Below are 72,089 nucleotides of genomic sequence, written 5' to 3' on the forward strand. Positions count from 1 at the left end.
CAACCTAGTCGTCGACGAATTGGGCACTACAGAGCTAGGTTTCACCTGGATCAGAGTTGCGAACACAAGAATCTATTCTTGCTATTGGACCCCGAGACCGGATATCACCACGTACAGCGATTTTCTTTGGAGACTGGAATCCAGCATTTAGGCCTGTGGACTCGAAGTCATCGTGTGCGGTGATTTGATCAACGCCTACCACACGTCATGGTGCTGTACAGAAAAGGCGAGATTCTAGTCGACCTCTTAGATGCACTTGGTATGGTTATATGAAATACCGGAACTCAAGCAACCTTCCAGAGCGGAAATCGGTCCTCTGTCGTGGACATTACTTTCGCCACCCAGCGCACAGCAGCTAAAATCACTGACTGGAAGGTCCTAGATCTTACTTCTCTGAGCGACCATAATTACCTGTTCTCCGCGTACAAGACAATCCTATCTCTGATGTCTCACAAGCACCCGTACCCAGGATCGTTCCCGAAAAATTGAAAATATACCTGGAGTACAATGAACTTCCCTTTAACCTTGATAGCGATGACGCAGACATGCTCGCAAGATACTTATCGTCTTCTATATCAAAGAAATTCAGCAATCAGGGCAATGCATGTCACCGAAGCAATAGGGGATCAGTGTATTAGTAGACACCATTGCTAAGCCCGCTTCATAAGAACGCGAACCGCCCGAGACGCGTCCACCAGCGCAAGAGGAAAAATCTCGGCGACGATGCCTGTGTGGAGGAGGTGGAAGCAGCTAAGGCTGCCAAAATGAAGCTTTGCAAGGCCATAAAGGAGGCGAAAAAGATATCTTGGAGCGATCTCTGTGACCAAGTCCAGAAAGATCCATGGGGTTCTCCATACAAACTGGTTATGAGCAAACTAGGAAAACCATAAAAAATCCCCGGTCTTGACACTCCCGGCCGCTTGACAAGAATAATACGTGGTTTATTTCAGGCACACGAAGAACGGCCAACGAGTATGTTTGTATGGAGCTCCCATCTGGGCCTCGGCGATGGCCGAGAAAGGAAAAGAAGAGTTGTCAAAGGTTCAGAGGAGAACAGCGGTGAGAGTGGCGTCAGCATACCGGACGGTATCGGCAGACGCAGTGCTAATACTAGCGGATATGCCTCCGATAGACCTTATGGCCAGGGAAAGGAAGGCGATTTTTGAAGGCTCGACGAAGGAAGCCGCCAAACAGCTACTTATGACAGACCAGCAATCAAGATGGGCCGCTTCCACCAAGGAGATGTGGACTCACCGACTAATCCCCAAATAGGTACTTGGCTGCACCGTTCTCACGGTGAAGTCAATTATAGACTGACCCAGATTCTTTCTGGTCACGGATGCTTCCCCAACTACCTTAGCAGGTTCGGGAAACCGGAGTCACCAGCATGCTGGTATTATGGAGACGCCAACGATGACGCCTATCACACCATTTTCGTATGTGATGCGTGGCACAGTAGGAGAGTTCGAGTGAACACAATTCTGGGGACCCCAATCTCCCCTGAGAACATGACTCTGTAGATGGTGAGAAACAGGGGCGCATGGTCAGCCATCAACTCATTCATTAACGAGGTAATATCCAAAAAGGAGTAAGAAGAAAGGAGGCAAAATACCAATTAATTGAAGATCTATATTTTTAGTTAAGTTTTTTATTATGTATGCCAAAGACAAAATACAAGAGGAGTAGGGGCCTCTAATTATCGTCTCCCCCCGAATTTACAATTGTACCCGCTTGTTTGTATTATTTCTCTTTATTCAATAAATGATGGCGGCTGGGGGGTGAAATGACTAACGTCAGTACCACCCCCAGTCATGGATTAAAAATGTAAAAAAAAAAAAGGTTAGGTTATTAGGATTTTTTTTGTAATTTGTAATTTGATTAAAACTTTTATTCAATAATAGTTTTGAATACATTAATAAAACCCTTATTGTTAATTTATAAAATATCTAGTTGGTATGTAGAATAACTAGTTGAAGTATATATTTATGGATTCATTCAATACATTAAAGGAGCACGCAACACAAAAAAAAAATTATTTAAATTTTTTTTAAATGTTAAATTATTGTAGCTATGGCTATATGAAATGATTTGGTGGAAATCCGATGTAAAAAAAAATATTACTTTAAGAGATATTATAGAATGTAAAATAGCCGCGTGACGTCATTGGGCCTTACTTTTCGTAATCGCCTATCTTATACGTGTAAAAGTTCCTCACATCTCACAACGATTTACCCACCTAAACATTTTATTTTTGAAAGTTAATTTACGTATAAATGTGTGGTTTTGTGTGTTTAAGGTGACGCAAAAATCAGAATTTCTATATGACGTTTAATTTTTTAAATATTTCAAATCTTCAAAGTGATATTTTTGTTAAACGGCGCACCATGGCTATTTGAATACGAAATAAAAATTCAAAACTTTCTCTTTTAAGATTTTAAATACCTATTTAAAAAACTAAACGTCATATAGAAATTCTGATTCTTGCATCGTCTTAAACACACAAAACCACACATTTATACGTAAATTAAATTTCAAAAATAAAATGTTTAGGTGGGTAAATCGTTGTGAGATGTGAGGAACTTTTACACGTATAAGATAGGTGATTACGAAGAGTAGGGCCCAATGAAGTGACGCGTCTTTTTTCAATTGCTCATAACTTATTGAATAATGTGAGTAGAAACGTAAAACCTATACCATCATCCTTATAATTGAATATTCTTTCAAATAAAAAAAACTTATTTTTTGTGTTGTGTGCTCCTTTAACTGAAAGTACCCGTAATTCTATAAAATAACTAGTTATTCTATAGAATTACGGAATTTCATACATCAACGCTAACATATCTATGTATTGGTTTTTAATTTGAACATTCAACAGTAAAAAACAATCGAAAATGTAGTTAAAAATAAGAGCATTTCTTAATTCTCATCAAAGTTAACTAGTCAGTGTAGATATATATTAGGAGGAGCTAATTCATTGATGTTGAAATTGCAGGGTGATTTTTTCATCGTGAACCAACAAATATCTCGGGAAGCATAAGGAATTTTAGGTTTTACTATTTTACACTGTATCACAATTTTGATAATTTTAATTTCCTCCCTTATTTTATAAAACACTATCAACTTTCGATTTTCAAATAGCAATACCTATTTTCGATAGCGAACATTTATAAACATACTGAAAAAAATAATTTTAACGTTTACAGAATTTAATTTGAGTAATCCGTTTGCGACTTATTAATGCTTAAATACTTGTTCAATTTACTGTTAATGGGCAATTTTACAAACCCAACAGTAAAAACCAGAAGTCAAAACGAAATTTTATCTCGATTTAACTATACTCATAACGGTCATAATCGATAATAATAAGATAGATAAACAATACTATTAGAAAAAAAGTGTCCTATCACCACTCCCATCGGAACACCGACTATCAGTGAACGACTAGCCAGCAATCTGCAGCAGCAGGACTGTATCAGCTATAAAGTATAAAAATAACATTTTACAATTTACCATCATGGTTACAAAATATAGTACCTACTGGTTACTGATTCCTGGTATACGGTCTTATCACGTACTAGTAGATAAACTCTTGGATAATAAATAAATGGATAGACCATCAGATTCTTATCGTTATTCCAAGACTGATAACAAAGTGAGGAGTTATTTTTTTTAAACATTAAATATTAATCACTATTACACTATTATAAGCTAAAAATCAATTAATTATTAAACCTAATTATTCTGAATTAAAGTACAATTTAAAAATTAATTTTATAACAAAAACAAAATAGGTATTTAATTTTATTATTTATTTATCATATCATAATATCACAGAATATAATATGTTCACTGTTTAATGCCTCATTGCCGGTCATTGGTTTTTGAAAAGTATTAGTTTGGTATACTTTGATCTTATTTTGGTCTGGTCATTTCGTTTTCTAATTTGATGGAACATCCTTACGTCTAAATATTTCTGAATAACTAACTTAGGCAACTGATCTTTATGTGTATCAACAATAGAATGATTATCATCACAGCTACTTAATTGGAAACTTGTCTTTTATTGATATAAATTCATTTTAACTTGAGTAGTTAAAAACAAAATTGACTGTTAGTAATTTTTAACATTACAATAGCTTCTAAAAACTCTCCGTTTCCAAGCATACTTTTATAATAGTATCACTGGTCTTATACAATCCTCCACGGTCTTTTTGACTAAGCAACTTCCGACTTCTATTTGAATTACTATTAGATGTATTTATGTACAACATTTTCTTACAGTTTTCACAGTTATTTTTTTTTTTCAATTGCTCTACTCACAAATCTAGCTATATAATAGCTTACATTTTCAACAAGTAATCCAACCTCCCTTACATCAAAAAAATCATAATCAATATATTTTGTATCTTTGATTGAAAATAAAAATAAATAGTCCTCTTTATAAAATTCTGATTCAAACACATCAGATACAGTTTTTTTTATGAACTTTTAAAAATTGTTCATATGAACTTGGAAATTCATCCATCTTATCCAAATTTTTTAATGAAATAAAATATTTAACTATTATATCTAACAGTAAGTTAATATATTTAAAAGTAACTCTGTGAGATGTTAACTCAATGGTGAACAGATAAAATGTGAAAAACCAATAATGCTATAAATGTAGGAAAGGTACCTTTATCTTTTTTACCTATGTGAGACATGTCATATTCATCTTTCAATCAATTATGTTTCATATTAATATGTTGGTATGTAACTTTAATAACTAAAATTATATAAATTTGGAAAACCCAATGCTTCATGCTTTATGTTAAGAAGATATTATTTTGTATAATTTGTTAAATGATAACAGTAAATTGAATGAATATTTAAGCATTAATAAGTCGCAAACGGATTACTCAAATCAAATTCTGTAAACGTTAAAATTATTTTTTTTCAGTATGTTTATAAATTTTTGTTATCGAAAATAGGTATTGCTATTTGAAAATCGAAAGTTGATAGTGTTTTATAAAATAAGGGAGGAAGTTAAAATTATCAAAAATTGTGACACAGTGTAAAATAGTAAAACCTAGAAAGTTTAAAAAAAAATTATTTTAAAATTCCTTATACTTCCCGAGATATTGTGACTGCTCACACATATTGCTTATGCATCGAGAGTCATGTGGCCGCATCAAACACTTATCATGGTCGCCAACCATGGACCGAGGCCCGAGAGCCGGAGTGCTGTGGGTTTTTTTTATAATCTTAATAATAATATGAACACTCTTGGACCAGGAATATGGGTGACCGGCAATAAACTAATAAATCTCAGTTTGGGGTAAAATATAGCTATTTGTTTTATTGTTTTAATAAAAATAATAATGTTAAGTTCGGCACCGAGAAAGCCGATTGGCATAAAACTCGGTCAGAATAAACATTATAATAAAAAGCACATAATATTTTATGAATAAATAATAATAATTGATAATAAATAATATTAATAGTTTACACACAACGGTTCCGACCTAGCAGATACCGGCGGGTGACATGATAATAATAATTCACGGATAATATGTATAAAAACAAGTAACTGCCCTAAATACCAGCCACGGTGAAATCATAATAATATATTATTTAAATGTTTGTAACATATTACCTATTTATACGTTGTTAAAATGTGCCACCCTTCGGCGCACCAGCGACACGATGACTACTCACTGACCATGTTGTTGCTGAGACGGGAAAAAATAGAGTGTCTCAGTTCGTTGCCCTGTCGGTCGGTATCAAGATACAGTGGTTGGCACGAACAGGCGAACGTGACAGAGTGGGTCACCTGCGCTTATGGATTAAATTGTAATGAGTGGCCGATACTTCGGGTGATATGATAATTAGGTATGGTGATCGTCGGTGTGACCTTTGCAGTTACATCTAAACCACGAATACAAGGAGGGGAGCGTGTTTGCGACTGCCGTACAGGCGGTGCGATGTTGGATCAGCGGAGACTGAGGCACGCGCGGGATAAGCTGTCTTACCGCAAACCGCGGTCGCAATGTACCTGTAATACCTAAATAATAATATTAGAATTCATGTGTTTTCTGTTCATTTGCGTCGGACGTCACAATATTAACTGGTTCGTGATAAAAAAATAACCTTGTGCACATTATAAACACGTAGTTTAAGGTTATTATTTAATTATAATAAATTATAACTAACGGCTTTTTTTTTTAGATTCTAGGAAAATGGAATGCAGATAATTAAAAAAATAATCACACTAATCATTGAAATTATTTTGGATATAATATAAACATAAGATTAAACTTTAAATGTATTTAAGATTCATATTATAAATAGTGTAAAATTTAAAAATTATTTAAAAACAAATCAACTTACTATCACCTATTAAAGACAGAGAACACACGATACTAATTAATAAGTGTATTATATATTTTATAATTATAAAATATTCATTAAATGCTATGATTAAGGGGAAAAATCAAGTGATTTATTTGAAACGTTTGCAATGAATTTTCAAAATGTTCGGTAGAATGTAAATTTTGAAACATAATAATTAGGGTAGAAATATCATTTGAACTTAAATTGTAGTAGAATTCTTGGTTATAACATATTCATACATATATGTCTACTATCAGGCTATATGCAGAGAATTAAACATTATAAATACATAGTTTAAGGTTAATATTTAATTATAATAGATTATAATTAAAACGGCTTTTTTTTTTAGAATCTCGTAAAATTGAATGCAGATATTTAAAAAACATAATCAAACTACTTATTGAAATTATGTTGGATATAATATAAACATAAGATTAAACTTTAAACATAATTTAAATGCAAATTTTAAATCGTGAAAATTAAATCAACTTACTTAGCGCTATAATAATCAGAGAAACCCGATAATAATAAATTAATAAGTGTATAATATATTTTATAATTATAAAATATTCATCAAACGTTATGATTAAAGTGGAAAATTGAGGGACTTATTTGAAATGTTTGCAATGAATTTTAAAGTTTATTCGTAGAATATAAATTTCGAAACATAATAATTAGGGTAGAAAAATAATTTGAACTAAATTTGAAATAGAGTTTTTAGATATAACATAATATTCATAATTATATTTTCATACATATGATATGTCTACTATCAGTCCATGCATAGAATTAAACATTACAAAAACGCAAATTTAAGGTTAATATATTTTAATTATGATAGATTATAACTAACGGTTTTTTTAAAATTCAGAAAATTGAATGCAGGTATTTTAAAAATAAAATCACACTTCTTATCAAAATTATGTTGAATATTGTATAAACATAAGATTACTTTTTAAACAAATTTAAAATGCTTATTATAATTCGTTTCAAATTAAATAATGATTTAAATTAAATCAACTTACGTGGTACTATAATAGACAGAGAATAACCGATAATAATTAATAAGTGTATAATATATTTTAAAATATTCATCAAATGTAATGATTAAAGTGGAAAGTCAAGTGATTTATTTGAATTTTTTGCAATGAATTTTCAAGTTTTTCGGTTGAATATAAATTTCGAAACATAATAATTAGTGTAGAAAAATTATTTGAACTTAATTTGAAATAGAGTTCTTAGTCTGTTATAACATATTCATTTTTATGTGTCTTTTATCAGGCCGTGCATAGAATTAAACATTACAAACACGTAGTTCAAAGTTAATATTTAATTATAAAAGATTATAACTAACAATTTTTTTTTTTTTTTTTGAAATTCGGAAAATGAAAGCAGGTATTGAAAAAAAAATCATACTACTTAATTAAATCATGTTGGATATAATATAATCATAAAATTAAACTTTAAATATATTTAAATGCAGATTATAAATCGTGTAAATAATAATAATTTAAATTTAAATCAACTTACGATGCACTATAATAGCCAGAGAATACACGATAATAATTAATAAGTGTATAATATATATAATAATATAAAATATTCATCAAATGTTAAGATTGAACTGGAAAATCTAGTTATTCATTTGAAATTTTGGCATTGAATTTTCAAGGTTTTCAGTAGAATATAAATTTCAATACATATTAATTAGGGAAAAAAATTATTTGAACTTTATTTGAAATAGAGTTTTTAGTTATAGCATATTTATACTTAAATGTCTACTATCAGGCCATGCAAAGAATTAAAAAATTATAAATACGTAGTTTAAGGTTTATTTTTAATTCTAATAAATTCTAACTAACAGTTTTTTTTTTAAACTCTGAAAATTGAAAGCGGATATTAAAATAAAAAAGCGGGTAAGTGGGTATCGCTCTGCTGTACATAAGGGGTGGGGTGAACCTCTGACTAGGTTAGGTTAAATTTGAATGCAATGATAGGTATCATTGTATACTAAAGGATTCTGAACGGAAAGGTTTATCTGTCTAGGATATATTATTAAAAATTTTCAAATCTTAGATTTAAAAAGAAAATTTTTTATGAATATCTTGCTTAAAATAATTTGCGAATTTTCGTGATTTTTACGTATGTTGTCAAAATTAAAATTTAAATGCTTGTAAAAAAAAAATTTGACTATGCATTTCTTTTATTTTTCAAAGGCTATTGTAACAATATGTTAGGAGCCATGTATTCAATTTTCAAATCTTAGATATAAAAGAAAAATACTTTATGAATTTCTAGTTTAAAACTAAATCTACGACTTATAATTTTTGAATAATAACAAATATTTAAATACGTTTCAGGATAAATCGTTATAGTTACGCTATTTCGTAAAAATTTAAAATTCAAACGCACTTAAAATTTTTCCTATAATGATGCTTCGAGATTTCTCTATAGCTACTTGAAGGAAAACTTATGGAAAACTTAGTTTTGTATTTTTAATCCTTAGTTATAAACGCAAAAAATTTATGATTTTTCAACTTAAAAATAATTTGCAAATATTCATGGTTTTGACGAATTTTTGCCAATATTTGAACTTCAAATGCTATTTAAAGAAAATTATGCCTATGTATTTTAGTTATAACATATTCAAACTTATAATGTCTACTATCAGGCCGTGCGTAGAATTATAAATTACAAACACGTAGTTTAAGGTTAATATTTATATAATAGATTATAAGCAACAGCTTTTTTTTTAATTCGGAAAATTGAATGCATATAATTAAAAAATTTAATTAAACTTCTTATCTAAATTATGTTGAATATTATTTAAACTTAAGATTAAACTTTAAATATATTTAAGATGCAAATTATAAATCGTGTAAAATTAAATAATTATTTCAAATTAAATCAACTTAACCTAACCTAACCTAAACTAAATTAAATAATAATAGTCATTTACAATGGACCTAGGATAGGGCGCCCCGGGAATACTTAACAATATATATATATAATAATAATACATAATATACTAACATAGTTTAAAAATACAAGAAAACTGGTATACAAATAAATAATGATATAAAGACGGCCTGGTTTGAAGTACGTTGTCGTATGATGCACGTGGTCCTTCGACCTTCGACCTTCATGGTTGACAGGTGACACAATGTTGCATCGGCAAAGCACAAAATAATAATTGTTGACTTGCCAATAAATTAAACAAATGTGGTAACGCACACTCGTGCCGACAGAATCGTCGACTATAAAATTGACCACCAGATTTGGAATGGCAACACAAAGATGGCACGCAATAACGTTGGCGGACAGAGACGTGTGTTGGCCCCAACCGTTGGAAAAAGACAAAGGTGTCACTTGTCGGTCAACGGTCTGGCTAGCGGCATAGGTATCGCCAGACGAACTGTCGCCGAACACTGGAGGGGGGGAACTTGTTGGGCACTTTTATCGAGGTGTCCGAAGCGAGTATATATTATATCAGTTCCATGGCGAAACCGTTCCGCGCTCGAACATCCTCCCCGCCGTGTGAGTCATCTCACACAAAAACTGTGTCGACCCGGAAATTGATGTCCATAATATTTTTGTATAAAGTCTGAATGGTTTCAGCAGTAATCACAATCTAACCTAGGTCACATTTTTTTTTTTTAACAATTCCATGAAGATAAAGTTTTCCTCATATTAATAATAATAAATAAACAAAGTAACAAAAATACAATAATAGCAATTTGCCAATAATAATTTCAAATAATATGAACGCGACAAGTCATAACGTGGTATTGCCAAAATCACAGTTTTTCATAAAAACGGTTTTTATGTTTTGATTTATAGCTCTTAAAGTTTTGCATTTTACTGTTTGATATTTATCTTTAAGAGTAAAACATACGGAATTGTATTTATTTATAAAAAAAAATCGATCTTTAATTGTATTTTTTCGTATAATTTAAAAATCACTTATTTTAAAACGTTTTATTTCCGGAAATAACACGTTTTGACAGAACTTTTGGAAATATTGCGTTTTGATAAAACGTTATTTTAATAATAATTTATTAAAATTTTAAAATGCGAAAAGTACTCATTTATTATTACATTGATTTATATTATGCTGATAAATAGATAAGTAGTTAAATACGATTATATATACAATTTTAACTTAATCAATAAATTTTTGTATAATAAATTAACTGCATCCAATTTGCACCTTTTTTATTATTTTAACAATTTATTATTGTATACATATTATAAAACGAAATAAAAAAAAATGACAATCATAATAAAATAATAAATTAAATTACTTATTTTAATAAGATGTATCAATATCACGCTTCCCTGCTTGAGTTGAAGGTGGAAAAAGATTTTTAGAAACCTTTTATTTAATTTATAAACCAAAATCATTAAAATCGAGTCTATTTCATTGTGGCACGAACCCTTACTGTCGACCCAGAGCCATCGACCGATCCGGCTACATTTAAATAATTTAATAATTGTGGCGTATACCTTACCACGGCGTATTCAAAACTTAACTCCTAGGCACTGCTCCAATCCACGAAGGAAGAAAGAGGACACTTTACAAATATAATGGAGATTGAATAATAAAAAAAATAAATAAATAACACGCAAATACTGTGTTTTTAGATACGGGCACAAAGCGCCGCCGTACTATTCAAAATAATAAATAATACAATAATACAATCGAAATAATCAAATTTAAATATATAAATATATATCTGGGCGCCCAATTCAGTAATACAAGAATTGAACTAATTCAATAAATTTACATGAGACCTTGATGGCCTTAACCAAATAATACAATATTTAATATAATTAACGATACAAAGAGTACATACATACAATCTGGCACAATGAATGAAGTCTTCGTATAAGAGTGTATAAAAGATCCATAAACGCCGCACAAATAACGGAAGGAAGATGGATCAAATCCAACGTTGTCGGAACGCCACAACAAACAACGCGTGTCAATATAAATTGATACGCGGTTGAAATATTACACGTTGCAAATAATAATAATGAAAGGCCTTTCGATGTGCATTTATTAGCACCTTCACATCGGCGACCACTGTCCGACTACGAATGTCGGGCGACAACTATCCGACTACGAATGTCGGGCGACAACTACTATTCATGTCCGACTCGCCGGTGACACCGTCACACCCCGGTAAAGATAATGGACGAGCGGACGAGTGGCGAGTGGGGAGTCTAGAAGGTTCTAGAACGACCTCGACTATCTTAATGACCGGTGATCGATCGATAAAGGCGATATCCGACATTCATTATTTTAGTTACTTCTTACCTTTTTAGCAGCTTCAATCATTTTTCTTGATCGTTTCATTTTAACGAATACGATACAATAGTAATAAAATTAATATTCAGAACAGTATCACTATCACACATAATTTGATAACTCGCTATAAGCAAACCAGTATACTTAAAGGAATAAACTATTTTTGTTTACTTATTAAATGATAACACATTCACTACCAGCGCACAACTGTGTATTTTTATCAAAACTTAAAACTATATTTTTTTTAAACAGGAATAATATTAATATTGGTAATAATACGTTTTCATAAAAATTAAACGAAGCTATGGATATTTAGCATGGGAAATACTACGTTATGTCACAATTTATGGAAATAATACGTTCTTTAAAAATGTATTGGAAATAACACCTTATGATAAAACAGGATATCGAACTCTATAACTCGTGTATGGGAAATAATACGTTATGACACAAAAATGGAATTAACACGTTATGAAAAAAATGGAGTATGGAAATACAACGTTTTGACCTAAACTACACTTTTTGAATTGCATTTTTCTTTAATATAAAGTGAAGTTAGCAACAAAATAATCACAAAAATGAACTTCCCGCCATATTTTCAATTATAATCAATGTATAACTCAGTTTTGATAAAAATGGCAATACCACGTTATGACTTGACACCCTTCATATGTTAATAAATCCAATAAGACGAAATATTAAATATAATGGATTATATCATATAAAAATAATAACAAAAATGATGGACGTATGAACCGTATGAGTAATACAAAAAACAATATAATATAGTATGATATTAAGCACAATCAAGGCTTTATTGGGTACCTAAACCACTTGAGTCATAACAAAAAAAGGAAAGTTAAAAGGACTTACAGGCGTGGTAGAGACCAAAAGCTAGGCTGGCGCGAGGTGTTGTGTACAGCATCGTCCAGGTATTACAAGTACATAATTCTAGGTCACACGCTCACAGACGAATATTGGCCCTCTTTTTTTTTTTTTAATTATTTGGTTAGCATCAGTACGAGCTTGACCACGGGTCGGGTGACAACACCGGCGTGTGTAAGCACTCTAAAAACACGGACGTTACCATCGATCCCTGGCAATAATTCCGTTACCCGACCGAGACGCCATAATAGTGGAGGACTTTGTTTGTCTATAACTACGACCATATCATTTATTTTTATATTGGGGACTGTTTTAGTCCATTTGGATCTCTCCTGCAACGTAGGTCGGCCGATGAGGAAGTGACCAGGTGTAAGATAGTCCAGGTTGTGTGGATCCGTCGACATTGGCGTGAGCGTTCGTGAATTTAAAATCGCTTCGACACGCGTTAGTAATGTAGAAAATTCCTCGTAGGTAAATACGTGTGTACCTATAGTACGTATTAACAACCGTTTTATTGACCGGACGGCCGCCTCCCATAACCCCCCTAAATTTGGCGCGCTGGGGGGATTAAAGTGCCAATGGCACATGGTCCGAGAGTTCGCGATCGTCACCTGACCCTCCAGATTTTGGATAATTGCACGCAATTGCTTGTCAGCGCCGACAAAATTAGTTCCGCAATCGGAGAACACGTCACTAGGTGCACCACGACGCGCAACAAAGCGATCGAAAGCCGCCGAAAAAGCATCCGTGGACAGGTCGGTCACAACTTATAAATGGACAGCCTTGGTATAAAAGCAGATAAATACTTATTTTTTTTCTCGTGTGGTCGACAAAACTCATATACCTATCTCTAACCAATATTTTATAAAATCGATTACTCGCTCAGTCAGTGTATTAAACAGATCATTTTTATTTTGTATATTATATGGTGCATTCGTGCATTTCAGCAGGTGCTCGTCTTGTATTTCTCCACAGTCGCATCTTGGATTTTCTTCAATGCCCCATTTTACAAGATTTACCTGTTTGCGGGCTGTTCCTGTCCGTATTCGATTTAACGTTTTCCAATCTCGATATGGTAGTTGGTGTCCAGGGGGAAATGCTTCTTTAATCATGTCAGAGTTGGTTGATTCTTCTTTCCACTTTTCTAAGCGTTCGTCTGCTGGTCTTTTTGTTAGTGGTTCACAGCTCCAAGGAAACTTTCTCTTGACTTGAGCCGTTTATGGGGTGCTACTTGTCCATTCATTGGGTGTCATTCATCCATTAATTGCTTCGTTCTTTCCTTTCTGGTGTGCACTTCTCCCCTGATGTAAGGCGGGGCAATTCCGTGGTTTACCGTGTCGTATGCCGCAGATAAATCGATAAAGACAGCACCCGTAATCATCTTTCCCTCAAAGCCATTCTCTATGTGTTGTGTTATGTTAAGGACTTGACTGGTGCATGATTTCCCGACTCTGAAACCTGCTTGCTCCTGAATAATATTTGCACCGATAGTAGTTTTTATTCTATTCATAACTACTCGCTCGAATAGTTTATACATATGGCATAGCAATGATATGGGACTGTAGCTTTTTGCTTCGTTTGGGTTCTTGCCCGGTTTCAGTAATGCTATTATGTGCGCTTGTCTCCATGGTTTTGGTATTTTTTTGAGGCGTATGCAGTTGTTGAAAAATTCAGTAATCCATCTAATAGTTTGTGCTCCATTGGTAATTCATCTAATCCTGCTGCATTTTTGTTTTTAAGTTCCCGTATTGCTGTTTCAATTTCCGATGTTTCGAGGAGGCTTGCGAACATATTGTGCTCCTCAGATGCTCTCTTTAATCTTTTTGAGATTTTCTCTACTCTTTTAGTTTTACCGTTCATTATTATGTTACGTACCCTATCAATATTCAAAACATAGTGTACGTTTCTACTATGAGTGGTGATATAACTAAGTAGGCAATTAATATAAAATAACATACTGAGGTCATCGTAAAAAACGTAGATAATTAAACTATAAAAGCATTGTCACACGTCTCTTCTCGCAAAAAGTCTCTGTTACTAAGAAAGGATGTGAATCGACTAGAATAACCAATTACACCAGGAGACTCAAATTCTGCCTTGTGCCAGATTTCACCATCACGTACGACCACCTACTCCTACGGACACGAGCATATATAAGGGAGACCACGACAAGAGCTCATCAGACGATTAGGGACATTTAAGACACTTAGAGGCAGGTCGTAAAACCACTCATTGTCATTTAAAACAATATTTCAGAGTAAGGTCGTAAAACCGCTCACCAACACCTTTATAGCATATAAACTGTATTTTTGTATCAAGTATTAATAAATTGTGAAAATAAAGACATTTATTATATTGTAAACATCAGTATTTCATCTCTACGTTGATGTACGAATCGACGTTCAGTCAGGACGTAACAATTAACTGATGAGCTATCTCATGTGCAGATACATTTGTGTGCGCGAGTCGTTGTTTGTTCTCTCCATTCAACTTCTTCAGCAGTCTCCAGGCTTTAATACTGTTTTGAGCGAGGTTCAGTTCTTCTATAGTATCTCTCCAGTCTTTTCTTCTGTGCTCTGAAATTTCAGCGATTAGGAATTCACCTATCTCTATTGTTTCATCGTCGTAAAATATATTTGTTGTGACGCGGCCACACAATCAATTTCTGATTTACATAAAAACGCGGGTGCTGCCATCGCCGGATGTCGTGGCATTGACCCTCGTGTCGTGTTATTTAATTGTTTTGATACGCGATGACGACAAGCTACAATAAAGCGACGTGCATATGCGACACGGAGCATTCGATCGTAATTTGAAAAACGAGTACACCATTCATCGGAGAGGTCATTAACACGAGGCCGCACATGACACGGGACGCATTTCGGGTAAGTCCGGACAAGGTTGAGGCGGACAAAATTGGTCCCAAACCGATGGGTCTTCATAAGCTACCGGCGGACCTTGCCAATCTAATTCAAGCTGTGATAATACCGATGGCATCACACCACGTGATGCACAATCGGCGGGATTATTGTGCGAAACGACATGTTGCCAATGACAGTCCGGGAGTAAGGTCCGAATTTGATGCACGCGATTCGAGACGTAAACTTTAAATGATGTGTGAGTGACAGTCAACCAAGCGAGTACTATTTCGAATGCGACCACGCCCGAACGCCAATAATATTAAATTGCACTGCTAACGTACGGCGAATTCGATTTAGCCAACGAGCTAATAATAATGCTGCGTTCAATTCGAGCCGCGGGACTGTTAACGGTTTCAAAGGAGCTAATTTCGATTTTGTGCCGATAAGAAACACCGACGTGTTGGAAGGGCCAACGGTCATTCGTATATAAAATATCACCACGTATACAACACCTTGAGCGACGGGTTGAATATTATATAAACATAAGATGAAACATTAAAATATATATTTAAGATGCATATTATAATAAATCGTGTAAAATTTAATAATTATTTCAAATAAAGCAACTTACGTAGTTCTATAATCGACAGAGAATATCCGATAATAATTAATAAGTGTATAATATATTTTATAATTATAAAATATTCATCAAATATTATGATTAAAGTGGAAATCAAGTGATTTATTTGAAATAGCAATTTTAGTTATAACATATTCAAACTTATAATGTCTACTATCAGGCCGTGCGTAGAATTATAAATTACAAACACAAAGTTTAAGGTTAATATTTAATTATAATAGATTATAACCAACAGCTTTTTTTTTTTAATCTCGGATAATTGAATGCATATAATTAAAAAATTAAATTAAACTTCTTATCTAAATTATGTTGAATATTATATAAACAGAAGATTAAACATTAAATAAATTTATAATGCATATTGTAAATCATGTAAAATTTAATAATTATTTAAAATTTAATCAGCTTACGATGCACTATAATAGACAGAGAATACCAGATAATAATTAATAAGTGTAGAATATATTTTATAATTATAAAATAATCATCAAATGTTATGATTAAAGTGGGAAATCAAGTGATTTATCTGAAATGTTTGCAATGAATTTACAAGTTTTTCGGTAAAATTTAAATTTCAAAACAAAATAATTAGTTTAGAAAAGTCATTTGGTGTTAATTTAAAATAGAGTTATTGGTTATAATATAGGTATTTATACTTATATACTTATACTTATATGTCTACTCTCATGCCATGCATAAAATTAAACATTATAAATACGTAGTTTAAGGTAAATATTTAATTATAATAGATTCTAAATAACAGTTTTTTTTCTTGAAACTCGGAAAATTGGATTTAGATATTCAAAAAATAAAATCACACTTTTTATGTAAATTATGCTGAATATTATATAAACTGAAGATTAAAATTTAAATATATTTAAGATGCATATATTATAAATCTTGTAAAATTAATAATTATTTAAAATCAAATCAACTTACGTTGTTCTATAATCGACAGAGAACATCCGATAATAATTAATAAGTGTATAATATATTTTATAATTATAAAATATTCATCAAACGTTATGATTAAAGTGGAAAATCGAGGGACTTATTTGAAATGTTTGCAATGAATTTTAAAGTTTATTCATAGAATATAAATTTCGAAACATAATAATTAGGGTAGAAAAATAATTTGAACTAAATTTGAAATTGAGTTCTTAGATATAACATATTCATAATTATATCTCTACTATCAGGCCATGCGTAGAATTAAAAAATTATAAATACGTAGTTTAAGGTTAATATTTAATTATAATAGATTATAACTAAAAGTTATTTAATTTGAAAAAAACTCTGAAAATTGATTGCAGATATTTTAAAAATAAAATCACACATCTTATCTAAATTAGGTTGAATATTAAATAAACAAAAGATTAAACTTTAAACATATTAAAGATGTGAACTATAAATCGTATAATATTAAATAATTATTTATAATTAAATCAACTTACCTTGTTCTATAATCGACAGAGAATATCCGATAATAAGTAATTAATATGTGTATAATATATTTTATAATTATTAAATAGGTATTCATCAATTAATGTTATGATTAAAGAGAACATCAAGTGATTTATTTGAAATAGAGATTTTAGTTAAAACATAATCATACTTATATGTCTACTATCAGGTCGTGCATAGAATTTAAAAATTATAAATACGTAGTATTAGGTTTATATTTAATTATAATAGCTTATAAAAAACAGTGTTTTTTTTTAAGAAATCTCGGAAAATTGAAAGCAGATATTTTAAAAATAAAATCACACTTCTTATCTAAATTATGTTGAATATTATATAAACTTAATATTATATTTAAGTATCATTAAGATGCATATTATAAATCGTATCAAATTAAATAATGATTTAAAATTAAATCAACTTACGTCGTACTATAATAGACAGAGAATAACCAATAGTAATTAATAAGTGTATAATATATTTTATAATTATAAAATATTCATCAAATGTTATGATTAAAATGGAAAGTCAATTGATTTATTTGAATTTTTTGCAATGAATTTTCAAGTTTTTCAGTTGAATATAAATTTCGAAACATAATAATTAGGGTAGAAAAATCATTTGAACTTTGAAATAGAATTCTTAGTTATAACATATTCATCCTTAAATGTCTTTTATCAGGCCGTGCATAGAATTATGTATTACAAACACGTAGTTTAAAGAAAATATTTAATTTTAATATATGATAACTGACGGCTTTTTTTTTTAGAATCTCAGAAAATTAATTGCAGATAATTAAAAAGATAATCACACTACTTCTTTAAATTATGTGTAATATAATATAATTATAAGACTAAATTTAAACAAATTTAAGATGCATACTATAAATCGTGTAAAATTAATTAATTATATAAAATTAAATTAACTTACGTAGTACTATAATAGACAGAGAATACCCGATAATAATTAATAAGTGTATAAAATATTTTATAATTATAAAATGTTCAACAAATGTTACGATTAAAGTGGACAATCAAGTGAATTATTTGAAATATTTGAAATGAACCTTTTAGTTTATCGGTAGAATATAAATTTCGAAAACTAATAATTAGGGTATAAAAATCATTTGAACTAAATTTGAAATAGAGTTCATAGATAAAAAATATTCATACTTATATGTCTACTATCAGGCCATGTATATAATTCGAAAAATATAACGATGTAGTTTAAGGTTTATTTTTAATTATAATAGTTTATAACTAATTGCTTTTTTTTTTTATAATCTCGGAAAATTGAATGCCTATAATAGAATAATAAAATTAAACTTCTTATCTAAATTATGATGAATATTATATAAACTGAAGATTAAAATTTAAATATATTTAAGATGCATATATTATAAATCTTGTAAAATTAATAATTATTTAAAATCAAATCAACTTACGTTGTTCTATAATCGACAGAGAACATCCGATAATAATTAATAAGTGTATAATATATTTTATAATTATAAAATATTCATCAAACGTTATGATTAAAGTGGAAAATCGAGGGACTTATTTGATATGTTTGCAATGAATTTTAAAGTTTATTCGTAGAATATAAATTTCGAAACATAATAATTAGGGTAGAAAAATAATTTGAACTAAATTTGAAATAGAGTTTTTAGTTATAACATATTCAGACTTATATGTCTACTATCAGGCCATTCATAGAATTAAACATTACAAACACTTAGTTTGAGTTTAATATTTAATTATAATAGATTATAACTAACAGTGTTTTTTTAAAAAAAAAACTCAGAAAATTGAAAGCCGATATTAAAATAAAAAAATCACTCTACTTATTTGAATCATGTTGAATAGAATATTTACATAAGATTAAACATTATACATATTTAAGATGCATATTGTAAATCGTGTAAAATTTAATAATTATTACAAATAAAGCAACTTACGTAGTTCTATAATCGACAGAGAATATCCGATAATAATTAATAAGTGTATAATATATTTTATAATTATAAAATATTCATCAAATGTTCTGATTAAAGTGGAAAGTCAAGTGATTTATTTGAAATTTTTGCAATGAATTTTCAAGTTTTTCAGTTGAATATAAATTTCGAAACATAATAATTAGGGTAGAAATATCATTTGAACTTTGAAATAGAATTCTTAGTTATAACATATTCATCCTTATATGTCTTTTATCAGGCCGTGCATAGAATTATGTATTACAAACACGTAGTTTAAAGAAAATATTTAATTTTAATAACTGACGGCTTTTTTTTTTAGAATCTAAGAAAATTAATAATTAAAAAGAAAATCACACTGCTTCTTTAAATTATGTGTAATATAATATAAATATAAGACAAAACTTTAAACAAATTTAAGATGCATACTATAAATCGTGTAAAATTAATTAATTATATAAAATTAAAATAACTTACCTAGTGCTATAATAGACAGAGAATACCCGATGATATAATTAATAAGTGTATAAAGTATTATATCATTATAAAATATTCATCAAATCTTAAGATTAAACTGGAAAATCTAGTTATTTATTTGAAATTTTGGCATTGAAATTTCAATGCCAACTGAATGCAGATATTTAAAAAAAGAAGACTCTACTTATTTAAATCATGTTGAATATAATATAAGTAGTATAGATGTACCATTCCTGGCGCACTTTTATTTTATCAGTAAAAGATCACAAAGAAAACAATGTGCAAAAAGATCAGACAATTGAAATGCAATAATTATTAAAATATTTTTCGCAAAACTTATGATAACTATAATTAATAATTAAAAATTGAATTGCAATAATTATTAAAATTTTTTTATTTTTTTTACAAAACTTATGATATTAATAATTAAAAGTTGAATTGCAATAATTATTAAAATATATTTTATGTTTTTTACAAAACTTATGATATTAATAATTAAAATTGAAATACAATAATTATTAAAAAGAAATTGAATACCTTAGTTAAAGGAATTGAAATGTATGATAAAACAATGGATACAACTATCAAAGATTTTAATAAATTAAAATACATAAATCAATCAATAAATCAAAATGAGTAGAATTATTTAAATTAAAAATCCCACATTCATTTTTCAGGTAATTCATTTATCATGAAACAACCTCTAAAATTTTTTATATTATTTCCAAATTTTATTATATCAAAATTACTTAACGGTTCGATATTTATATTTTTAACTTTACTCCAAAAAGTTGTAACAACCTGGATAATTTTTAATGTTTTTTCTAAATGTTGATATATCGAAATTAATCATTTTTTCGATTTTTTTTTTTTATTTGTCTTCAATCCAGAACCTTTATTTTTTTCCATTTCTTTATTGTGTCGAATTATTTCCTCTTCTATTTTTTTCTTTTGTTTACTATCTTTATAACTATCATACAATGCAATTAAAGCTGGAGTAGTTACTGCTGCAGCTTCTAGAAAAGGTAAAATTAATGGTAAAAATACACCTTTAATTTGCTTCGGTGTAATCTCCAACCTTACTCCAGAATTTTTTTTCTTGGCATTTTTTAATTTATCTATTTGATTTTGATCTAAATAATATTTATTTTCTCCTTTATATATTTTATCACTAGCAATATGAATTGTCGCATTAGAGTTTTTTTTATGAGCTTCAGCCAACTTTTTTTTATGGTTTTCAGTTAATTTAAAATGCAATTTATTATACAAAATATTAAATTTTATTCAAATATTTAATTCATTCCTAAATATCTTTTTGTTTTCATTACATTTGCAGTTGTCAAAGCAGCAATTTTTTCATTCAAAGAACTATCAGAAGCATAAAATCTTTCCATTGCTTTTTGTTGTAAATTTTTATCAGCGATATGTCTTGTTTTAGTATGTTTATGATCTTTATAAAAATAATCATGTTCTCTTGCATATTCGTCTAACTTGTTAATCGGGGGAATATTTTCATCTAAATTTGTAAATGGTCCTAGATAATTATATCCAGGCCAATGTATCGGAGGTAATTTTGAACAATTTAAAAAATCATTAAAAAACCCTGAACCTTTTATAATATCCTTTGGTAAATGTGAAATATACGACATTAAGTATTCTACACCTTTAACGGGAATATCAATTATCTTTTCTATTTTTTTTAATACAAAAATTAAGAATTTCAAGTTTTTCATCATGATAAGTGTTTTTTCCCGATCTTTCTGCAGATGATATAACATGTAGTCTGTCAATTAATTGTTTAATATTATATTCTAACTTATTTGTTGTTTCTTTTGGTAAATTTAACAAAGATTGTAGTAAATATTCAACACCTTTTTGGGAGTATCAATCAGTGTTTCCATGTTTCGTTTCAACAAATGAACAATACCAAGTTTTTCATTATGAAAACCATAATTTCCCGCTATTTCTTCTGCTAATATAAAATATAGTCTGTCAATTATTTTTATTATATTATCGATATAAATAAATTCAATAGGATTATTTGTATATTTTATTAAACCTTCTCCTTTGGGTAAACTTTGTGATTCTTTCAGTGTTGGTGATTTATCTTTTTTTGATGTTTTTGGTTTACTTTCTTTAGTTTTTGTTGATGTTTGTTTAATTTTTTCCCAAATAGGTTAAATCATTTCATTATATTTAGCACTTCCACTTGATTTAGGTTTTCCTGTGTTAATATCATTATTTTGGTATATTGAATCTGTTTCAATTAATATTTTTTCATAATTTTCAAAATCTTCTTTTGTATAAAATTCTGATTTTGTAACATCTGTATGAGTTAATACCTGGGGTTAGTATATGTTTTTTTCCATTTAAAATTATATCATCAAAGTCAAATATTATAGGGTATTTTCCGATCATGAATTCATCAGTTTTACTTATATGATATATTCCAAATGGATTAACACCTTTAGCTTCATTTGGTAAAGTTGGTAAATATTTTTGCGCATTTTCACCTAATATTATTATATTTTTAGGCATAGGAGATTTATTTGTTGTTATTCGTGGAGAACTTTTAGGTGTTTTCATATTATCTTGATCTTCTGTTAGTCGTAATAATTCTGGATTACGAGGTTTATAAGGAGTAGGTATTATCATCTTTTGAATATCATTATCGGTTTTAATAGCAACCTCTTTAACATCATTAACAGATGATTCAACATTTGATAATGCTTTTAATATTGGTTCATAATGTTTTACTTTTTCTTCTGATGTATATTTATCGTTTAAAACTGTTTTTCTATAGTAAATTTTTTTTAAGATTAATTATTTTTTGTATATTTTTTGGTGTATATTCAACATGTCCCTGAATAGGGGACGCGTTATTGATGTCACCTTCATCTTCTTCTTCATCTTTCTTTATAAAATTTAAATTTTTTTCGGATTGTTCTAAATCTGATTTTTTAAAAGTTTTTTGTAAATTTTGTCTAAGATGAATTAATTGTTTCATTTTTTCTGTTTCGTTTTCTAAGTTATTTCAGACCTTGGAATTGTTTTGGTCTTCAAATGTTATATTTTTTTTAATTTTTATTTTTTAATTCATTTTGAATTTGTTTGATATCCATTTATTACATAAAAAATAATTTTCATCGTTCATCAATACTTAAAATATCATTACCTTTATTGTCAAAGATAAAATTTTTTATTATGTCTATTGTTATGAAACCATATGTTTTTATTTTATTTTTTTTATCATATGTTTTACAATAAGTTCTAAAAATGTGTTTAAATTTGTCTAATGGTATAATTTTGCTAATAAAATCGGACCATATTTTTTCAATATAATAATTTGACTGATTAAAAACAATTATAACAGTTAAATTATTTCTTATTGTTTTTATATCTACTGAAGTATAGCTTTGTGTTAAATAAATAACACTAATATTCTTTGATCTCGATCTTATAAAATATTCCATTATCAACTTTTGATCTTCTAAAAGAAAATCATCAATAACCACTACACTATTAGGTTCACAGTCATCAACAGATATTATATCACCATCAGAAAAATGAATGTTTATAGAAGATATTCCATCAAATATTTTTTTTAATTTTTTATAAACTGGCTGATCAATATTTTTTGTAAAAATATATAGATTTTTATATGGAATCCAATAACTTATAATCATATTATACAACAAAGTTGTTTTACCACAGCCAGATGCTCCTACCACTAAAACTCGTGAAGGTATTTCAAATAAAGATTTTTCTTTACTATCATCTTCAATATATTTTTTTACCATTAATTTATCCATTTATATAAAAAAAAATATATATATATTTGCTATTATAAATAATAATGTATAATATTTTTAAAAAATACGATCAATATATTGAAAGATCTCAATTTAAAACTTTTTTACCTGTGAATAATTCACAACTTAATACACCTAATAAAACTACAATTTTTAGAATAGATAATATGGATGATTTTCTGAGCATTAAAGATGCAAAATTTTATATTTTTGGTAGATATTTGCAAAAAGATGGAAAAGATTATCCTAAAGAATCAAAAATACAACTAATTGATAATTTTCCTGCATTTTTATTTACTAGAATTGAAGTTAAAAAACATGGTAAAGTCTTGGATGAAATCGAAAATCCAGGATTTGCTAGTACAATTAAAGGTGTGTTAGATTTTTCTGTGGATCCAAACGGACCAATTATAAACTCAGGATTTTCAAGCAAATATAAAGGTGGAGGTCGTTTTAATGTTATGGGTAAATTATCACAATTCGGATTAGGATGGTTTAAAGACCAAATATATCCTGTTTTCCAAGGTGATATGGAAATAATTTTTACGAGAAATACAGATGCATTGCAATATAACACCGTTTATATTTTTTAAAAAACATTGTGTATAAAAAATTGGTTTGTTTGATCCTGTTATTGTATATTCAATATCAGGACCTAGTTTCCATGAATCAGGCCATACCCTATTTATAGGGATTAAATATCCCATATATTCAAAACCTAAACAATTTGATAAATATTCATCAAAACTTAGACCGATTGAGGCTGTAATATTTAAAAAATCATCAATTAATTCAAGACTTATTTTAGGACAATCATAACAATTCATTAAATTTTCAATTTCATTTATTGTGTATATTCCTATTGGAATTTCAATCTTCGGTATTTCACCATTTCTACCTAATCTAATTGTACATTCTTGATCTATATTTATATATTTTTCTTCAGAAGTAGGACAATACATTAAAGTATTAACAACTAATGAAAAATCAAATTCTGTATTTTCAAATCCTAAATTTTTTTTAAATTTTTCATCTAATTTATAATAACAAGGAGATTCAATTTGAATTTTTTTATTATTATAAGATAAGTTATTAACTGTATAAGTATAAGGTGAATAATTACGTATAATAATATTTACGTATAATAATAATAATATATAATATAATATCAACGTTTGTGTAGCTAGACTGATTATTTTTTTTTCACATCCGTTATTGCAGTGTTATCTAATATATAGGGTGACAATAATACTTATTGTATACAGTTATAGGATATTATCATTTGTCGAATACCAATTATATTATTTAAATAGAGTGTTTTATACTATTACACATATTTGAGTAATGTGGCTCAATGGGTAAGGCGTTAGGCTTTGAATGCATTCATAGTAGGTTCGATACTGGCTGGGGGGAATTTAGTCGTGATAATTACAATGCTACAACATGTGGCTTGTTCAACTATATGCTAAGTATAGTTGGATTGAAGACGCAGTGGGTTGTAATATCATTACTAATGTTCTCCTCACTGGTCCCTGGAGTCTACAAATAACGACTTCTCATTGTGTTGTGCTACAATGATGGTGAAAGTAGTCCCTGCTGTACAGACGTTTGAAAAAAAAAAAAAAATAATAATAATAATAATAAAAAAGTGTTAGATTCGGATGTCTGTACAGCAGGGACTACTTTTGTAAATTTTTTGCATTTTTTTTTTTCAATTGAAAATATTTGTTATTATTATTATTATTAAATATTTTAAAGTCTGATAATTCATTTAATAATTGATATTATCAAGTCGGAACAGCACAGATATTATTTATATACTTATCTACACTACATACTAAAAGTTTACTCCTCACTTCATATTTTTGATTTAAGTATAACTCCAGTAATATTTATGTTAGAAAGATCATTTTTGCTTTAAACATTTTTAATTTTAATTCTCTTTAAGTCCCCCTCGTAGTCTGATAGTCTAAAATTATTTCCAAAGATTTTTGGAAAAATCAAAAAAAAAAAATTTTTGCAATATAAAATGAGCGATGAATTATTACAAACTATACATTGTTTTAAATGTAAAAAAAGAACAAAAAATTTAAATCCTATTAAAATGCAAACAGTTAATGGTCGATGGAGAATTTCAACAAAATGTTTGGATTGTAAAACAAATAAAAGTAAATTTACAACATCATCTGAAATTGAACAACCCGTCACCAATAAATCTATAAATCAAAATATTTCAAATAATACAGACAAATTTTTATTAGCTAAAGAACTTCATAAACCAGTCAGATTAAGATTTCCTAAAAGAAGGATTATCACTAAAGGTATTGATGATCTATGGGCTGCTGATTTAGTTATAATGAGAAATTATTCAAATGAAAATAAAGGTTATTGTTATATAATTACTGTTATAGATACTTTTTCAAAATTTGTATGGGCATTACCACTCAAAAATAAAGATGGTATTAGTGTTTCAAAAACATTTGAAGAAATAATAAAACAAGCTAAATCACAAAAACATCAACCACCAAAATTACTACATGTTGATAAAGGCTTGGAGTTTGTAAATAAACATTTTAAACAAACTTTGGAAAAATATAATATTCATATGTATCATACTCAAAACGAAGAAAAATCTGCAATTATTGAGCGATTTAATAGAACATTAAACAAAAAAATGAGAATAAAATTTGAAATGCAAAAATCTAAAAAATGGTTTAACATTTTAAAATCTTTAATAGATGAATATAATTTTGATGATATACATAGATCTATTGGTATGAAACCTTGTAAAGTAAATAAATCTAACGAAGACCTTGTTCAACGCAAATTATTTTATACAAAAAACAAACCTAAATTAAAAATAAAATTTAGCGTGGGTGATAGAGTCAGAATAAAAGCTTATAAAAAAACATTTGCTAATAAATACAGTAATAATTGGACAACAGAAATGTTTATAGTTAATGAAATTTTAAACACAAATCCTATAACCTATAAAATTATAGATTTAAACAATGAAGCGGTTGAAGGGAGTTTTTATAACGAAGAGATGCAAAAAACAATATTTTAATTGTTATTTAATTTTTCTATATTTAACGCGTGTCCCATTCGGGCACACGTTATTATTGTCTCCAGATATTATGAATTGTTATTTTTAATCGAAATTATTCTATTATAACAATAATAAAATGAATATATTAAATATTACTGAACCCTTAGTTAAAGAAATTGATAATAATAATAAAATGAATAACAAAAAAACATACCCCCCCAAAATTTGTGATAAATGTAACTTAGCAGTTGATAGCAAAAATTGGGCTGCTCATTTGATTACTATTCGTCATCAATCAAATGATATAGATCAAACAATTGTACCTTTTAGATATAATAAAACTTACAAGGGATTACCAATTAATCAAGAAAAACAAAACAAATATAATTATTTGAAATTAATGAAAAATGATATAAAAAAATATATGAAAAAATTTTCAAAAAAAGATAATTTATATGTTGAATTTTGTGCTTTTGAATATCATGATAATACTGAAATAATTAAATATAATCTACATAAAATTCCAATTTATGGAAATATTTTCATTATTGACCAAGAAGATGATAATACTAGAAATCCTTATATTTCTAAACTATTACATTCACCAAGTTGGTTAGAACTTTGTAGAATAGCCAATGATATGATAATTACAATAGGTAGTTATAGACATCGTTTTCTAGAAGATGTTAAGGTTGTTCAAGATTTAGGAAATCTTAAAATGTGTAAATTTTTTATGGGATCTTAATATTAAAATAATATTAAATTAAATAAATCGACTATATGTTTCACATTGTTTTTAAATGACATGAGTTAAAGGAAATGATATCTATAATACAATATAGTCATTGGTTTGAATTAAAAAGAACTAAATTATTATTTAATGAATTAAATCTCCGACCTCGGAATTCCGAGGAAGGGGATTTAATCTGTTTTTAAAAGTATATTTTTAATAGAATAATTTCTATTAAAAATTTGAATGTAAAAAAAAAATAATATCCTCTATAATAAATAATGGAAACTTTAAATAAAATTGATTCCTTAGTTAAAGGAAATATTAATATTAATAAAATGGATAACAAAAAAACATATCCTAACAAAACTTGTGATAAATGTAACTTAACAGTTACTTACAAAAATTGGTCTAGACATTTGAAATCTATTCGTCATCAAACAAATGATGTAGATCAAACAATTAAACCTAAATTTAATAAAATGTACAATAAAATTCCATCAAAACCAATAAGAACAAAAAAAGAAAGAATACCAAAACCACAACAACAAATAAGATTAAAAAAAGAAAGAATACCAAAACCACATAAGGTTTTTAATTTTAGTGTAAAAATGTTTGAAAAGAAAGATAATCGACCTATTCTAAAAATTGAAGAAACTGCATTTAAAAGTAGATTACAAACTTATGTTATTGAAAATAACATGGGTATTAAAGATCCACAAGTGTTTTTAAATCGTTTAGATAACCCAGTAATAGGACGCATTAAACATGAATTAAAAAAGAAAGATTTAAAAGTAAATATTATGATGTTAGCTATATATAAGAAAGGTAAATCTGAAGAAGATATGATATATAAAGAATGTAATTTTAAAACACAAAATGAAATTTTAACAAAAAATTCTAACTTAAATGAGTTTTATACAAATGTAAAAATTAAAATTGTAAATGAAAAAGAAGATTTTGTAATGAAAGAATCTCAATGGAGACTTGATCAAATTTTAAGTTTGGGAATAAATATAAATAAATATGTTCCTTTTAAAGGTTCTTCATATTATATTCCATTACCTGAAGATATTCAAAATAAACACGCTGTTATAAATGTTCAAAATGAAGATGATAAATGTTTTCATTGGTCAATACTCTCTACTTTACATAGTAAAGATGTTAAAAAAGATGCACAAAGAGTTACAAAATATAAAAATGGGAAAATGAATTTGATGAAGAATTAAAAGGTATTAATTTTCCAGTAAAAACCACAGACGTTCCAAAATTTGTTAAAAAAACAGAGGATATTTCTATTAATATTTACTATCTAGAAGAACAAGGACAATATACACATATAATTTTACCACTAGAAATAACTAAAATTGAAAAAACTAATCATATAGATTTGTTGTATTTAAGAGAGGATAATGAGAATAAAGGTCATTATTGTTGGATTAAGGATTTATGGAAATTAGTAGGAAGTCAAATGACAAAAGATGGTCATAAAAGATTTTTATGTAAAATGTGTTTAAATAGTTTTGATACAAAAAATAAGTTAAATGAACATAAACATTATTGTGGTAATAATAAAGCTGCTAAAATGATTCTACCAGAACCTTTTAATAAAACTTTAGAATTTGAGAAGTATAATCATTCTTTAAGAATCCCTTTTGAGATTATTTTTGACTATGAATGTACACTCGTACCAATATACACTTGTCAACCAAATGATAAAGAGTCTTTTACAAAATGTTATCAGAAACATATACCTAATAATTTTTGTTACTATATTAAATATAGTAATGGTGATTATAAACCTCCTGTAGTATATTCTGGTCCAAATGTAGCTCAAGAATTTTTAAGATGTATGTATGATGAAGAAATAGCTATTTCAGAAATATATGATAAAATAGTTCCAATGGAATTGATAACTGCAGACCAAAAAAATAATTTTAATAATTCTATCAAATGTCATATATGTGAAAGATTATTAAGTGAATTACCTCCAAGGTTAGAGAAAAAATTAAAAATCTTTCATAATGCTATTGAATATTATAAACAATATAATGATGATGAAAATATTAAAAAATATCAATATCTAAGGAAAAAATATATAAAAAATAAAAACATTAATATGAGAAAAGTTTGCGATCATGATCATTTGACTGGTAAATATAGAGGGGCTATATGTAATCTTACTTATCAAAACCCTAAATTTATTCCAATCGTTTGTCATAATCTATCAGGTTATGATGCTCATCTATTTATAACAGAATTTGGGAATGATGACAACGATATAAAATTAATTCCTAAAAATGAGGAAAAATATATTTCGTTTTCAAAAATTATAAAACGTACAAAAGTGATCAAAGATGAAGAAACAATATTAACAACAGAATTAAGATTTATTGATTCATTTAAATTTTTACCAAGTTCTTTAGATAAACTAGCAAATAATCTTGAAAAACATCAATTTAAAGAACTTAGTAAATATTTTCCTGAAGAACATTTAGATTTAGTTACTAGAAAGTTAGCTTATCCTTATGAGTATATGGATTCTGAAGATAAATTTAATGAAACATGTTTACCACCTATAGAAAAATTCTATAGTTCTCTCACTGATAAAAATATAACCAAAGCGGAATATGAAAACTCACAAAAAATTTGGAAAGTATTTAATATACAAAATCTTCGTGAATTCACCAGTTTATATAATAAGATTGATGTTTTACTATTAACAGATATAGTGGAAAATTTTAGAGACATTTCTTTAAAAAATTATAAATTAGATCCTCTGTGGTATTACACTACACCAGGATTTGCGTGGGATAGCATGTTAAGAATGACAAAAGTAAAGCTAGATTTATTAACAGATATCGATCAAATATTGATGTTTGAATCCGGAATAAAAGGGGGCTTATCTCAATGTAGTCAAAGATATTCAAAAGCAAATAATAAATATATGGGAGATAAATTTAAAGAAAATAATGAATCAATATTTTTACAATACTTGGATGCAAATAATCTTTATGGTTGGGCAATGAGTAAATATTTACCTACTGGAGATTTCAAATGGGTTGATAATCTGAATGATTTTGATGTAATGAATATTTCTGATAAATCATGTAACGGTTATATTTTAGAAGTCGATTTATCTTACCCTAAAGAACTTCATGATCTACATTCAGATTTCCCTTTAGCACCAGAAAGACATTTTGATGACAAACAACTCCCAAAATTATTAACAACTTTGTATGATAAGAAAAAATATATAATACATTATGAAACACTAAAATTATATATTAAACTAGGTTTAAAGATAGAGAAAATTCATAGAGTATTAGAATTTAGTCAATCTCCTTGGTTAAAAGTGTATATTGATTTCAATACTAATCTTAGATCAAAAGCTAAGAATGAGTTTGAAAAAGAATATTTCAAATTAATGAACAATAGTGTTTATGGACGTACTATGATGAATGTGAGAAATTATGTTGATATAAAATTATGTTTTAATGTTTCAAAACTAGACAAATTAATTGCCAGACCAAATTTTGATAAAAGAACAATTTTTACAGAGAATTTAGCTGCAATCCATATGAAAAGTTGTCAAATATGTTTCAAACAACCAATATATATATAGGAATGTGTATTTTAGATTTATCTAAATTGTTAATCTATGATTTTTATTATAATATAATAAAGAAAAAATATGGAAATAGAGTTAGATTATTATATACAGATACAGACTCACTAATATTAGAAATAAAAACTGATGATTTCTATCATGATATAAATGTAAAGATAGATAATAAAGATAGATCATTAATTGATGATTATTTTGATACATCAGATTATTCAAAAGATAATATTTATGGTTAACCTTTAGTTAACAAAAAAGTCTTAGGTAAGTTTAAAGATGAGTTAAACGGAAAAATTATGACTGAATTTATAGGTTTAAGATCCAAATTATATTCACATCGAATCTTAGATACTGAAAAGGAAATTAAAAAATCTAAAGGTGTTAAAAAAAATGTAGTGGAAAATAAAATATGTTTTAATGATTTTGAAAATTGTTTACTAACAAAAAAATCAAAATATGTTAAACAAAATTTATTCAGAACTAAGCTGCATGATATTTTTACTGTAGAACAAAACAAAAAAGCTTTAAGTGCTTATGATGATAAAAGATTTATTTTGGAAAATAGTATTGATACATTAGCTTGGGGACATTATAAAACAAATATAGATAGAAATGATTTTGTAAGCCATCTCAATACATTAATTAAAAATCAAAATAAAAAAGATTGAAAATATAATATATTAAAATATATTCCATTTCTATTATTTATATCACATTTCAGAATTTTCTAATATTGAAATGTTGCATTTTAATTTTAATTATTAATATAATAAGTTTTGCGAAAAATATTTTAATAATTATTGCATTTCAATTGTCTGATCTTTTTACACATTGTTTTCTTTGTGATCTTTTACTGATAAAATAAAAGTGCGCCAGGAATGGTACATCTATACTACTTATATTATATTCAACATGATTTAAATAAGTAGAGTGTTCTTTTTTTAAATATCTGCATTCAGTTGGCATTGAAATTTCAATACTACTAATATAAAAATAAGATTAAACTTTAAATATATTAAAGACGCATATTATTAATCGTTTAAAATTAAATAATTATTTAAAATTAAATCAACTTACTATGTTCTATAATTGACAGAGAATATCCGATAATAATTTATAAAAATATAATATAATTTATAATTATATAATATTCAATAAATTTTATGATTAAAGTGGGAAATCAAGTGATTATTTGATATGTTTGCAATGAATATACAAGTTTTTCGGTAGAATATAAATTTCGAAACATAGTAATTAAGACAGAAAAATCATTGGAACTTAATTTCAAATAGAATTTTTAGTTATAACATAATCATACTTATATATCTACTATCAGGCCTTGCATAAACTCAAATACTATAAATTCGTATTTAATGTTAATATTTAAGATGCATATTATAAATCGTGAAAAATTAAATAATTGTTTAAAATTAAAACAACTTACGTTTAACTATAATAGACAGATAGTATCCAGTAATAATTAATAAGTGTATAATATATTTTAAAATATTCATCAAATGTTATTATTAATGTGAAAAATCAAGTGATTTAGTTGAAATGTTTGCAATGAATATACAAGTTTTTCAGTAGAATATAAATTTCGAAACATGATAATTAGGGTAGAAAAATCATTTGAACTTAATTAGAAATAGAATTCTTGGTTATAACATATTCATATTATATGTCTACTATTAGCCATCGCCCATCAGGTCATGCATACAATTAAACATTATAAATACGTAATTTAAGGTTTATATTTAATTATAATAGATTATAACTAATGGCTTTTTTTTTTTAGAATCTCGAAAAATTGAATGCCTATAATTGAAAAATAAAATTAAACTTCTTATCTAAATTATGTTGAATATTATATAAACTGAAGATTAAAATTTAAATATATTTAAGATACATATATTATAAATCTTGTAAAATTAATAATTATTTAAAATCAAATCAACTTACGTTGTTCTATAATCGACAGAGAACATCCGATAATAATTAATAAGTGTATAATATATTTTATAATTATAAAATATTCATCAAACGTTATGATTAAAGTGGAAAATCGAGGGACTTATTTGATATGTTTGCAATGAATTTTAAAGTTTATTCGTAGAATATAAATTTCGAAACATAATAATTAGGGTAGAAAAATAATTTGAACTAAATTTGAAATAGAGTTTTTAGATATAACATATTCATAATTATATTTTCATACATATGATATGTCTACTATCAGTCCATGCATAGAACATTACAAAAACGCAAATTTAAGGTTAATATATTTTAATTATGATAGATTATAACTAACGGTTTTTTTAAAACTCAGAAAATTGAATGCAGGTATTTTAAAAATAAAATCACACTTCTTATCAAAATTATGTTGAATATTGTATAAACATAAGATTACTTTTTAAACAAATTTAAAATGCTTATTATAATTCGTTTCAAATTAAATAATGATTTAAATTAAATCAACTTACGTGGTACTATAATAGACAGAGAATAACCGATAATAATTAATAAGTGTATAATATATTTTAAAATATTCATCAAATGTAATGATTAAAGTGGAAAGTCAAGTGATTTATTTGAATTTTTTGCAATGAATTTTCAAGTTTTTAGGTTGAATATAAATTTCGAAACATAATAATTAGTGTAGAAAAATTATTTGAACTTAATTTGAAATAGAGTTCTTAGTCTGTTATAACATATTCATTTTTATGTGTCTTTTATCAGGCCGTGCATAGAATTAAACATTACAAACACGTAGTTCAAAGTTAATATTTAATTATAAAAGATTATAACTAACAATTTTTTTTTTTTTTTGAAATTCGGAAAATGAAAGCAGGTATTGAAAAAAAAATCATACTACTTAATTAAATCATGTTTGATATAATATAATCATAAAATTAAACCTTAAATATATTTAAATGCAGATTATAAGTCGTGTAAATAATAATAATTTAAATTTAAATCAACTTACGATAACCTATAATAGACAGAGAATACACGATAATAATTAATAAGTGTATAATATATGTAATAATATAAAATATTCATCAAGTGTTACGATTAAAGTGGAAAATCAAGTGATTTATTTGAAATGTTTGAAATGAATTTTCATTATTATTGATATGATATAAATTTTAAAACATATTAATTAGGGTAGAAAAATCATTTGAACTAAATTTGAAAAAGAGTTCTAAAATATAACATTTTCATACATATATGTCTAATATAAGGCCATGCATAGACTTCATTTTAAAAAAAAAAAACGGAAAATTGAATAAAATTATTAAAAAATAAAATCACACTTCCTATCTAAATTATGTTGAATATTATATAAACATAAGATTAAACTATAAATATATTTAAAAAGCATATTATAAATCGTGTAAAATTAAATAATTATATAAATTTAAATCAACTTACGTTGCCCTATAATAGACAGAGAGTACACGATAATAATATTAATAAGTGTATAATATAATATATAATATTATAAAATATTCATCAAATGTTACGATTAAAGTGGAAAATCAAGTGATTTATTTGAAATAGTTGCGATGAATTTTCAAGTTTTTCGGTAGCATATATATAAAATTATATATAACAAATTTCGAAACATAGCAATAAGGGTACAAAATCATTTTAACTTTATTTGAAATAATGTTTTTAGTTATAACATATTCATACTTATATGTCTACTATCAGGCCGTGCATACAATTAATTATAAATACGTAGTTTAAGGTTAATATTTAATTATAAAAGATTATAACTAACAGTTTTTTTTTTAAAAACTCGGAAAATAGAATGCAGATATTTAAAAAAATAAAATCACACTTCTTATTTAAACTATGTTGAATATTATATAAACATAAGATTAAACATCAAACTTATATGAGATGCATATTATAAATCGTGTAAAATTAAATAATTATTTAAAATTAAAACAACTTACAACTTACTATAATAGAAGGATAATATCCGGTAATAATTAATAAGTGTATAATATATTCATCAAATTTTATAATTAAAGCGGAAAAGAATATGATTTATTTGAAAGTTTTCCAATGAGTTTGTCAGTAGAATATAAAATTCAAAAATAATAATTAGAGTAGAAAAATCATTATAATAGAATTTGAAATAGAATTCTTAGTTATAACATATTCATACTTATATGTCTATTGTCTACTATCAGGCCATCATGCATAGAATTAAACATTATCAATACGTAGTTTAATGTTAATATTTAATTATAATAGATTACAACTAACGGCTTTTTTTTTAGAATCTCAGAAAATTAAATACAGATATCTAAAAAAAAATTACACTACTTATTGAAATCATGTTGAATATTATATAAACATAAGATTAAACTTTAAACATATTTAAGATGTGAACTATAAATCGTGTAAAATTTAAAAATTATTTTAAATCAAATCAACTTACGATCCTCTATTAAAGACAGAGAACACCCGATAATAATTAATAAGTGTATTATATAATTTATAATTATAAAATATTCATTAAATGCTATGATTAAGGTGGAAAATCAAGTGATTTATTTGAAATGTTTGCAATGAATTATCAAATTTTTCGGTAGAATGTAAATTTTGAAACATAATAATTAGGGTAGAAATATCATTTGAACTTAATTTGAAGTAGAATTATTGGTAATAACATATTCATACATATATGTCTACTATCAGGCCATATGCATAGAATTAAACATTATAAATACGTAGTTTAAGGTTAATATTTAATTAAAATAGATTATAACTAGTTATTTAATTCAAAAAAAACTGAAAATTAAATGCAGATATTTTGAAAATAAAATCACACTTTTTATCTAAATTAGGTTGAATATTATATAAACATAAGATGAAACATTAAATATATTTAAGATGCATATTATAAATCTTGTAAAATTAATAATTATTTAAAATCAAATCAACTTACCTACACCTATAATAAACAGAGAAACCCGATAATAATTAATAATTGTATAATATATTTTATAGTTTTAATATATTCATCAATTTTTATGATTAAAGTGGAAAATCAAGTGATTATTTGAAATGTTCACAGTGAATTTTCAAGTTTTTCTGTAGAATTTAAATTTCGAAACATAATAATAAGGATAAAAAACCAACTTTTTTTGAAATAAAGTTTTTAGTTATAACATATTGATACTTATATGTCTACTATCAGTCCATGCATACAATTAATTATAAATACGTAGTTTAAGTTTAATATTTAATTATAATAAATTATAACTAACAGTTTTTTTTTTTAAAACTCGGAAAATAGAATGCAGATATTTAAAAAATAAAATCACACTTCTTATTCAAATTATGTTGAATATTATATAAACATAAGATTAAACATCAAACTTATTTAAGATGCATATTATAAATCGTGTAAAATTAAATAATTGTTTAAAATTAAAACAACTTACGTTCAACTATAATAAACAGATAGTATCCGGTAATAATTAATAAGTGTATAATATATTTTAAAATATTCATCAAATGTTGTTATTAGTGTGAAAAATCAGTGATTTAGTTGAAATGTTTGCAATGAATATACAAGTTTTTCGGTAGAATATAAATTTCGAAACATAATAATTCGGGTAGAAAAATCATTTGAACCTAATTTGAAATAGAATTCTTGGTTATAAGTGTTATAACATATTCATACTTATATGTCTAGTATCAGGCCATGCATAGAATTAAACATTATAAATACGTAGTTTAATGTTAATATTTATAATAGATTTTAACTAACGACTTTTTTTTTTAGAATCTTTGAAAATTGAACGCAGATATTTAAAAAAAAAAATCACACTACTTATTGAAATTAATTTGAATATCAAATAAACATAAGATTTAACTTAAAATATATTTAAAATGCATGTTATAAATCGTGTAAAATTTAAAAATTATTTAATATTAAATTAACTTACTTGTGGCTATTGTAGACAGAGAATACCCAATAATAATTAATAAGTGTATAATCTTATACACACTACAAATCCCACTTGGGGCGCTGCCTGTACTCCACGTTTCTTCCATGACGTCCAATCACAACGCTTCCCGTTCTTTTCCGTTGCCGCCCACTTTTGCGTCGCCGCCCGCTCGCTCACTCGCGCATCTATTCTCTCATTCTCTCTTTTCGTGCTTCGTTGTCGACGGTTGACGTGAATATTTTTTTAAATAATTTGTTCCGTATTATTATTATTATTCTAGCGTATTATCTAGCGTATGCCATTTATATTAAGATTATTATATTATTATTATTTTATATAATATAGAGCCATACGATATTTCGAGTGCTCGAGATTCAATAAATATTCAAAAAACTTTTTTTTTTTCAAAATTATTTTTTTTTATATATATATATATCACTGTTTTAAACTTATCTTCTAAAATGTTATGTTATTTATAGTTGTGGAATCAGCATTTTAATAATTAAAAATGCACAAATTGGATAGAAATACATTTTACTTATAGCTAAGAATTTTAGTAGGATTTATTATATAACAATGTAAGTAAGTAAACATACATGTAATCTACTATAATATTCATTCAAGTATGTTGATTTTCTTTATTCATTTATATATATTACTACTATCCTTTACATTGGCTTACACACATTAATAATAAATTGAATTTAAATTCCTCAAGTGGTGTAACTATTCTACTTTATAATATTTTATTATATTCAACTTTATTATTGTGTTAGGTTAGATAATACCTATCTCCTAAAAATACAATACACATATATAAAAATAATAATGCTATATTATGCTTATTATTATATATACTTTAACTTTAATTAATAAATTGTAAATGTTTTCATGCATATGATGTATTATGTAATGTAATTATTTAATTTAATAATTTAAAATTATATATTATTGCTATTATAAATTAACGCACCTAAGCAATAGGTACATTTACATTGTTATGACAATGCATACCATCTCATTTTTAAATACATGATCAGCATTTTATAATAATTAAAAATTTAAGTAGTTTGAATGCACAGAATGCAATACATTTTACTCATACCTAAGACATGAGCTTGATGTGTCAATTGTTTATGACATTGTAATGTAAGTAATGTGCAAGTAATAATAATAATAATAAGTATACCATAATTATTTTTTATTTATTATTATTATTTATTTTTAACATTATTAGTATATATTATAATATTTTTATTTTATATTATACAAAAAAAGAAAAAAGAAATTTCAGTGCAATAATGATTGGAATATACAATTTTATGACTAAACACTAAACAGTGTAAATAGAAATATAATTAGTAATAAATAGTACAATGTAAGGTTTACTGACACACAATTCACACAAATTTAATCAGTTATATTATATTATATTATTATCTAGATGATATTATGAATGATGATTTGTTTTAAAATATAAAATAATATATATAGATATATATGTATTGTACAATAAATACAGTATATAGTTGTTATTCATTGCTCACTTATAGTAATTATACTATTATAATACACATATAACATACTATTTGATATATATTACTTTAATAATTAAAAACATAAGTAGTTTGAATTCACAGATTGGATTGACATTTTTCATGTGTATTGCAATACATTTAACTCATAGATCTATTGTCAAGTTATGTTGTGATATAAGTTAGGTTAGGTTATGTATAAAAAAAAGACAATTATAAATTATTGTTTTAACAACACTTTATTAATCATTCTGAAAATATATAAAAAGAACAAATTAGAATGAGAAAATTTAAAAAAAATTAAAAATTAGTAGGTACAAGGTACATAGGAACTTTTTATAGCTTACCCCAATCTACAGATCTGTCATCCTATTAACAATAAACAACAATATATGTTAAACATTATATATATATAAAAATATTTTTAATATTACTCACTTCAACATGCAAGGTGGACATTTGGTTGGCCACCGACGACGCAGCACTTGGGCCTCGCGCATGGCCCGAGTGCTGGTGCCGGGCCTGCACCCGACTACGGTTCCACAACACCGGGGGGGGGGGGCGAGTCGCCACGTACGTGGGTGACCCTGCCTCGCTGCCGGTGAGGTGACCGGTCCTTAGAACATTTTTTTGTTTTTTTTTTACTCCTGCCTGCATAATCAATAATATTTTAGATGTATTGCTTACGTACCACATATATATATTTAAATTTACAAAATGCCCTTACAATCGCGGGCTAAATGCCTTACAATGCCTTACAATTCTGCAATTGTAGCACTCTGAAAAAGAAAAACGGATAACATTAATATATATTCATCAATGTATACGTCAGGATGGTCCAACCCGCGGCCCTCGAAGCTTTTTATTTTACCAAACACTTAAAATTTCAATTCAAAATCATAATAATATATTATAACAAAATCTTAATAAGAAGGTATACAATGTATACGATCTAATTATGTCATTCCTAACCTAATTTAATTTTTAAGTAATATTTTGATAATTTTAAACATGAAAACAACTACAAAAAGTTGGACAACCCTGGTATACATAATGACATGTGACAATATTTAAACATACTTTTAGGTGCTACAATTGCTTTAGATTGGTTGGTGAAGGGGCTTGCAGCCACCTTCACCGTACAATTCTTGAAATGGAACATTATATAATGAAAAATTACCATATTAAGAAAAGTTTTCGTTAAAAAAAAAAAAATTATTAAAATATATAATAAAGTAACGTGTACTCACTCGAACTGATTGTCGGTAAATGTATATAGAATTGATTCCACAGTTTTTAGTTTTGTTCTATGCCTAGCATTTTATGAATTTACCAATGTTATTACCAATACCGCGGGTCTGTCAAATTCGTTGACCATTGACAAAAAAAGCTTATTTACCTTAACAACAAATTAAATTAAGTAGCCAGGTAGGTAACATTTGGTAATACTGCTGTTATGTGGTGGTGGAGTAGAGGGCGAAAAGCGCAGTGGACCTGGGTCAGTGTTCCTGCCACAACTTCGGGAGACTTTCTTCGACGAGCGTCTTGCGTCTGTGCGATACGTTCGTGTTTACGTGATTACGTATACTATTAAAATTTGCACACTTTTTTTCTACTTTTTTTTTTTGTTTATTCCGTTGGATATTTTTTAGACTTGGTTAGTACAATTTTTATTCTTTAAAACCTTATTGTTACCCCATGTATATGTTCATCATTACAGTCACTCCTCACCCAATTATCAATTTACACCTAATTTAAAAAGTAACATGCATTGTTTTCCGAGCGTGCTCCCTCAAAATCCAAACTTGCTATTCCGAAGGTGTTGCGTTTTTTTATTTGCATTTCAATGTTTCTATTATTTCTACATTCTTTCCCAAGATCATCGATCGGTAGATGTTGAATTACATTCCCGTTACGTACGTCACGCTTTTTAAACATCATATTTTGTTATAATTCTTTTCTTACACTTTTGTTTTGTACGTTAGGAACATTTCTTAAACAATTTTTGTACCATACTACCATCATAAGTGTACGGTATACACACTCCTTCTAAAAATAACACAAAACTTCTGGAATTCCCGTGTTGCCGTATAATCGGACACTGATAAGTGATAACATACTGATAATAACAATGATAACATAAAAACGATATAACGACGCCGAGTGTCGTGTGTACGTAAAAGATATATTAACCTTTTTATGCACTATTTGTCTATTTATTCTACATGTTTTTAATAATAATAATACAGATGGCTTTTAAAATAATATAATACATTATTATTAAATTACGTTTTCAATATGGTGCTATTTTATATTTTCTTTAAAATGTCAAACTTTAGGCACATCACAATGGTTAAATTGTGTTTGATCTGCGGAAACGTTGATGGTGTTGATGGGGTTTCATTGCACAGGATACCATAATTTTATTAAAAACTCAATCTAAACTTACACTAAAACTACTGATAATTTAATGGTTAAATTAGGTTTCCAGCGAATGACCAACAGAGGCGTCAGTGGGTGTTGTTTGTTGAGAACTGTGGTATAAATGCACAACGGATTTTGGCCAGCTCAAAACTGTGCTCCAGACATTTCATACTAGGTCGTGATTACAGAGCAGAAACAAATCGTCGTCGCCTGTGTCCAAGAGTGGTGCCATCTTTGGTGAGTGCATTATAACTATTGTTATTAGGTATTCTAATGACACTGTTTCAATGTTATACCAAACTACACATAAACATAAGTTACACCGTGTTACAAGTCGGTTGACCGTAGCCTCGTACTCGTAGAGTTTTGAACTCAAGTATATATTTAAAATAACAAACACGAACTAAATAAGTTATCAGTTAGTTTTATTAATCGAATAGGTATAGACACTCCGTCCTGTCCATTTCCAACCTCACTACATATCATCTTATCGTACCTTATATCTAAATTTAAGTAGGACAATCCCTTCTATATAATTAGTGCATACTTGCAGATTTGGGATTGTACTTTATTTATGCTAAACTATAATAACATCTTTATTTCTTAATCCTAATTGTTTTACAAACATCATTGTTTAATCATACACTATATTATATCCGGTACCTACTATATACTAGTTATTTATAGTTAGGTATTCATAACAACCGCACAAATTATATGAGGTTAATTATTCTTTTCTTAATAAATTATGAAATGATTAATTTCCAAAATGTTTCTTAAACAACCTTTCTCAAATAACTAGGCACTAATTGCAGTAAAAAGTAACAATATTACATAATGTCATATAGTGATATCATATATTAACGTATAGCTTCATGCTTATTAGACACAATACTAAGTATATTATTTTAAAGTAAAATACCAACTGTTTGTTTCATATTACTATTCAGATACACCAAAAGTAATTTTTTCTAACAAATTAATTGAACTATTTACATTAACACATTTGTTCTTTTAACACATTCATTTCTACACCACCATTATGTGTATCTTAAATGTATTGTTTCCCTTATTATCAGAAGGAATACATTTCCTAGGCTATAATTTATTTTATTCATGTAACATATACATTTTATTACAGTTTTAATTATTCAACAAATGGTACTAATAAACTTTTTTCAGTCTTAAGTGTAACTCACTATGTCATACAGCTAAAATGTTACTAACTAAATGACTGTAACATGCTCTCTATACACTGTTTTTAATTTATTTAATATGTTGTGCTTATTACATTCCCTATCGGTGAGCTAAATCTCAGATGCTTAGCAAGTTACACGCCATTGATATGTAGTTAATCATTATAATAACACATACAACACATATATTGACTGACAGTCAATGACTGTTTAAGCTTATAATATTTGGAATTGTTATTACACATCACAACAGACTTTCTTTAATACTATAGGTAGTTCAACCAGTCCTTGAGATTGCGGCACCAGAAGGTGAACTGGAAGCGGACGTGGCAATCCCTGGTAACAATGGGTTGGAGATGGAAGTTGTTGAAGTCCAAGTGGAAAAGGTAATGATGGACCTAGCTGAAGAAGAAATTCTACAAGAGGAAGTGGTACAAGATGACATTGAGTATGTTGATTTACTTCCTGCTGACGCAGAGGCAGAATTTGAATTCAGGGATATATTTGACGTTCCACTACCAGACGTCAATGAAGAAGTTAGTAAATACATCTTATTAACATTAAAATAAACATTTATAACATTATTCTTAATAACTGTGCATTTTAATTACAGTTTGTACCGATTCCTCCTGTTGTACCGAGAGTATGGGCGCCCTTGAGAGACCAACCAGCTGGCATTCAACATGAACTTCCAGAATGGCATGACATGGGATCATTGAATGTTGTCTGCTTGCACTGTGGTGCCCGTCATTTCTTTTGCGAGCGTACTTGAACTAATGCAACCGAGGTATTGTGAGTTGTATTTTATTGAATCAGGGGCAGCAAATCAGATTCGCATGGCACAACAGCCACGTGAACGACCATTATTGGGGAACTTGCTTACAGACTTAGACAGTATGTTACGGCGAATCAATCCATTTGCAGTGGCTTTCGAGTAATATATATTACTTTAAATTATTAACATAATTACATATTATTTAGCAAAATAAGCACATCACATTTATTAACATGTTACAAACAATCAAATAACAATAACACTTCAACATTTTATTGTTTAAAAAAAAAAAACCATTTAAATTAGTATTGAGTGCATTGAATACACATTACATTAATATAGGTATTGCACTTTTACATATTTCTATAGGATACAACAAATAATAACTTTGGTTAAAATTGCATTGAATAGTAGTGCAACATTTTTGATTAAATATCTATCCTTATTCTGTAGTTTACATTTTAATTAAAACACACTACTTAAAATAATTATTTTAAGTTTAAAAGACATGATTAAACTCCCACAGCTCCTTACAATTTCATATTTGCAATTATTCAATATAAATATTGATTTTACTTTTGTTACCATTACAGTGTGTATTGTACCAAACGACACTTTCACTTAATACTTCTATGCAAAATTGTATTTCATACTATACATTATTTGTGCTACACATCCGAATAATATGATATATACTGTGCTGTGATATTTATCAGGTTACACTTACATATGGATAACATTTAATCTTTATCCTTATACTGTACACACATGTAGATATATCATATGGCTTTAATAATACCACAATATTATTTTCTTACAGAAACATGCGACAAGTATGGCAAAGGGAACAAGATGCTGCTGCTGCCAATCCTATGTTGCAACCGAAAAGAGTGACCATGCACATCATCGCCGACCCGAACAATGACGCACGGCGACACAATCAACCAGCTGCTCATGTGAACGAAGTAGCAGTTGTCTTTGTTGGTGAAGATGGTCTACCACCAAGGAACCTCGATCTGGTCATCTATGACTTGAACCCAGTTGACCAAAATCACCGGATGCAAAGCATATCAGCTGGCTCACCTCATGCAGATCCAATGCTGTATCCATTGCTCTTCCCACATGGAGAAACCGACTGGCATTACAACCTGCAACAAGAGGGCAACCGCCGGAACGCAGTGCGTGTTCGGAACTCTACCAGAGAGTTTGCTGCTTATCGCCTGGCCATCAGATACACTGAAACTAATAGCAATGGGAATGAAGGCCATACATTTAGTTTATTACACGCTGGTGGTTTTTTATTACAGATGTACATATGCGATCAGTACGTTCGCATGGAAGCGAACAATCTACGTTACATCCGAGCCAATCAAAAAGCACTCTTTGCTGATGCCAATCAAGGCATTTTGGACCATATCAACCAACAGCTCCACCTAGACGAAATCAATCCGGTCGGCCGCAGGACAATTCTGCCTTCAACGTTTCTAGGTGGCCCTCGGTACATGAAACAATGTTACCACGACGCAATGGCCATTGTGCGTAAGTATGGAAAGCCTGACTTATTCATAACATTTACGTGTAACCCTAGGTGGCCAGAGATAGTAGATAACATTCCAAGTTGGTTGAAGGCAACCGACAGGCCTGATTTGGTGGCAAGAGTGTTTCACGCAAAAGTGAAGGAGCTAATGCGTGACATTACAGTGAATAAAATGTTTGGTAATGTCGATGCTTATGTTTACACCATTGAGTTTCAGAAACGTGATCTTCCACACGCACATATCCTCATCATCTTGCATGAGGACAGCAAGTTACTTACTAAGGACGACGTCGACAATGTTGTGTGTGCCTTCTTGCCTGACCCGGCAACTGAAAGGCGCCTACTTGACAGTGTGAAATCGCACATGATTCATGGTCCGTGTGGACAACTCAACCACAACTGTCCGTGTATGTTGGACAACAGTTGTACAAAAAAATATCCCAAAGAATACAGCGAGGAGACTACATACATTTCTGATGGTGGTTACCCGACTTATCGTAGGCCGAACAATGGACTTGTGGTCAATGTCAGAGGTCATCCTGTCGGCAATGAGTTTGTTTCCCGTACAACCCTTACTTGCTGGTCAAGTATGATGCACACATAAACGTTGAGGTGTGCTCAACCGTGAAGAGCGTAATGTATTTGTATAAGTACGTCTACAAGGGCCATGACGCAGCTACCTTAGAAGTTTGGAATGGAGATGAAATTGAAAAGTAAGTGATTCAAACTTATAGTTTTAATTGTTGACTTCAAAATTACATTTCATCTATCACTGTTGTGTCAAATTATTTTTATGATACAAATGATATTAACATTATCCAACAGTCAACCTAAATTATTTTAAAGCTGCATCAATCTCAGTAATGTTACCTTAAGTGTTATTCTGTATTTGTGATAAATGTTGTTGGTAAATTGGATTTTCATTAATATTAATATCTACAATATAATATTAAATTACATTTTGTAATCTCATACACAATAACAACATTTTGTTAACAAAAGTGACATTGCATACCACTTCAATACATTAATTAACTATACTTTACACTTAACAGACATTTGTATACAACATAAACGGAACATTAGCTATTTCACTTAAAAGAAAGTATTCACTTCTTTATTACATAATGTTCTATTGACATTGAATTGGATGTGAGCTAATCACATTTCTATGATTTATATATTTTATTCTTGAATGTTTATTTTATACGTTGGTATTGATTTCAGTTACGTAAACTCACGGTACGTCAGTCCACCAGAAGCCGTTTGGAGGTTATTATCGTATGAAATGCATAACAAGAGTCATATGATCGTTAGACTTCCTGTCCACCTGGAACACTATCACAACGTGTACTTTGGACCAGGACAGGTACTAGAGCGGGTGCAGAACGCAGCTCTGGCTCGGACCAAACTCACGGCATTCTTTGAGCTCAACGTGACGGACGTAGAGGCTAGACAGTACCTTTACCAAGAGATACCGGTACATTACACTTGGAACGCGTCTAGGAGAACGTGGTCACGACGGCAAAGACAGATGACGTACGAGACGTTGGCTTGAATGTACGTTGTCAACCCACTTGATCGCGATCGTTTCTATTTACGATTGCTACTTCTTCACAAGAGAGGCCCACAGTGTTTCCGGGACATGAGGAAGGTAGACGGGGTAGAGCATCCAACATACGCGGCTGCAGCCGTCGCGGTGGGAATTATGGAAGACGACCAAGCTATGTTGGCGTGCATAGCTGAATCAGCAACATTGGACACTCCAGCCCAGCTACGTTACCTATATGTAACGATGCTATTGCACTGCGAGATAACAAACCCGCTGGCGTTGTATCAAGCCAGCGGACTTCACGTGTTGGAGGACTTCAATCACCGATTGAGAGACATTGACCCAGTGGCGTACCTGTGAAACATTTTTTTTTTTTTTGGGGGGGGGGGGGCATAAATTAATTGCACAATTTTTTATGGTTATAATTTATAATATAATCTGAAACAAAATATGAATTATATAACAAAATCTAAATTTCTTTTTTTACTGCCAGCAAATAAATCAATAACTTCGTCAACTTCAACTGTTCTGTGTCTATGAATATTAAGCAAAGCTAACCCAACCAAGCGTTCTACGCCCATGTTTGACCTTAACCAAGTTTTTAATCTAAGTTTAAATGTACAAAGCAATATAAATTAAAATATAATATAATCATGCATGATGCAAAAGCATATAATATAAAATATAGATAACTATCTAACCTTCTTAATGTTGAGAAACTACGCTCAGCAGAAGCTACAGAAACAGGCAAGCAAGCAATAATATGTAGTATTTTTTTAATATTTGGATATAATATTTCATTACACTGGTCCATAGATGTTAATGCATCAGTAAGAACAACTCCATCTATACATTAAAATAACACAATTTGTTTCAATAAATTTGTAGTTAGTAATGTTAGACCATAAAATATTATTACATTACCTTCACTTTTTATTCTGTTCCATTTGTCTTTCCAAAGTTCTATTTCAGATTTCAATTGTGACTCTTCTAATGCTTCATCATCAAATTTATAATGTGTTACTATAGTTTCTGTGACTGTGTTAATCATCTTGTCATCAATATGAATAATATGTTTTTGGATAAGTTGAATCAATATCATTATTGTTTTGTTTTTTTTGTTTAAAAATCTTGATTTTAAGTCTTCTAATACATTGTCTAATAATGATATAAATGCAGACACGCTGTAATATTCTTCGGTACTCTTAGATTGGTGATTAGAGCGATTAATTTGGTGTTTAGAAAGTCTTGGAGTTTTTATTTCAATGTCAAGATCTTTCATCAATAAACTGCTGTCTTCGAATAATTGTTGAAAAACTTTTTCACACTGTGTACGTTTATTTTCCAAAATACTTATAACATCTTGAATACAATCAAATGCAGCTAAAACATCATTATCTGTTCCTTGAAGTATTTTACTAATTGGAGCTGTAACACTAAGGAAGTTAGATAATATTTCAATCGAAATAATAAACTCACAAGTGCACATAGCTGTTAATAATATTTTTGCTTTCGATGAAGAATCTTGTTCACTCCACTCAGAAATATTGGTTAAGGCTTCTATAATTTGAGGTATTGATGCTTTAAAAATCATTATGCTGTCATGGCGTTCCACCCATCGCGTTTCACAAAGACTTTTTAAATGAGGCTTGCCATTTAAAACGGTTTTTAGTACAAAGTTTCTTTTGGAAGACATATTAAAAAAAGAGATTATTTCTTTTAAAAGACCAACATTATTTCTAATACATTGTACGGTTGATGATTTAGAAATAGCTAAATTTAAGGCATGGTTAGCACAAGGACAGTGAACAGCATTCTTCGCGATTGATTGAATAGTTTTAACAGCTCCTCGGATTGATGACACCATTACTGAACAACCATCTGTACCAACCCCAACGCAGTAGTCCGGGTTTAAAGAAAATTCTTTTAATATTTTAATTACTGTATTACCCAAAATTTCACCAGTAAGTTTAGGTTCATATATGATATTGTCAGTGTCTTCTTGAATACTATATGTATATTGTACCTCCAAGTCTCCATCCTTCCCAGTTAAATTTGAAAATTTAGTTACAGGTTCAATGATAAATTTTTTCAAAGTTATCGTATTATACCTTCCTCCTTTATTGCTAAATAAAACACAATACTTGCAGAACAAACCCGACTTAACATGAGAATAAATTAGCCATTTGAACAGTTCGAAATAACTTTTTCTTAATGATCTTTTCACATTTTTACCATTTCTAATATTCATAGTAAATGGATATATGAAGTCATCAGGTGGTATATTATCCATATTAATTATTTTTTCTTTAATATTATCAGATAATGTACGACCGGGTGTTCTTAAAAAGTTTCCAATGTCCATGTTGTATGTGTCATCACAAACTGCACTGTTACAAGTAGCTTTACTTAATTTAGTAGATTCATCATTTTAGTGTAGATGATTCAATTGGAATAATATTCTTTGAATTGGAAGATTGTGGATCAGATGTATGAAGTTTTTTCGTGATGGGTCCAGTGCTGTCATCACAACAACGCTTTTCAGCTTTTTTTGATACCCATTGAGTCAATTGTGTCTGAATGTTTGATTTAGACATAATGAATAATATTTGCCTACCCTAGATTCTAAGAGACATCTTTGCAATGGTACACAGTTGGTTGTTACTGAACTGCGACGATACAATTTCAAAGCGAGGATGTTGTCTGGTGGTGCACAGGAAGATATAGTCATACCTGCGGTACCACTCACCGTCGAGTGGCGAAGACGACCTGCCCATTATAATGCGACGAGTGCAATTTCCTGTACGTTTGTCATTTGCTATGACTATTAACAAGTCACAGGGACAAACGTTTGATAGAGTTGGATTACTCCTGCCTTCACCAGTTTTCACGCACGGACAACTGTATGTAGCGTTTTCACGTGTGAGGGACTCTCAATCCATCAGAGTTGGTATGTACAGATATGATCGTGGTAGATTCGTCACTAGGAACATTGTTTACAGAGAAGTTCTACAAGCAATATAACTGTATATGAAGTCTACTACATCTTTGTGAACATCAAATCTGATCTGTGTGATCAAAGTCTGTGTGACAAGTCTGTGTGACGTATGGTTTATAAGCAGTCATAAGTAAAACTTGCGGAGGAGAGAAAGTTCGACAACCTCCACGTGGTTCTCTCTGGATGCGGATTTCGTAATGAATTCGTAACTGATGTCGAACATGAATTTAAGCTGGCTGCAACTCACACACTGGGTGGTAAATTATTTATTTACTTAAAAAAATATCAGCAGATATTTGTATTGTTTCAGAAACATTACTAGAAAAAATTTTATCAACGCAGATGTAACAGAAACACAATAACAAAAAAATCATCATTGTACTACTACTAATCCAAAGAAAGTTCGACAACCTCCACATACTCTCTCTGAATGCTGATTTTGTAATGCATTTGTATCTAATGTCAAACATGCGTTTCAACTGACTGCAACTCACACACTGAGTGGTAAATTATTCAGAATTATTTATTTACTTAAAAACACCGCTAGCTCAATTATACAAATTGCGTAATCTTACTTTAAAGCGATTTCGTGGTATTATTTTATTATTATTATTATTATAAGCCGGGTTTTTAGCTATTTACACGTAGAACCCGTGGAGGTATTATTGCGTATTTTAATATCGCGTCGTTGGTTGACAAATCTACGAGCCGCGATGTTGGAGTTGTCGTTTTCATGATCAAAGTACGGAAAATATAATACTTCAGTCGTAATAAACTCATCGCCGACCATCTCCCTCAATCTAACAACTTCGGTCACTCCCTTTTGTAATATATTAAAACAAAGTAATTTTGCGGAAGTTTTAAAAAAATACAAAAATAATAGTGTGGGACAAAATTATAATGGCACATAAGGGTGGTTTTGAGGCTTTAAATAGATATCTAAAGGATATAAGGTGAAATAATAGGTTAATGGGTGGTGTAACGGTTTTACTGGCTGAAGACTTTAGGAAGACTCTACCAGTAGTACCAAAAGGGACCAGAACTGATGAAGTCCAGTCATGTCTTAAAATATCTACTTTATGGCCTCAGATTAATATACTCAAACTGTCAAAAAATATGAGGGTATACCTGGGAGAGGAAAAGTTTGCTGGTAGATTTGCAGATCTTTTACTTGAAATTGGCAATGGTGATTATCCATCGTTTGACGAAATGATAACTATCCCACAAAGTTTGTGCACAGTTGTAACTACTATTATATAACCTACTAAATAACTACTATATTCATGATAAGCCTATGGAATGGTTGTGTGAACTTGCTATACTCACTCCAAAAAATAACCAAACTGCGGCTATCAATGATACACTGCTGATGTCTTTTGAAGGGGAAGAAAAAAGTATATACTTCAATAGATATGGTGGTCAACATAGACGATGCAACTAATTATTCGGTTGAATTTTTAAATTCATTGAAACCACCGGGTATGTCATATCATAAGCTTATTCTGCGTGTGGGCACACCTATTATGTTGTTGCGAAATTTGAAACCACCTAAACTGTGCAACGGGACCAGGCTTAAAGTCAAAGCCTTACATCGCAATATAGTAGAACAGTAGAAGCCACAATTTTAACTGGATGTGCGAAAGGGGAAACTGTGTTTGTACCACGAATCCCTTTAATTCCGAATGATCTTCCGTTCGAATTTAAACGATTACAGTTTCCCCTCAAAGTCTGTTTTGCAATGACTATAAACATGTCTCAAGGCCAAACTCTCAAATTTGCAGGAATAGATTTGCGAGAAAATTGTTTTTCACATGGGCAGTTCTACGTAGCTTGCTCACGCATAAGCTCACCCAGTAGCTTGGTGATTTTGTTGCCTACTAATAGATCAGCGAAGAACATTGTCTACAAAGAAGTTTTGTAGACTACATTTTGAAAAACTTTTAGTAAAACATATTTTATTTTGAACCTTCAGTGCTAAAATTTATCGTGAACAAAGCTACGGCCGCCAAAAGCTATAACTTATAGAATAGGTTATGATAATAGTTATTATCTTAAAAACTAAATTAATATGTATAAAACTAGCTGATTGTTGAAATATAATATTTAATACATCTTAATTAGTAACTTATTTAGTTATTAGTTTGATAATTATTAGTTATTTATTAGTTTATTAGTTAATTTAGTTATTATTTTTTTATTATTTAGTTACTTATTAGTTACAATTTTATTATTATCATAATCAGTCAGCTTACTGTTTTATATACGAGTATATACAGATATTATTTAACAATCTGAATTAATTTAAATTTCAATAGATTAAACAAAATTTAATCTTGCCAGGTTACCTATATTTATATACTTAAACCCGGCAACGACGGGTAATAATTCAGCTAGTATAATATATATTTATAAAATATTCATCAAATGTTACGATTAAAGTGGAAAATCAAGTGAATTATTTGAAATGTTTGGGATGAATTTTCAAGTTTTTCGGTAGAATATAAATCAACAATTTATTTTAATTGGATACTTTTCAAAACTTTCTAGAGCCATATTTCTTTTTAACCAAGTGTAGACTATTTGTGAGTAGTATAGATATACCATTCCTGGCGCACTTTTATTTTATCAATAAAAGATCACAAAGAAAACAATGTGCAAAAAGATCAGACAATTGAAATGCAATAATTATTAAAATATTTTTCGCAAAACTTATGATATTAATAATTAAAATTGAATTGCAATAATTATTAAAATATTTTTTATTTTTTTTACAAAACTTATGATATTAATAATTAAAATTGAAATACAATAATTATTAAAAAGAAATTGAATACCTTAGTTAAAGGAATTGAAATGTATGATAAAACAATGGATACAACTATCAAAGATTTTAATAAATTACAAGAAAATGAAATGCAAAATGAAATAGAAAAATCAATATTAAATAATAAAATATTTGTTAAGTTTTGTAAATATGAATACTATATTACTAATAATAAAAATATTAAAATCATGAAATATAATCTAAATGCAATTCCTATTAAAGGAAATATTATAATCGTCGATAATGGACACAATATTTCTGGAAATGGAAAGCCTTATGCTTCTAAAATACTAGAATCACCAACTTGGCTCGAAATTTGTAAGATAGCTAATGATTTAATAATTACAACAGGTACTTTTTTATTCAAATATCTTCATGATATTTGTGTTTTTCAAGATTTAAGAAATATTAAAATTTGTTGTCTTGGCATGGGAGGTACAGATTCCGATCACAAATTGCTTAGAATATAACTAAATAATCATCATTTTTTAATAGAAATATTTCTATTAAAAATATCTTAATATATTATATTTAAATAAATTTTTTATAATTGTCAATAAATTCTAAACATAAATGTCCACATATAGGAGGATCATCATAGTTTTGAAACTTGTCATTGTTATACCACAGATTATCATCACCTAAATAATTTAAAATTTCAGGAGTACTCAAAATGAATCAAAATATATTTTATAATTTTTTATTTTTTTCCATGCAAACCAATGAGAACCATTTTGAGTAGAATTATTTAAATTAAATATCCCACATTCATTTTTCAAAAAGTTGTATAACAACCTGGATAATTTTTAATGTTTTTTCTAAATGTTGATATATCGAAATTAATCATTTTTTCGATTTTTTTTTTTTATTTGTCTTCAATCCAGAACCTTTATTTTTTTCCATTTCTTTATTGTGTCGAATTATTTCCTCTTCTATTTTTTTCTTTTGTTTACTATCTTTATAACTATCATACAATGCAATTAAAGCTGGAGTAGTTACTGCTGCAGCTTCTAGAAAAGGTAAAATTAATGGTAAAAATACACCTTTAATTTGCTTCGGTGTAATCTCCAACCTTACTCCAGAATTTTTTTTCTTGGCATTTTTTAATTTATCTATTTGATTTTGATCTAAATAATATTTATTTTCTCCTTTATATATTTTATCACTAGCAATATGAATTGTCGCATTAGAGTTTTTTTTATGAGCTTCAGCCAACTTTTTTTTATGGTTTTCAGTTAATTTAAAATGCAATTTATTATACAAAATATTAAATTTTATTCAAATATTTAATTCATTCCTAAATATCTTTTTGTTTTCATTACATTTGCAGTTGTCAAAGCAGCAATTTTTTCATTCAAAGAACTATCAGAAGCATAAAATCTTTCCATTGCTTTTTGTTGTAAATTTTTATCAGCGATATGTCTTGTTTTAGTATGTTTATGATCTTTATAAAAATAATCATGTTCTCTTGCATATTCGTCTAACTTGTTAATCGGGGGAATATTTTCATCTAAATTTGTAAATGGTCCTAGATAATTATATCCAGGCCAATGTATCGGAGGTAATTTTGAACAATTTAAAAAATCATTAAAAAACCCTGAACCTTTTATAATATCCTTTGGTAAATGTGAAATATACGACATTAAGTATTCTACACCTTTAACGGGAATATCAATTATCTTTTCTATTTTTTTTAATACAAAAATTAAGAATTTCAAGTTTTTCATCATGATAAGTGTTTTTTCCCGATCTTTCTGCAGATGATATAACATGTAGTCTGTCAATTAATTGTTTAATATTATATTCTAACTTATTTGTTGTTTCTTTTGGTAAATTTAACAAAGATTGTAGTAAATATTCAACACCTTTTTTGGGAGTATCAATCAGTGTTTCCATGTTTCGTTTAAACAAATGAACGATACCAAGTTTTTCATTATGAAAACCATAATTTCCCGCTATTTCTTCTGCTAATATAAAATATAGTCTGTCAATTATTTTTATTATATTATCGATATAAATAAATTCAATAGGATTATTTGTATATTTTATTAAACCTTCTCCTTTGGGAAAACTTTGTGATTCTTTCAGTGTTGGTGATTTATCTTTTTTTGATGTTTTTGGTTTACTTTCTTTAGTTTTTGTTGATGTTTGTTTAATTTTTTCCCAAATAGGTTAAATCATTTCATTATATTTAGCACTTCCACTTGATTTAGGTTTTCCTGTGTTAATATCATTATTTTGGTATATTGAATCTGTTTCAATTAATATTTTTTCATAATTTTCAAAATCTTCTTTTGTATAAAATTCTGATTTTGTAACATCTGTATGAGTTAATACCTGGGGTTAGTATATGTTTTTTTCCATTTAAAATTATATCATCAAAGTCAAATATTATAGGGTATTTTCCGATCATGAATTCATCAGTTTTACTTATATGATATATTCCAAATGGATTAACACCTTTAGCTTCATTTGGTAAAGTTGGTAAATATTTTTGCGCATTTTCACCTAATATTATTATATTTTTAGGCATAGGAGATTTATTTGTTGTTATTCGTGGAGAACTTTTAGGTGTTTTCATATTATCTTGATCTTCTGTTAGTCGTAATAATTCTGGATTACGAGGTTTATAAGGAGTAGGTATTATCATCTTTTGAATATCATTATCGGTTTTAATAGCAACCTCTTTAACATCATTAACAGATGATTCAACATTTGATAATGCTTTTAATATTGGTTCATAATGTTTTACTTTTTCTTCTGATGTATATTTATCGTTTAAAACTGTTTTTCTATAGTAAATTTTTTTTAAGATTAATTATTTTTTGTATATTTTTTGGTGTATATTCAACATGTCCCTGAATAGGGGACGCGTTATTGATGTCACCTTCATCTTCTTCTTCATCTTTCTTTATAAAATTTAAATTTTTTTCGGATTGTTCTAAATCTGATTTTTTAAAAGTTTTTTGTAAATTTTGTCTAAGATGAATTAATTGTTTCATTTTTTCTGTTTCGTTTTCTAAGTTATTTCAGACCTTGGAATTGTTTTGGTCTTCAAATGTTATATTTTTTTTAATTTTTATTTTTTAATTCATTTTGAATTTGTTTGATATCCATTTATTACATAAAAAATAATTTTCATCGTTCATCAATACTTAAAATATCATTACCTTTATTGTCAAAGATAAAATTTTTTATTATGTCTATTGTTATGAAACCATATGTTTTTATTTTATTTTTTTTATCATATGTTTTACAATAAGTTCTAAAAATGTGTTTAAATTTGTCTAATGGTATAATTTTGCTAATAAAATCGGACCATATTTTTTCAATATAATAATTTGACTGATTAAAAACAATTATAACAGTTAAATTATTTCTTATTGTTTTTATATCTACTGAAGTATAGCTTTGTGTTAAATAAATAACACTAATATTCTTTGATCTCGATCTTATAAAATATTCCATTATCAACTTTTGATCTTCTAAAAGAAAATCATCAATAACCACTACACTATTAGGTTCACAGTCATCAACAGATATTATATCACCATCAGAAAAATGAATGTTTATAGAAGATATTCCATCAAATATTTTTTTTAATTTTTTATAAACTGGCTGATCAATATTTTTTGTAAAAATATATAGATTTTTATATGGAATCCAATAACTTATAATCATATTATACAACAAAGTTGTTTTACCACAGCCAGATGCTCCTACCACTAAAACTCGTGAAGGTATTTCAAATAAAGATTTTTCTTTACTATCATCTTCAATATATTTTTTTACCATTAATTTATCCATTTATATAAAAAAAAATATATATATATTTGCTATTATAAATAATAATGTATAATATTTTTAAAAAATACGATCAATATATTGAAAGATCTCAATTTAAAACTTTTTTACCTGTGAATAATTCACAACTTAATACACCTAATAAAACTACAATTTTTAGAATAGATAATATGGATGATTTTCTGAGCATTAAAGATGCAAAATTTTATATTTTTGGTAGATATTTGCAAAAAGATGGAAAAGATTATCCTAAAGAATCAAAAATACAACTAATTGATAATTTTCCTGCATTTTTATTTACTAGAATTGAAGTTAAAAAACATGGTAAAGTCTTGGATGAAATCGAAAATCCAGGATTTGCTAGTACAATTAAAGGTGTGTTAGATTTTTCTGTGGATCCAAACGGACCAATTATAAACTCAGGATTTTCAAGCAAATATAAAGGTGGAGGTCGTTTTAATGTTATGGGTAAATTATCACAATTCGGATTAGGATGGTTTAAAGACCAAATATATCCTGTTTTCCAAGGTGATATGGAAATAATTTTTACGAGAAATACAGATGCATTGCAATATAACACCGTTTATATTTTTTAAAAAACATTGTGTATAAAAAATTGGTTTGTTTGATCCTGTTATTGTATATTCAATATCAGGACCTAGTTTCCATGAATCAGGCCATACCCTATTTATAGGGATTAAATATCCCATATATTCAAAACCTAAACAATTTGATAAATATTCATCAAAACTTAGACCGATTGAGGCTGTAATATTTAAAAAATCATCAATTAATTCAAGACTTATTTTAGGACAATCATAACAATTCATTAAATTTTCAATTTCATTTATTGTGTATATTCCTATTGGAATTTCAATCTTCGGTATTTCACCATTTCTACCTAATCTAATTGTACATTCTTGATCTATATTTATATATTTTTCTTCAGAAGTAGGACAATACATTAAAGTATTAACAACTAATGAAAAATCAAATTCTGTATTTTCAAATCCTAAATTTTTTTTAAATTTTTCATCTAATTTATAATAACAAGGAGATTCAATTTGAATTTTTTTATTATTATAAGATAAGTTATTAACTGTATAAGTATAAGGTGAATAATTACGTATAATAATATTTACGTATAATAATAATAATATATAATATAATATCAACGTTTGTGTAGCTAGACTGATTATTTTTTTTTCACATCCGTTATTGCAGTGTTATCTAATATATAGGGTGACAATAATACTTATTGTATACAGTTATAGGATATTATCATTTGTCGAATACCAATTATATTATTTAAATAGAGTGTTTTATACTATTACACATATTTGAGTAATGTGGCTCAATGGGTAAGGCGTTAGGCTTTGAATGCATTCATAGTAGGTTCGATACTGGCTGGGGGGAATTTAGTCGTGATAATTACAATGCTACAACATGTGGCTTGTTCAACTATATGCTAAGTATAGTTGGATTGAAGACGCAGTGGGTTGTAATATCATTACTAATGTTCTCCTCACTGGTCCCTGGAGTCTACAAATAACGACTTCTCATTGTGTTGTGCTACAATGATGGTGAAAGTAGTCCCTGCTGTACAGACGTTTGAAAAAAAAAAAAAAATAATAATAATAATAATAAAAAAGTGTTAGATTCGGATGTCTGTACAGCAGGGACTACTTTTGTAAATTTTTTGCATTTTTTTTTTTCAATTGAAAATATTTGTTATTATTATTATTATTAAATATTTTAAAGTCTGATAATTCATTTAATAATTGATATTATCAAGTCGGAACAGCACAGATATTATTTATATACTTATCTACACTACATACTAAAAGTTTACCCCTCACTTCATATTTTTGATTTAAGTATAACTCCGGTAATATTTATGTTAGAAAGTTCATTTTTGCTTTAAACATTTTTAATTTTAATTCTCTTTAAGCCCCCCTCGTAGTCTGATAGTCTAAAATTATTTCCAAAGATTTTTGGAAAAATCAAAAAAAAAAATTTTTGCAATATAAAATGAGCGATGAATTATTACAAACTATACATTGTCTTAAATGTAAAAAAAGAACAAAAAATTTAAATCCTATTAAAATGCAAACAGTTAATGGTCGATGGAGAATTTCAACAAAATGTTTGGATTGTAAAACAAATAAAAGTAAATTTACAACATCATCTGAAATTGAACAACCCGTCACCAATAAATCTATAAATCAAAATATTTCAAATAATACAGACAAATTTTTATTAGCTAAAGAACTTCATAAACCAGTCAGATTAAGATTTCCTAAAAGAAGGATTATCACTAAAGGTATTGATGATCTATGGGCTGCTGATTTAGTTATAATGAGAAATTATTCAAATGAAAATAAAGGTTATTGTTATATAATTACTGTTATAGTTACTTTTTCAAAATTTGTATGGGCATTACCACTCAAAAATAAAGATGGTATTAGTGTTTCAAAAACATTTGAAGAAATAATAAAACAAGCTAAATCACAAAAACATCAACCACCAAAATTACTACATGTTGATAAAGGCTTGGAGTTTGTAAATAAACATTTTAAACAAACTTTGGAAAAATATAATATTCATATGTATCATACTCAAAACGAAGAAAAATCTGCAATTATTGAGCGATTTAATAGAACATTAAACAAAAAAATGAGAATAAAATTTGAAATGCAAAAATCTAAAAAATGGTTTAACATTTTACAATCTTTAATAGATGAATATAATTTTGATGATATACATAGATCTATTGGTATGAAACCTTGTGAAGTAAATAAATCTAACGAAGACCTTGTTCTACGCAAATTATTTTATACAAAAAACAAACCTAAATTAAAAATAAAATTTAGCGTGGGTGATAGAGTCAGAATAAAAGCTTATAAAAAAACATTTGCTAATAAATACAGTAATAATTGGACAACAGAAATGTTTATAGTTAATGAAATTTTAAACACAAATCCTATAACCTATAAAATTATAGATTTAAACAATGAAGCGGTTGAAGGGAGTTTTTATAACGAAGAGATGCAAAAAACAATATTTTAATTGTTATTTAATTTTTCTATATTTAACGCGTGTCCCATTCGGGCACACGTTATTATTGTCTCCAGATATTATGAATTGTTATTTTTAATCGAAATTATTCTATTAAAAAATTGAATCTAAAAAATAATAATATTTTTTATGATAAATAATGAATGTATTAAATATTACTGAACCCTTAGTTAAAGAAATTGATAACAATAATAAAATAACAAAAAAACAAAAATGATATAGATCAAACAATTGTACCTTTTAGATATAATAAAACTTACAAAGGATTACCAATTAATCAAGAAAAACAAAACAAATATAATTATTTGAAATTAATGAAAAATGATATAAAAAAATATATGAAAAAATTTTCAAAAAAAGATAATTTATATGTTGAATTTTGTGGTTTTGAATATCATGATAATACTAAAATAATTAAATATAATCTACATAAAATTCCAATTTATGGAAATATTTTCATTATTGATCAAGAAGATGATAATACTAGAAATCCTTATATTTCTAAACTATTGCATTCACCAAGTTGGTTAGAACTTTGTAGAATAGCCAATGATATGATAATTACAACAGGTAATTATAGACATCGTTTTCTAGAAGATGTTAAGGTTGTTCAAGATTTAGGAAATCTTAAAATGTGAAAATTTTTATGGGATCTTAATATTAAATTAAATAAATCGACGATATGTTTCACATTGTTTTTAAATGACATGAGTTAAAGGAAGTGATATCTATAATACAACAGACGAGAGGTGGAATAGTAAGTCGGTCAACTCTTATCTGTTTTTAAAAAATGTATTTTTAATAGAATAATTTCTATTAAAAATTTGAATGTAAAAAAAAAATAATATCCTCTATAATAAAGAATGGAAAGTTTAAATAAAATTGATTCCTTAGTTAAAGGGAATGTTAATATTAATAAAATGGATAACAAAAAAACATATCCTAACAAAACTTGTGATAAATGTAACTTAACAGTTACTTACAAAAATTGGTCTAGACATTTGAAATCTATTCGTCATCAAACAAATGATGTAGATCAAACAATTAAACCTAAATTTAATAAAATGTACAATAAAATTCCAACAAAAACAATAAGAACAAAAAAAGAAAGAATACCAAAACCACATAAGGTTTTTAATTTTAGTGCAAAAATGTTTGAAAAGAAAGATAATCGACCTATTCTAAAAATTGAAGAAACTGCAATTAAAAGTAGATTACAAACTTATGTTATTGAAAATAACACGGGTATTAAAGATCCACAAGTGTTTTAAATCGTTTAGATAACCCAGTAATAGGACGCATTAAACATGAATTAAAAAAGAAAGATTTAAAAGTAAATATTATGATGTTAGCTATATATAAGAAAGGTAAATCTGAAGAAGATATGATATATAAAGAATGTAATTTTAAAACACAAAATGAAGATTTTGTAATGAAAGAATCTCAATGGAGACTTGATCAAATTTTAAGTTTGGGAATAAATATAAATAAATATGTTCCTTTTAAAGGTTCTTCATAATATATTCCATTACCTAAAGATATTCAAAACAAACACGCTGTTATAAATGTTCAAAATGAAGATGATAAATGTTTTCTTTGGTCAATACTCTCTGCTTTACATAGTAAAGATGTTAAAAAAGATGCACAAAGAGTTACAAAATATAAAAAATGGGAAAATGAATTTGATGAAGAATTAAAAGGTATTGCTTTTCCAGTAAAATTCACAGACGTTCCAAAATTTGTTAAAAAAACAGAGGATATTTCTATTAATATTTACTATCTAGAAGAACAAGGACAATATACACATATAATTTTACCACTAGAAATAACTAAAATTGAAAAAACTAATCATATAGATTTGTTGTATTTAAGAGAGGATAATGAGAATAAAGGTCATTATTGTTGGATTAAGGATTTATGGAAATTAGTAGGAAGTCAAATGACAAAAGATGGTCATAAAAGATTTTTATGTAAAATGTGTTTAAATAGTTTTGATACAGAAAATAAGTTAAATGAACATAAACATTATTGTGGTAATAATAAAGCTGCTAAAATGATTCTACCAGAACCTTTTAATAAAACTTTAGAATTTGAGAAGTATAATCATTCTTTAAGAATCCCTTTTGAGATTATTTTTGACTATGAATGTACACTCGTACCAATATACACTTGACAACCAAATGATAAAGAGTCTTTTACAAAATGTTATCAGAAACATATACCTAATAATTTTTGTTACTATATTAAATATAGTAATGGTGATTATAAACCTCCTGTAGTATATTCTGGTCCAAATGTAGCTCAAGAATTTTTAAGATGTATGTATGATGAAGAAATAGCTATTTCAGAAATATATGATAAAATAGTTCCAATGGAATTGATGACTGCAGACCAAAAAAATAATTTTAATAATTCTATCAAATGTCATATATGTGAAAGATTATTAAGTGAATTACCTCCAAGGTTAGAGAAAAAAATTAAAAATATTTCATAATGCTATTGAATATTATAAACAATATAATGATTATGAAAATATTAAAAAATATCAATATCTAAGGAAAAAAGAAATAAAAAATAAAAACATTAATATGAGAAAAGTTTGCGATCATGATCATTTGACTGGTAAATATAGAGGGGCTATATGTAATCTTACTTATCAAAACCCTAAATTTATTCCAATCGTTGTCATAATCTATCAGGTTATGATGCTCATCTATTTATAACAGAATTTGGGAATGATGACAACGATATAAAATTAATTCCTAATAATGAGGAAAAATATATTTCGTTTTCAAAAATTATAAAACGTACAAAAGTGATCAAAGATGAAGAAACAATATTAACAACAGAATTAAGATTTATTGATTCATTTAAATTTTTACCAAGCTCTTTAGATAAACTAGCAAATAATCTTGAAAAACATCAATTTAAAGAGCTTAGTAAATATTTTCCTGAAGAACATTTAGATTTAGTTACTAGAAAGTTAGCTTATCCTTATGAGTATATGGATTCTGAAGATAAATTTAATGAAACATGTTTACCACCTATAGAAAAATTCTATAGTTCTCTCACTGATAAAAATATAACCAAAGCGGAATATGAAAACTCACAAAAAATTTGGAAAGTATTTAATATACAAAATCTTCGTGAATTCACCAGTTTATATAATAAGATTGATGTTTTACTATTAACAGATATAGTGGAAAATTTTAGAGACATTTCTTTAAAAAATTATAAATTAGATCCTCTGCGGTATTATACTACACCAGGATTTGCGTGGGATAGCATGTTAAGAATGACAAAAGTAAAGCTAGATTTATTAACAGATATCGATCAAATATTGATGTTTGAATCCGGAATAAAAGGGGGCTTATCTCAATGTAGTCAAAGATATTCAAAAGCAAATAATAAATATATGGGAGATAAATTTAAAGAAAATAATGAATCAATATTTTTACAATACTTGGATGCAAATAATCTTTATGGTTGGGCAATGAGTAAATATTTACCTACTGGAGATTTCAAATGGGTTGATAATCTGAATGATTTTTATGTAATGAATATTTCTGATAAATCATGTAAAGGTTATATTTTAGAAGTCGATTTATCTTACCCTAAAGAACTTCATGATCTACATTCAGATTTCCCTTTAGCACCAGAAAGACATTTTGATGACAAACAACTCCCAAAATTATTAACAACTTTGTATGATAAGAAAAAATATATAATACATTATGAAACACTAAAATTATATATTAAACTAGGTTTAAAGATAGAGAAAATTCATAGAGTATTAGAATTTAGTCAATCTCCTTGGTTAAAAGTGTATATTGATTTCAATACTAATCTTAGATCAAAAGCTAAGAATGAGTTTGAAAAAGAATATTTCAAATTAATGAACAATAGTGTTTATGGACGTACTATGATGAATGTGAGAAATTATGTTGATATAAAATTATGTTTTAATGTTTCAAAACTAGACAAATTAATTGCCAGACCAAATTTTGATAAAAGAACAATTTTTACAGAGAATTTAGCTGCAATCCATATGGAAAGATGTCAAATATGTTTCAAACAACCAATATATATATAGGAATGTGTATTTTAGATTTATCTAAATTGTTAATCTATGATTTTTATTATAATATAATAAAGAAAAAATATGGAAATAGAGTTAGATTATTATATACAGATACAGACTCACTAATATTAGAAATAAAAAATGATGATTTCTATCATGATATAAATGTAAAGATAGATAATAAAGATAGATCATTAATTGATGATTATTTTGATACATCAGATTATTCAAAAGATAATATTTATGGTTTACCTTTAGTTAACAAAAAAGTCTTAGGTAAGTTTAAAGATGAGTTAAACGGATTTAACCTAGGTTTAAGATCCAAATTATATTCACATCGAATCTTAGATAGTGAAAAGGAAATTAAAAAATCTAAAGGTGTTAAAAAAAATGTTGTGGAAAATAAAATATGTTTTAATGATTTTGAAAATTGTTTACTAACAAAAAAATCAAAATATGTTAAACAACATTTATTCAGAACTAAGCTGCATGATATTTTTACTGTAGAACAAAACAAAAAAGCTTTAAGTGCTTATGATGATAAAAGATTTATTTTGGAAAATAGTATTGATACATTAGCTTGGGGACATTATTAAACAAATATAGATAGAAATGATTTTGTAAGCCATCTCAATACATTAATTAAAAATAAAAATAAAAAAGATTGAAAATATAATATATTAAAATATTTTCCATTTCTATTATTTATATCACATATCAATATTTTCTAATATTGAAATATTGCATTTAAATTTTCAATTATTAATATTATAAGTTTTGCGAAAAATATTTTAATAATTATTGCATTTCAATTGTCTGATCTTTTTGCACATTGTTTTCTTTGTGATCTTTTACTGATAAAATAAAAGTGCGCCAGGAATGGTACATCTATACTACTTTTGTGTATTATGAGTACTTGCTTGCGAGTATTTCTACCCCGCCAGAGGCAAATTATACTTTTTATTTATACAAATAGTGTTAGTTTTACGTATTATAAATATGATTATGTTTTATTTTTATAACTAGCTGCTGTCGGAAACTCGCTGTCCTGAAACTCGGGGGATAGGTGAGACTCGCTGAAGTGGGCGGTGGAGGCTAGTGACGACAATGTCGTCGTAGTTTTACATATAAAAATTGTTCCTGTTTAAAAACAAAAATTTGAGGAGGTGATAAGGATTTCTGATAATGCTTGGCGAACTCGTTACGAAGGCGGGAATGTTTGAATTTCGAGTTTGAGTGTCTAGATATATTCTCACATCACCTATGGCCTATGCAAATCGGCCATTGAATAATACGGCCTCCCGTCGCATGTCCGATGCTTTTTCGTATGTAAAAAATCGTCAATTTGAAATCAATGTTTCAGTGTCTAGCAAGTTAATCTCCTCAAGTGAATATCGATTAACATATGTGCAGCAGCTTGTCAGGTAGGCAATCCACCTGCGGTGGATTGCAGACCCTCTGTTCCGCGGCAATACATGAAATTCGGCTACTTTGGTAGTATAAACCTATTCTGTACACGCATAATATATTATTATAAACATTTTAGAGCACACATGATTGTATTCGCCATGATAAACCCTAAGCAAATTTTATCATACACAGAGAAGTAACGTAAACCATACACACACACACATATATATATATATTATATACCAGCCATTGAATTATACGGCCTCTCGTCGCATGTCGGATGCTTTTTCGTATGTAAAAAATCTTCAATTTGAAATCCATGTTTTGGTGTCTAGCAAGTTAATCTCCCCAAGTGAATATCGATTAACATATGTGCAGCAGCTTATTAGGTAGGCAATCCACCTGCGGTGGATTGCAGACCCTCTGTTCCACGGCAATAAATAAAACTGCGCTACTTTGGTAGTAGATATATATCTATTTTGTTCACGAAAAATATATGAATAACAAAACGCATATAAACGTATTTAATCTGATAAACCAATAGCATTTGATCATATAGACAGTCAATTTTATAAATAACACGCAATTCGCAATAGAAATTCACGATGAATAATAATAAAGTATTAAGTGAATTAAGAAATTAATGAATATCACAAATAAAATGGTGTGCATGCCGTGTAGAAATTCTTATGATTAACCGAGTATGGTTTAGTCACAAATTAGTAATAAGTATTAATACAATGATGATTTATTTTATTGTGTTTCTGTTACATTTGCATTGATGAAATGAGTAATATAAAAGATATTCCTTTTATATATGTGTTTTTCTTCAAGGTGTTCCTATATAGTAAATTTTTTTTATATACCTATATAATCGAACCTATACTTATATTACAATTATATATGTCATCATAAGTTTGAACAAATTACTGCTGGAAGTTGTGTAGCCTATAGGTTATTGAATAATACTGAAGACAACATATTGTATGTTTTAAGGAATTGGAATTTATTTAGTGTAACCAATGGCTTATTTTATATTATATACTACTATATACTATTTTGTATACTATACAGTATACACACACATAGCTTAATTAAATGGTTTTTTTTTTCTTGAAAACGGTTTATTATGGAAGACGGATCGTAAATGGTTAGGTACCCATCAATTATCATTTATCGTCGTTGTGGGATATCCAAATACATTTAGGCATAAAGCTCTAATTGGTTTTCAGTGATGGTGGAGCAACCTTCACTAAAAAAAGAACTAAGTAATAATATAACAAAAAATAATTAAATAAAATTCGAAAAAAATGCAAAAGATCTCAGGTGGCTATGTTATTTAAATGAGCCACCGCAATAACTTAGCTAGTCCTACAACTAACAATTTTATTATTATTAATTAATTAATAAATAATACGATGTACGCGTAGATATAAGATGTGAAGTGATTAACGGTACTAAGCGATATCCAGAGACCACAGTATTTTCAAAAACACTTTTATCGATATCATTGATATCAATAAATAGATCACGCGTAGTTATTAAATATAACAGACTAAAAACACGGACTACCTAGTATTCAAGTATTTATTGTAGGTATAATATGCAACAGTAATTCGAGTGACAAATTATGATCATTAGAACATTGGAAAATTATGAAAAAAAAAAAAAAAAAAACGAAAAAAACATTAGGACATCGGTAAATTAAAAAAAATACAAAAAAAAGATCAAACAAATTAAATCAAATTATTAATTGTTATCATTAGAACTACTTTTTTCCTTAAGCGGTCGGAGAAAAATCTGTCAAATTTAGTTTTCTACGCCGCCGGGATCGAACCCTATACCCTAACATCTAATGCCTAACGCCTAACCTACTGGGACATCCTACCGAGATACTAGATTGTGGAAAAACTTTAGCATTTAAACCGTTTTAATTTAGCGGCGATTAATACTAAAAACGTTTAAACGTGTGAATTATGTGTCAGTTAACCTTATAATATAGTAGGTATGTTTGTTTTTAATCGATGTGTTTATACTATTTCGGTATAGTATATCCATCTATGATTCTGTTCATATTGTACTAAGTTATGTTTCTATTCACTGTTTAGTCATAACATTTAGTTAACCTACCATTATTTTATTGCATATTGTAACTAACAAAATTAATCAAGAAGTCATGTGAATACACAGCAATTTCTTTTTTGTTAGGTATAAAATAAAATCAAAACATATTGTAATATATACAAAATCATTGTGTATATTTTAAAAATACATATACACGGCTAAATAATTAAGTTCTAGGTAAATGTTAAATAATTTACAATTAGTCGTTACTTCTAAATGTAGTGTAATATCAATATATTATTTTTTATTTATTTTGATAGTCTATGTTTGAATAATTTTATTAAAATCAAACTATTGAAGTCCGTTTAACTAAATTTGCTTATTAATTTATTCTAATTCTAATGATTTCTACACAATTTATCAAAATAAGGGAGTTTAACATAATATGCATGTATGTATACTATTTAATAAAAATAACATTTCATTTTGTCAACAAACTGTTTTGTGACTATACTATTATATTACATTGATGTACATTTGTAGGCTTGGTTAAATAATTAACCTAACCAATATAGATTACCTACTTGTAGAATCTACCTTGCCCATCTATAGCATAATTTAATACTGTATGCATTTCAGTACATATAGACTTTCATAACTAACACCGTCAATGAACTAAAGTGTTATTTAGATCTATCACATATTTAATAATTTATTTTGATAGTCTATGTTTGAGTAATTTTATTAAAATCAAACTATTGAAGTTGGTTTAACTAAATTTGCTTATTAATTTATTCTAATTCTAACGATTTTTACACAATTTGTCAAATTAAGGAAGTTTAACATTATATGCATGTACCTGTGTATTATACTATTTAATACAAATAACATTTAATGTTGTCAACGAACTGTTTTGTGACTATACTATTATATTACATTGGTGTACATTTGTGGGCTTGGTTAAATAACTAACCTAACCAATATAGATTACCTACTTATAGAATCTACCTTGCCCAACAATAGCATAATTTAATACCGTATCCATTTCAGTACATATAGACTTTCATAACTAACACCGTCAATGAACTAAAGTGTTATTTAAATCTATCAAATATTTAAAAACAATAGGCTTTTCACAGTAGCTAACTTACCTATAAACAGTAATATTTAATAACACACTGACAATAATAGAGCCGGCGATGAACCAAAGCGTTAATATAATTACCAAAATATGCTTTTTCTGGTAAATTTGGGTAGGTATTTGATTATCACAAATGTGCAAAAATATAGACTACTCATAGAACCTAAATTATTTATCAACAATAATATTTAATGTTTTATCCGTCCCATGAATGACATTCATACAGCCGTTAATAAATAAAACTGTCCATATTATTACCAAAAAATATTCTACTACTGGTGTAATTTAGTAACTATTTAATTACCACAAATGAATAAAAACTACATTGCCTATAAGTAATGATATTTAATAATGCACTTTTATAACACCGTCAATGAACTAAATTATTAACATTACCACCAAAATATTCTTTTCATGGTATAACCGAGTAGTTATTTAATCAATTTAAACATAAAAACCCTAAAGAGATTACATATACACCGATACTACCGTTGTCGATTAACCGTAGTGTACCTACAGTACATTACGTTGTTGTACAATTTGTGTGCTCGATTAAATAATTAACCACCGTCGTAGACTACTCATTACACCTATCTCACCTATCGACAGCAATTAATATTAAACACCTTATCCGTAGCATCATATGATTACGTTCTTTGAGCCGTCGACGAACAAAAGTGTAAATAAATATTACATAATATTATTATATCACATGTAGTCGCACCTTTTATGTGCTGTGTTAAATATTTGGCTACTAACCGAGTAGCCGTTTTTGTAATAATTTATAAAAAGTAGGAACACTCAAACACCGTCGACATGAGCTTAAAATAAGGATTTCGAACAGGCAAAAGACAGAATTAAACGTATTTAAAACAATATTTATTGAATCAAACAAAAACAGTATAATATTTATTATTATCAGTACAATAGGTAGGTACCGCACGTCTACGGGTTCGAAAATGAGTATACTACGCGAAAAAAGAGCAGTCGGCGGTCTTAAAGACGAAAAAAAAAAACGATAAAAACGAAAGTCGGCCGCGTTTTCGATTTTAAAAGAAACGCGCTTGAATTAAACGTAAAAAAAAGGCGACGGAAAAGGGCGTAAAAGCAGAAAAATCGAGTAAAAAGTCGAAAAAAAATAAGCGTAAAACGTTTCGAAAAATCTAAAACACGATATCTGTGACTGATGAGTGATACGATAACCGAAAAATCGTGATAGCTCGGCCGCCGCCGCGAGGAAGTAACGCGATTGGCCGGTCTTAAGAAACCCATGGAAGAAAAACGTAATTCTTCCATGGGTTGCTTAGAGCGATATATATAGGGATTCACGTTTTATTATATAAGATTTAATAATATTCCTATTTAATAGCAATAATCTAATTAATATATATATATATACCCCTGGCTACGGTAATTATATCTATAGAGTCCTACGACTCTCGCTGGATATCTTATATTTAACTGGTCGTTCCCCCGACCACGTTACAGCTGCTTATATTATTTTTTATTTTGTCTTACCATAAGGGTCACATATAAACTTATAACTCGAATAGCAGCATTATACAAGTATACCTTTTTGTTAGGCCAGAAGGGCCATAATACTTTATTTTTTATATTTCTCATTTATACAGCCATATTTTTCCTGTGTTGAGCCAGAAGGGCTATAATATTATTTATCTTGTTCAGCCATAAGGGCCTTGATTTATTATATATATTATATTTTTATACGTTTGTGTTGCTGTGATTTTATTATATATTTGTGTTATTATTATTATTATTATTATTGTGTATTATACAGCAACAGCAACTATTACCAAAAACTGTGTTACCATTTTATATTATTTGTTTACCTGTCTTTACACACCCACACATATACACACTTACACATCCACCGCACATTAGCACTCTTTAGTTTTTCTCGGCGAACCCATCCACTTCTATTGAGTCACTATACCTACTTACAATCTACACCGGTAGGTCGGTGTGTGAGTATAAATATACGGCGTACGAAGTATTTGGTGACCGGGCATCACGGCCTATTATTGTCCGTACCCGGCCCGTACAATAATATATAAACATAAGATTAAACATTAAATATATTTAAGATTCATATTATAAATCGTGTAAAATTAATAATTATTTAAAATTAAATCAACTTACGTAAACCACGCCAATCTAGAGAGTGTATTATAAGTGTATAATAAGTGTATAATAATATATTTTATAATTATAAAATATTCATCAAATGTTACGATTAAAGTGAAAAATCAAATGATTTATTTGAAATGTTTGCAATGAATTTTCAAGTTTTTTGGTAGAATATAAATTTCAAAACATATTAATTAGGGTAGGGAAATCATTTAAACTTAATTTGAAATAGAGTTTTTAGTTATAACATATTTATATTTTAATGTCTACTATCAGGCCATGCATAGAATTTGTGAGGGACTTACTTTCCACCCATGTGTTTAGGGGAACACTGGCCACATGACCTATAAACCACACCGCGTGTTGGCTCGAGAGTCAGGTCTGTGGAACTTATAGATTTTTGTTACACGCAGTGGTTAGTGAAAACCAAAGATTTACATAGGGGAAAAAAATATTTTAAATAAAAAAATTAGAACTTTGAAAGTAATTATAAGATTTATTTTACACGGGGCACTAAATTTGCATACCTAGCAAATAATACAAAAAAAAATAATAATATCAAAGGGCACATGCCAATGTACACAAAACAGGGGAAAAAAATAATAATATAAATTTGGCACATGGCAAGGTGCACCAAACAGGGGAAATAAAAAATATATAATAATTTGGCACATGACAAAATCATAAGGAATGTAATAGAGAAAGATACGAATAGTAATGCTACGGCTCCGACAAGCGGTTACTGAACACGGAATGGAAGTCATATGTCGGTATGACATATTATACATTTATACGTATTAAAGGGAACGACCCACGGCTCCGCATGACGGTTACCGGGGAACCTCTTAGGAAAAACGGAGCATAAGTAAAAAAAAAGTGATAGTGGTACATAATAAAAATGAGAAAGGGGGATTGCTGGGGGAAAAATAATTCTTGATTTTACCGGGGCACCTTTTAGGAGAACCGGAGTGTAAAAAAAAAGAAACAATGGTGATACATAATCAAAATAAAAAACAGGGGAAGGTTGGGGGAAAAGTAATACTTGACGACTGCTGGTGGCATGAGATATTGGCAACCGGTGGCTGCGATTAGCTGGCCTCGTGGGCCGTCGATACACCTTATACTCGTGATCAACACGGCCCATCTGCACCGATTACGTGGAAAACGGTTGTGGATATTAGCCACCGGGCCTTCCACGGCCCCAGATCGTAGACTTAGTCCATCATGGCGTCGGTGAACATCGACAAAAAAAGAAAAAACACAGGAACGTCAGGAACGTCAGGAACACCAAATGTTGGCCGCGTGATTTTTGATGTTGACGGACGGATCGGCAGACTTGACCAGTGGGACGTGCACAAAAGTCAGTGGTCATGAAAAGAGTGTCGAGACTCGAGACGTCGGCGGACGGCTCGGCTTGTCGGTGACCGTTGTCAAATTTTGATGGAGTGGGACGTTTGCAGTGTCGCTTTTTGCGGAGATTTACAATGTTAATGGGCTTCAGACGTCTTGTCAGCATGTACCGGCGAACGCGACTGTGTCGCCGACGGCGCAGGTAGCCACAGCTGCTGAGGCAGGTCGCTGGACACTAAGTTGAAGAGGGGTTAGGGGACAGTGATTATATAACAGGGGTGGCCAGCGAGAAAAGACTTGCAAGCTACCAAATATATTAATAAATATGGAAGAGCCAAAATGTAAAAAAAAAAAAAAAGGTCATATTATTATATAATTTTTATATATATGATATTGTATTATTGTAAATAAGATAAATTAAGGTATGGTATTTAATAAAAATACAAATTATATAACAATATACAATTTTTTTTCTATACACTGTAATTTAATAATTAAATTAAATATTATACTTTTTCAAAAACATAAATTCATATTAAAAATTTTTTTTTTTAAATGTTACGATAAGATGCGAGCCGTGGTTTGGACACCCCTGTTATATAACATGACTATTGTTCGTCTTAATCTCAACACGCTATTCAGTAAAGTAATGGTCACAAACCGACAGGTATGATAATAATATTATTGTAGGGAAAGGTCACGGATAATAGATAACTATTATCCGTGGGGAAAGGTGTGTTCAATGACTAATGATAATATTAATGGAGGCCTAAAATTCTGTGACATTACAAATTAAACAATACAAACATGTAGTTTAAGGATAATATTGAATTATAATAGATTATAACTAACGGATTTTTTTTTTTTAGAATGCAGATATTTAAAAAAAAAAATTACACTACTTATTGAAATTATGTTGGATATTATATAAACATAAGATTAAACTTTAAACATAATTTAGATGCAAATTATAATTCGTGTAAAATTAAATAATTATTTAAA

At 28.1% G+C, this 72,089-nt stretch overlaps 2 protein-coding genes and 2 pseudogenes across 2 annotated transcripts; 3 read left to right on the plus strand and 1 right to left on the minus strand.

Moving 5' to 3' along the window:
* Positions 1-40,991: 40,991 nt before the first annotated feature.
* LOC149054144 (uncharacterized) lies at positions 40,992-43,097 on the plus strand. Its single transcript, XM_089230601.1, has 3 exons — positions 40,992-41,366; positions 42,598-42,861; positions 42,939-43,097. Exons 2-3 carry the CDS (start codon positions 42,682-42,684, stop codon positions 43,095-43,097), a joined length of 339 nt encoding a protein of 112 aa, XP_089086727.1. The 5' UTR covers positions 40,992-41,366; positions 42,598-42,681.
* Positions 43,098-43,101: 4 nt separating this feature from the next.
* LOC149054145 (uncharacterized) lies at positions 43,102-44,993 on the plus strand. The gene is made up of 3 exons (XM_089230602.1): positions 43,102-43,259; positions 43,921-44,811; positions 44,855-44,993. The coding sequence occupies exons 1-3, from the start codon at positions 43,102-43,104 to the stop codon at positions 44,991-44,993; spliced, it is 1,188 nt and encodes a 395-aa protein (XP_089086728.1).
* An 8-nt stretch (positions 44,994-45,001) lies between these two features.
* LOC149054146 (uncharacterized) lies at positions 45,002-45,354 on the plus strand (annotated as a pseudogene).
* Positions 45,355-46,644: 1,290 nt separating this feature from the next.
* LOC149054147 (52 kDa repressor of the inhibitor of the protein kinase-like) lies at positions 46,645-48,786 on the minus strand (annotated as a pseudogene).
* Between the last annotated feature and the right edge of the window lie 23,303 nt (positions 48,787-72,089).

Source organism: Diuraphis noxia, unplaced genomic scaffold, assembly GCF_037042655.1.
Source record: "Diuraphis noxia isolate RWA-SAM2 unplaced genomic scaffold, SU_Dnox_SAM2 contig0010, whole genome shotgun sequence".
NCBI lineage: Eukaryota > Metazoa > Arthropoda > Insecta > Hemiptera > Aphididae > Diuraphis > Diuraphis noxia.

Excerpts from the sequence above, each read along its gene's own strand:
- LOC149054145 (XM_089230602.1), top strand. The coding sequence starts at position 43,102 with ATGCAACCGAGGTATTGTGAGTTGTATTTTATTGAATCAGGGGCAGCA. Across the intron at positions 43,260-43,920 it reads CCATTTGCAGTGGCTTTCGA|AAACATGCGACAAGTATGGC; the intron begins GTAATATATATT and ends ATTTTCTTACAG. Across the intron at positions 44,812-44,854 it reads GACATTACAGTGAATAAAAT|AAACGTGATCTTCCACACGC; the intron begins GTTTGGTAATGT and ends ATTGAGTTTCAG.
- LOC149054144 (XM_089230601.1), top strand. The coding sequence starts at position 42,682 with ATGGAAGTTGTTGAAGTCCAAGTGGAAAAGGTAATGATGGACCTAGCT. Across the intron at positions 42,862-42,938 it reads TACCAGACGTCAATGAAGAA|TTTGTACCGATTCCTCCTGT; the intron begins GTTAGTAAATAC and ends TTTTAATTACAG.